The sequence below is a fragment of the Coregonus lavaretus genome, assembly GCF_964263955.1.
Source record: "Coregonus lavaretus genome assembly, chromosome: 30".
Classification (NCBI taxonomy): Eukaryota; Metazoa; Chordata; class Actinopteri; order Salmoniformes; family Salmonidae; genus Coregonus; species Coregonus lavaretus.
The window spans coordinates 27248179-27320267 of record NC_140017.1 but is presented as its reverse complement, the minus strand read 5'-3'; the positions used below and the strand labels follow the sequence as shown (position 1 = coordinate 27320267).

The window sequence follows — 72089 nt, the reverse complement described above, 5'->3', positions numbered from 1 at the left end:
GGATGCTCATGCAATCCCACATGAGTTCATCTTTATAGATGAGGCTGGGTTCAACCTAGCAAAGACCAGAAGAAGGGGGAGAAACATCATTGGCCACAGAGCCATTATAGATGTTCCTGGCCAACGTGGTGGGAACATCACAATGTGCGCTGCCATCTCCAATACGCATGGTGTCCTCCACCGTCATGCCAACCTTGGACCATACAACACAGCCCATATTCTCAAATTTCTGGACAGACTCCACAACATTCTCATACCACCAGAGCATATGAATGATGCAGACCATCAAAGAACCCAGTACGTTGTAGTATGGGACAACGTGAGCTTTCATCGTGCAGCCCCAGTCCAAAACTGGTTTGCTGACCACCCACCATTTCTCGTGCAATACCTCCCACCATACTCACCATTTCTGAACCCCATAGAAGAGTTCTTTTCGGCATGGCGGTGGAAGGTATACGACCGGCAGCCCTTTGTGCGCATGCCTCTTGTGCAGGCTATGGAAGAGGCATGTGATGAGATTGATGTGGGTGCGATTCAGGGATGGATAAGGCACTCAAGGCGCTTCTTCCCTCGATGTCTGGCAAGGGAAGATATTGCCTGTGATGTGGACGAGGCGTTGTGGCCAGACCCAGCTGTGCGGCAAGATGCTGCCTAATTATTTTTCTTGCCTCTTTTTTTTCTATATATTTTTTCTGCACATTTTTTCTGCAATTTTCTTTTTCAGTTTACTGTTTTTTGTGAGCATATTTTTGTTCAGTCCAATGTAAATATATCTGCTGTGCATATGTTGCACTGACTTGTTTGGTGAAAAATTAAAATTAAAATGTTTCAACAGCATGTGTGTGTATCTGCAAATATTTCTGTGCATGTGAACAATCTGAAGAATTTTCTACAATTTGAACTATTTTAGTATTATGGCAAAGCATACTAAAGAGGAGAGTGCTTTTCATCATGCCCAACAGTGTGTATGTAGTTGGTTTGACACAAATCTGGTAATATGAATGAAGTGATTGTAAGTCGCTCTGGATAAGAGCGTCTGCTAAATGACAAAAAAAAAGAAGAAAAAAAAAGAAAGAAGTGTGTGCCATTTCATGCAAACGTTTGATTTTGATAATGCTATATGTAGTTTTGGTTGCAGTGCTTCATTTTGCAGGATATATGAGGTCTTTTCCAGTTTGGGTGTGTGGTTTTGTGAATTGTGTTAAGTATTTTGAAAAAAACAGCCTAGTTTGCAAAATTGTGTTTTAGCAATTGGGAAAAACTGTAATGACATAATGTAGCAACAGGCAAATTGAAGTGTGTGTGTGTGCGTGTGTGCGTGTGTGTGATGGGGAGGCCATGCGTAGCTAGTGTGTGTTGGCTGTGAGTGCTCCTCAGATGACCTGAAATTGCCTGGCTGATTGAACAAGCATGTCCAATTGCACTTTTTCCTCCTCCCTGGTGTATGATGTGTGTCCTGCTGCGTGTGCATCCACAAAAACAACATCTCAACACAGTTCCCAGTACAGTGAATCATTCATGTTTCAGCTGTCTGCATCCTCAGGTATCTTACATAACTGGGATGGGGCTATAGTAGCATGCATGCAGCCCATGCAGCCATGCACATTGATGTCTATAGGCCTATACTACCCACACTATCCAAAGGTGGGAATAAAACATTCTGTATAAGGTTATCTGTATAAGCTTAATAGTGTGATTTTGTCATCCAGTTAAATGGACAAATTGAAAAATTACTACACTTAGTCATAATTCACCTTGACTTATAATTATGTATGTCTTGGGTGTGTGTGATCATGCCTGTGTTGGTCTGTTTCAGAGTGCACTCCAAGAGCTCCCCCTGGGGGCTGATGCTGGCACTGGAACAGCAGGTGGGCGAGCTGAGAGTGGACACAGATTATGTCACCTATGAGGGGACCCAAGGGGACACGGGGGACAGTCGGCCCAGCTCAGGTACTCCTCATGCTACCACCTTTCAATTCTCTGACCTCTGAACTTTAACCCCTGAACCACATCAGAGGGGCATGGGGTACTTATATTTTTCTTAATGCAGACACTGTAATTTAACTTCTTTTTTTGTGTGTTTGACCCATGTTCTGTATATTTTCTGTATACTCTTTTTACATAAATTGTGGCCCTATATTTCACTGAAGTACATATATAATGACTAACATTTCATTAATTTTGACAAATGTTGTTTTCATGCCCTTCTTGCTACTGTTAGTGGTTCTGTGGTTTGTGAAAGAGCCAAAACGTTGGAAATGAGTTTTGTCAGCATATGGTTTGAGAAAGCCTGATAGAGATCTAATGAGTGACATCATCTGTGTTTCCCAGGGTTCTATGAGTCGAGTGAGGGCCAGTCTCCAAAGGGGCATTCCTGTCGCTCTGACTTCCCAGAGCCCCCCACTGGCTGGGGCTTCAGCAGCACCGAGAGGCCCAAGTCTCTGGGTGAGTTCAGCTCCACTCTCACTATCAACAGCTCTCTTTCAACCACAATAGGGTTCATGGTATCGTAGAAACAATACCATGGACTGTCTTTACTTTATTACATCATTATTATAGCTGCATTAAGTACTGGTATCAGTAGTAAAAGAAACATGTCAATTTATCAATTGACTTCTCTCTGTGCTCTCTGTCTACAGGATATGCCCTCCAGCTGACAGGTGAGAGTCTGATGGAGCCAGCCCCTCGTGCCACTGTTCCCCTCTCCTTCTCCGCCCCCTACCCACCCCTGGAGGGCATCGCTGAGGAGGGTATGGCCGAGGAGCCCTGGCAGTGGGACCCACACTGTGCCCAGGGTTGGGAGGACCAGGATCAGGCCACTGAGGAGGACTTCCAGCAAGCCCTGAGGGTAGAAGGCTACATCCTGGGTCTCATCCATCGCTATGCGCTCTCAGCCCGGCCCTGCATGCCTTGTGCCAGCCTGGAGCCTGACCCCTCCACCTCCTCCTCCTCCAGCGTCAACAGGCAGAGCAGTCTGCGAAGGAAACCCCCTTTTCACACCCCAGAGCACTGCATCCCTGACCCACAGGACCTCTACCCTGACCCTGAGTGCCAGGCCTGGTGGTGTGACCCTCTAGACAGGGAGGAATGGGGGGGAGAGGCCCCATCCATGGAGGAGGACTGTTATCGGTCTTTACCCTACCCCCACTCCAGACCCCACTCCCTGGCCGGGGGCCATCCACCCTCCCTGGACCCCCCTTGTGGAGATCTGGATCCTTGTTTTAGTAGTGAGTCTGATTCCCTCAGGCACTACCCGCTGCCCCACTTCCCGGCTTCATATAACCACCTGGTCAGTTCCCAGTACATCCCTGGGCAGCCCTGCCACACCCCTGTACGCTCCCCCTCACACTTTCCTCCAGAACGATCCCCCCCACACTATCTTCCAGAGCCCTCCAAGCCCAGCCGAACCTTTGTGTGCCCAGACCAAAGCAGCTCAAAGCTCAGGGCCACGGGGAAGAAGAGCCATGAGGAGAGACAGAGTTCCAAGAAGCCTGGCCACAAGACCTGCCGCTCCCAGTCTGAGAACAGTCTGATGGGGCAGAGGGCTCTCCCTAATCACAGGTACAGCACAGCCGAGCGCCCCCAGCACCAGAGGGGCCAGGTCCCTCACGCAGGCCCCCAGCACAGTAACACCGCTGGGGGGCGACGCTGGTGCTCCACACTGGAGCTCAGCCAGGAGAAAGGGGAGATCCAGAGTGAGCAGGCCCGCAGACGCCCACCTCGTAGAGCCCGCCACACCCAGGCCTGCTCTCATCCCAACCCCAACCAACACTTCCAGGTCCATGCCCAGCCTCGTCTCTCAGAATACCCAGAGAGAGCACCTCTGTGTCGGGGAGAGGAGGGCTATGTGCGGACCGCCCCTGGGGAGTCAGAATCCAGCATGAGTGAGGTGTACTCCCCTGCCTCCAGCTCTCTCTCCAGTGACTCCGATGAGGGGGGGCTGGTGTGGCCCCAGCAGCTGCCCCCTCGCCTGGCCCCCTCCGCTTCCTCCTCTTCCTCCTCTCCTAAGGCCTCGTCAGAGGCCTCCGCGCAGCCCAAGGCCTTTGTCAAAATCAAAGCATCTCACGCCCTGAAGAAGAAGATTCTGCGATTCCATGCCGGCTCTCTCAAAGTCATGACCACAGTCTGAAAATATGTCTGTTACTGCTTCTACTGCCCATATCCTGCACAGTCTGATGGTTCATCCTACATCACCTACAGTTTACACTCTCTGTCTACCTCTGCTAGTCCGTGCAGCATTGTCATATAATCAGAAGCTATTTTACTTCAGAAAAACTTAGATGTCTGTTACTGGCCTAAGATCATCATCATGATATCATCTAGCTAAACCACATTACACCATCATCAGACTGTGCATTAACTCTGAATAAACCATTAATTTGTCTAATGAAAGTCATCCTCTGATGATAACACTGCCATGTCACATATGGACACCTGAAAGTGAACTGCTACCTCTCTTCTCTCAGCTGCACCACCTTGCAGCATGGACCTGAAGCCCATGTCTGTAGCACTGGCCCTTTAGGGTGCGACTGCAGTGAGGGGTCAACACACACACTTCTGTAAATACCTACCTGTGGCCTTGTTTGTATGAACGTAGTTTGTAAATAAAGATGTTGTGGTCTCTTAGGCCATGTGTTTCGTTTGACACTTTCTAGTATTCAACCTGGAATGGTGGACTCAAGAATGCCTACTGGATATATTTTCAGATCTGATTGGTCAAAAGACCAATTAGCAAAAAAAAGGATCAAAATTGAGCTGTGTAGACATAGCCTCTCCCTGGCAACCTAAACTGTTTTCAGTGTGCAACATTGTATAACAGAATGTGTACATCACTGTCGCCCACCTGGGGTGTATCAGTAAAACTGCCTTAAACTTACAGCAAGAATTGCATAACTTTGCTCCAAACATCTGCTGCCGCATATTTTCATGGACCAAGTTATGAAAAAGTTGTTCATTCTGAGATTTTATAACATTATTCCATCACTTTGTGTATGATTGAGAGTATGGTATAAAATGCTAACCCTAACACGGGCCTTACCCTTTTTATTTAGATTATTGTTTTTTATGTCCCAAGGTTGAACCCCCTCATCTTTAGGCAAGCACAGAGCACAGAGATTGTGAATGATAAACAATTTGGTCACACTTTATGCTCTACACATTGTCATACTATCAACAAACTATCTGTTGATAAGCAAATGCCTGCTAAGCTTACGGTTAGGTTTAGAATAAGGGTTATGTTAAGGTTAGGGTTAGGGTAATGGTTAATTTTAAGTCAAGTATAAGGGTTAAGGTTAGGATTAGTAGATAGTTAGTTTAAATGTTACTGATAGTCTGTAGAGCATCTACAGTGGGGAGAACAAGTATTTGATACACTGCCGATTTTGCAGGTTTTCCTACTTACAAAGCATGTAGAGGTCTGTAATTTTTATCATAGGTACACTTCAACTGTGAGAGACGGAATCTAAAAAAAAAAATCAGAAAATCACATTGTATGATTTTTAAGTAATTAATTTGCATTTTATTGCATGACATAAGTATTTGATCACCTACCAACCAGTAAGAATTCCGGCTCTCACAGACCTGTTAGTTTTTCTTTAAGAAGCCCTCCTGTTCTCCACTCATTACCTGTATTAACTGCAGCTGTTTTAACTCGTTACCTGTATAAAAGACACCTGTACAAACACTCAATCAAACAGACTCCAACCTCTCCACAATGGCCAAGACCAGAGAGCTGTGTAAGGGCATCAGGGATAAAATTGTAGACCTGCACAAGGCTGGGATGGGCCACAGGATAATAGGCAAGCAGCTTGGTGAGAAGGCAACAACTGTTGGCGCAATTATTAGAAAATGGAAGAAGTTCAAGATGACGGTCAATCACCCTCGGTCTGGGGCTCCATGCAAGATCTCACCTCATGGGGCATCAATGATCATGAGGAAGGTGAGGGATCAGCCCAGAACTACACGGCAGGACCTGGTCAATGACCTGAAGAGAGCTGGGACCACAGTCTCAAAGAAAACCATTAGTAACACACTACGCCGTCATGGATTAAAATCCTGCAGCGCACGCAAGGTCACCCTGCTCAAGCCAGCGCATGTCCAGGCCCGTCTGAAGTTTGCCAATGACCATCTGGATGATCCAGAGGAGGAATGGGAGAAGGTCATGTGGTCTGATGAGACAAAAATATAGCTTTTTGATCTAAACTCCACTCGCTGTGTTTGGAGGAAGAAGAAGGATGAGTACAACCCCAAGAACACCATCCCAACCGTGAAGCATGGAGGTGGAAACATCATTCTTTGGGGATGCTTTTCTGCAAAGGGGACAGGACGACTGCACCGTATTGAGGGGAGGATGGATGGGGCCATGTATCGCGAGATCTTGGCCAACAACCTCCTTCCCTCAGTAAGAGCATTGAAGAACGACCCGAAACACACAGCCAGGGCAACTAAGGAGTGGCTCCGTAAGAAGCATCTCAAGGTCCTGGAGTGGCCTAGCCAGTCTCCAGACCTGAACCCAATAGAAAATCTTTGGAGGGAGCTGAAAGTCCGTATTGCCCAGCGACAGCCTCGAAACCTGAAGGATCTGGAGAAGGTCTGTATGGAGGAGTGGGCCAAAATCCCTGCTGCAGTGTGTGCAAACCTGGTCAAGACCTACAGGAATCGTATGATCTCTGTAATTGCAAACAAAGGTTTCTGTACCAAATATTAAGTTCTGCTTTTCTGATGTATCAAATACTGTATGTATATGTACTGTCATGCAATAAAATGCAAATTAATTACTTAAAAATCATACAATGTCACAGTTGAAGTGTACCTATGCTAAAAATTACAGACCTCTACATGCTTTGTAAGTAGGAAAACCTGCAAAATCGGCAGTGTATCAAATACTTGTTCTCCCCACTGTACATATGGACTATCCAAATAAAGTGTTATCAACAACTTCAAAGTGACACCAGTGAACTGTATTTTTTAGGGAATGCAGGGGTGGTTTATTGAGAAAGTGGCACTGTTGATGACCACAGATGATATGTGAAAGTCAATGTCCGCTTTAGGTATAATGCCAGGAGCCGCTTGTGGATTTGACAGCTCTAACACAGCTCCACCTCCAACACCGCCAAAAATACCGCTATGGGGATGGCGGCTAAAGCGGATCTGATTGAATAGAGCCTTTAAATACAGAAAAAGCCAAATGTAATTGCACAAGTATGATTGCTGGTGGAAACATATTGCAGAGAGGGCAGAAGTTACTGTAGTGTTGCACAACACTGGATTCAAATCACATCTCTTTTCTTTTATATATCTATACAACGGCTTGCGAAAGCATTCACTCCCTTTGGCATTTTTCCTGTTTTGTTGCCTTACAACCTGGAAATAAAATGGATTTTTGGGGGAGTTTATAATTTGATTTATACAACATGCCTACCACTTTGAAGATGCAAAATATGTTTTATTGTGAAACAAACAAGAAATGAGACCAAAAAAAACATGAAACCTTGAGCGTGCATAACTATTCACCCCCCCCCCCCCCAAAGTCAATAATTTGTAGAGCCACCTTTTGCAGCAATTACAGCTGCAAGTCTCTTGGGGTATGTCTCTATAAGCTTGGCACATCTAGCCACTGGGAATTTTGCCCATTCTTCAAGGCAAAACTGCTCCAGCTCCTTCAAGTTGGATGGGTTCCACTGGGGTGTACAGCAATCTTTAAGTCATACCACAGATTCAAAATTGGATTGAGGTCTGGGCTTTGACTAGGCCATTTCAAGACATGTAAATGTTTCCCCTTAAACTACTCGAGTGTTGCTTTCGCAGTATGCTAAGGGTCATTGTCCTGCTGGAAGGTGAACCGCCGTCCCAGTCTCAAATCTCTGGAAGACTGAAACAGGTTTCCCTCAAGAATTTCCCTGTATTTAGCGCCATCCATCATTCCTTCAATTCTGACCATTTTCCCAGTCCCTGCCAATGAAACACATCCCCACAGCATGATGCTGCCACCACCATTCTTCACCGTGTGGATGGTGTTCTCGGGGTGATAAGAGGTGTTGGGTTTGCCCCAGACATAGCGTTTTCCTTGATGGCCAAAAAGTTTGCTATATGATGAATAACACAGCAGAAGAGGCCCCATATGTTTGGGGAGTCTCCCACATGGTTTTTGGTGAATACCAAACGTGTTTGTTTATTTATTTCTTTAAGCAATGGCTTTTTTCTGGCCACTCTTCGATAAAGCCCAGCTCTTTGGTCTCTTTGTTGCCTGTCTGATTAATGCCCTTCTTGCCTCATCTGTGAGTTTTGGTGTGCGGCCCTCTCTTGGCAGGTTTGTTGTAGTGCCATATTCTTTCAATTTTTTAATAATGGATTTAATGGTGCTCCGTGGGATGTTCAAAGTTTTTTTTTTTATAACCCAACCCTGATCTGTACTTCTCCACAACTTTGTCCCTGACCTTTTTGGAGAGCTCCTTGGTCTTCATGGTGCTTGGTGGTGCCCCTTGCTTAGTGGTGTTGTAGACTCTGGGGCCTTTCAGAACAGGTGTATATATACACTGAGAACATGTGACAGATCATGTGACACTTAGATTGCACACAGGTGGACTTTATTTAACTAATTATGTGACTTCTGAAGGTAATTGGTTGCACCAGATCTTATTTAGGGGCTTCATAGCAAAGGGGGTGAATACATATGCACGCACCACTTCCGTTATTGATATTTTAGAATTTTATGAAACAAGTTATTTTTTTCATTTCACTTCACCAATTTGGACTATTTTGTGTATGTCCATGACATGAAATCCAAATAAAAATCAATTTCAATTACAGGTTGTAATGCAACAAAATAGGAAAAACGCCAAGGAGGATGAATAATTTTGCAAGGCACTGTAGGCTCTCTACATGTTCAATGAAAGGGGACCACGTCAGGCCAAACTTCTCTCGGGACCCCTGCACAATGCATCTAACCATTTCAAGTGGCAGAGATGACATCACCTCCTTAACCCACTGCGTAAGAGAAGGAGGTCTTGCCGACCTTCAATTAAAGAGGATAAGACGGCGAGCTAGAAGTGAAGCAAATGCTACTGCATTCGCCTGGTGGGTGGTAACAGTACAATCCAAAGGTGGTATGGCAAAAATAGCAGTGAACGGATTGGGGTCAACAGTTATGTTACATAGATGTGAAAATGCCTCAAATATGGGGTCCCAATACCCCCTTAGAGATTGGCATTACCAAAACATATGCCAAAGTTGCTGGACTCTGATAGCATCTCAAACACTTACGGTCGACATTTTGATATATTTTTGCCAGTATGTCATTTTAGTAATGGAGACGGTGTAAGACTTTGAACTGAATGAGCCCATGCCTTATTCAAAATGATGAGGTGTGGAATCGTTCTATACTACGTTACCATTATGTCATCAGGTAGCTCGTCTCCCATGTCTTTTTCCCATGCAGACTTGGTATTTGCCCAGGATGGTGGGTTAATATTCTGTATCATGATGTATAACCTGGAGATTGTGCCCTTCAGATAGGGGTTAAGGTCTAAGCACCTCTCAACTAGACACTTTGCAGGCAGCAGCGGAAATGAAGGGGAATGTTTTTTTAGCAAAGCTGCGAGTTTGGAGATACCTAAAAAAGTGGGTATAGGGAATATTATGGTCAACCCTCAGAGTTTCGAATGAGACAAATGTGTTATCAACAAAGAGGTCACTAAAAAACACCAGGCCATTCCTATACCAGAACTGGAATGCTGTGTATCTGTGATGCTGGGAAAAGATGATTAGATGTTAATGAAGAAGCAGCTTGCTTGGTTTAGGCTAAAGTGATTTCAGAAATGGGACCAGATTTTAAGGGAGTTCTTGACAATGGGATTCAAAATATGGGTGCCGAGGTTCATAGGCAGCGGGGAGAACAGTATCTCTGAGCACTTTTAAATGTCACGAAACACTGACTCAACAGGTTCTCATCGTGCTCACACAAACACGCACACACGCACACTCACACACACGGACACACACAGAGAACTTCTCATAGTATCCATCTCCTGGGTTTTTTATGACTGTGCATTAACTCTGCATTAACCATGAAGTTGTCTAATGAAAGTCATCCTCTGATGATAACACTGCCATGTCACATATGGATACCTGAAAGTGAACTGCTACCTCTCTTCTCTCAGCTGCACCACCTTGCAGCATGGGTCTGAAGATGAATGTCTGTAGCACTGGCCCTTTAGGGGGCGACTGCAGTGAGGGGTCAACACACACACTTCTGTAAATACCCACCTGTGGCCTTGTTTGTATGAATATGGTTTGTAAATAAAGACGTTGTGGGCTCTTAAGCCATTTATTTCCTTTTACACTTTCTATTATTCAACCTGGAATGGTGGACTCAAGAATGCCTGCTAGATATTTCTCACACATACAGTCAATACACGTGGTCTCTTCTGCTGTGTTATTCAGCATATAATGCAAAATGCATCATACCGGCTGTATTTCTGTTTTTTGAAAGTTATATATATCTTGAAAACTTGATTGCTGACGTGTCGTGACGTGACTTACTTTAATGTATGACTGTTATTTATTGAATCACCTATCTATGTTTAATTGTCACTCGATTAAATTAATCATGTAACAATTAACTCATTAGGAATATGGGGCACCACGGAAGAAGTTGTTTAACAAGTTACCATCTCCCGAATTAAACTCTTAGAAGATATACAGTGAGGGAAAAAAGTATTTGATCCCCTGCTGATTTTGTACGTTTGCCCACTGACAAAGACACGATCAGTCTATAATTTTAATGGTAGGTTTATTTGAACAGTGAGAGACAGAATAACAACAACAAAATCCAGAAAAACGCATGTCAAAAATGTTATAAATTGATTTGCATTTTAATGAGGGAAATAAGTATTTGACCCCTCTGCAAAACATGACTTAGTACTTGGTGGCAAAACCCTTGTTGGCAATCACAGAGGTCAGACGTTTTTTTTGTAGTTGGCCACCAGGTTTGCACACATCTCAGGAGGGATTTTGTCCCACTCCTCTTTGCAGATCTTCTCCAAGTCATTATGGTTTCGAAGGCTAACGTTTGGCAACTCGAACCTTCAGCTCCCGCCACAGATTTTCTATGGGATTAAGGTCTGGAGACTGGCTTGGCCACTCCAGGACCTTAATGTGCTTCTTCTTGAACCACTCCTTTGTTGCCTTGGCCATGTGTTTTGGGTCATTGTCATGCTGGAATACCCATCCACGACCCATTTTCAATGCCCTGGCTGAGGGAAGGAGGTTCTCACCCAAGATTTGACGGTACATGGCCCTGTCTATCATCCATTTGATGCGGTGAAGTTGTCCTGTCCCCTTAGCAGAAAAACACCCCCAAAGCATAATGTTTCCACCTCCATGTTTGACAGTGGGGATGGTGTTCTTGGGGTCATAGGCAGCATTCCTCCTCCTCCAAACACGGCGAGTTGAGTTGATGCCAAAGAGCTCGATTTTGGTCTCATCTGACCACAACACTTTCACCCAGTTCTCCTCTGAATCATTCAGATGTTCATTGGCAAACTTTAGACGGCCCTGTATATGTGCTTTCTTGAGCAGGGGGACCTTGCAGGCGCTGCAGGATTTCAGTCCTTCACGGCGTAATGTGTTACCAATTGTTTTTTTGGTGACTATGGTCCCAGCTGCCTTACATTTACATTTTACATTTTAGTCATTTAGCAGACGCTCTTATCCAGAGCGACTTACATGAGCAATTAGGGTTAAGTGCCTTGCTTAAGGGCACATCGACAGATTTTTCACCTAGTCGGCTCAGGGATTAGAACCAGCGACCTTTCGGTTACTGGCACAACACTCTTACCCACTAAGCCACCTGCCGCCCCAGCCTTGAGATCATTGACAATATCCTCCCATGTAGTTCTGGGCTGATTCCTCACCGTTCTCATGATCATTGCAACTCCACGAGGTGAGATCTTGCATGGAGCCCCAGGCCGAGGGAGATTGACAGTTCTTTTGTGTTTCTTCCATTTGCGAATAATCGCACCAACTGTTGTCACCTTCTCACCAAGCTGCTTGGCGATGGTCTTGTAGCCCATTCCAGCCCTGTGTAGGTCTACAATCTTGTACCTGACATCCTTGGAGAGCTCTTTGGTCTTGGCCATGGTGGAGAGTTTGGAATCTGATTGATTGATTGCTTCTGTGGACAGGTTTCTTTTATACAGGTAACAAACTGAGATTAGGAGCACTCCCTTTAAGAGTGTGCTCCTAATCTCAGCTCGTTACCTGTATAAAAGACACCTGGGAGCCAGAAATCTTTCTGATTGAGAGGGGTCAAATACTTATTTCCCTCATTAAAATGCAAATCAATTTATAACATTTTTGACATGCGTTTTTCTGGATTTTTTTGTTGTTATTCTGTCTCTCACTGTTCAAATAAACCTACCATTAAAATGATAGACTAATCATTTCTTTGTCAATGGGCAAACGTACAAAATCAGCAGGGCATCAAATACTTTTTTCCCTCACTGTGTATGCCATATATCGATAACAGTCACTTATTAAATAATTACCTCTTATCATTCTCATTCTGAACGTCGCATAATCCTTGAACCTGCAAGAACCCTAACCTTATTGATGAAACAGCAATACACAAATTGGCTTAACTATTTATTTACTCACTAACTAAATAATAACACAATACAAACACACATACACATAGGTTATTGATTACTAACGTAATACAATGAAAACAGGTCCCTAGTGGACTGGACTAACACTAGCATGACTGCTTGGTTAGGGGAAGGAGGGGTCAGTATAGAAGGGAGAGACAGAGATTCAAACTATCGTAGTTACATTGGAGACTATGCTCACAGTAATCATAATACTTATGCACCTTAGTAACGCTCATTCGGATTAGAAATGTAACATGTATTTACGTGTTGCTGTCCTCGATAGTTGAGTTGATGATGTAGGACGTTGGTTTGCCCACCAGAGATCCCAATGTCCTTGGTAGAACTTCTGGTCGTAGTAGTGGTTAGAATGTTTACCTCAGATGTACCAGCGGCTGACTGAGAGGTATTGTCCTTCCCACTTCGTGTCTTTAGTGAAAGTTCTCTAGACGAATATACATGCCAGCTGCAGACTGAAATGATAAGGTCTAGTGCATTGTCTTCTTCTTCACCTCGTGTAGAGGTTAAGAGTTTGAGTTTCTCAATTTCAAACGTGTGGACTAACGTCTCACGTTTTCTGGTCTTTCTAGTCTAACCATTTTGTAACGTGTAGCTTACGCTCCACGTATGCTGGTCCTTGTAGAAATTCAACCATTTGCAACGTTTTTCTCACGCTCCACGTCTGCTGGTCTGAAGTGAATTTCGTCACAAGGCTTTTTATGCACTCGGGGTAAAAGGGGCGTTCCATCATGTTTGTGCTCATCTGGGCGTGGACACTGACTGAGAACAAATCAATATGGAAAACAATAATCTCATCTAGAATGCTAAAATCACATTGTTATCTTCACAAAAGTAGTATTATACTTAATCATTCGTTTTATACAACAAATAGATGCAAACCTCATAACTGGGAAGTATACCCCACCAGAGATCAAATCAAATCAAATGTTATTGGCCACATGCGCCGAATATAACAGGTGCAGACATTACAGTGAAATGCTTACTTACAGCCCTTAACCAACAGTGCATTTATTTTTAATAAAAAAGTAAAATAAAACAACAACAAAAAAGTGTTTAGGAAAAAAGAGCAGAAGTAAAATAAAATAACAGTAAGGAGGCTATATATACAGGGGGGTACCGGTGCAGAGTCAATGTGCGGGGGCACCGGCTAGTTGAGGTAGTTGAAGTAATATGTACATGTGGGTAGAGTTAAAGTGACTATGCATAAATAATTAACAGAGTAGCAGCAGCGTAAAAAGATGGGGTGGGGGTGGGGGTGGGGGGGGCAGTGCAAATAGTCCGGGTAGCCATGATTAGCTGTTCAGGAGTCTTATGGCTTGGGGGTAGAAGCTGTCTTTTGGACCTAGACTTGGCACTCCGGTACCGCTTGCCGTGCGGTAGCAGAGAGAACAGTCTATGACTAGGGTGGCTGGAGAATTTTGAGGGCCTTCCTCTGACACCGCCTGGTATAGAGGTCCTGGATGGCAGGAAGCTTGGCCCCAGTGATGTACTGGGCCGTACGCACTACCCTCTGTAGTGCCTTACAGTTATGTTGTTCCACTGTCTATAATGACATCACAACATAGTAACGAATTTGACATCAAATCAAATTTTATTTGTCACATACACTTGTTTAGCAGATGTTATTGCGGGTGTAGCGAAATGCTTGTGCTTCTAGCACCGACAGTGCAGCAATATCTAAAAAGTAATATCTAACAATTTCACAACATATACCCAAAACACACAAATCTAGTAAGGAATGGAATTTAAAAGAATATATACATATATGGACAAGCAATGACAGAGCGGCATGGACTAAGATACAGTAGAATATTACAGAATACAGTATATACATATGAGATGAGTAGTGCAAGATATGTAAACATTATTAAAGTGACTAGTGTTCCATTTCTTAAAGTGGCCAGTGATTTCAATAGGCAGCAGCAGCCTCTAATGTGCTAGTGATGGCTATTTAACAGTCTGATGGCCTTGAGATATAAGCTGTTTTTCATTCTCTCGGTCCCAGCTTTGATGCACCTGTACTGACCTCGACTTCTGGATGATAGCGGGGTGAACAGGCAGTGGCTTGGGTGGTTGATGTCCTTGATGATCTTTTTGGCCTTCCTGTGACTTCGGGTGCTGTAGGTGTCTTGGAGGGCGGGTAGTTTGCCCCCGGGAATGATTTTGGCAGACCGCACCACCCTCTGGAGAGCCCTGCGGTTGCGGGCGGTGCAGTTGCCGTACCAGGCAGTGAAACAGCCCGACAGGATGCTCTCAATTGTGCATCTATAAAAGTTTGTGAGGGTTTTAGGTGCCAAGACAAATTTCTTCAGCCTCCTGAGGTTGAAGAGGCTCTGTTGCGCCTTCTTCCCCACACTGTCTGCGTGGGTGGACCATTTCAGTTTGTCAGTGATGTGTACGCTAAGGAACTTGTAGCTTTCCATCTTCTCCACTGCGGTCCCGTCGATGTGGATAGGGGGGTGCACCCTCTGCTGTTTCCTGAAGTCCACGATCATCTCCTTTGTTTTGTTGACGTTGAGTGAAAGGTTATTTTCCTGGCACCACACTCCCAGAGCCCTCACCTCCTCCCTTTAGGCGGTCTCGTCATTGTTGGTAATCAAGCCTACTACTGTTGTGTCATCTGCAAACTTGATGATTGAGTTGGAGGTGTGCCTGGCCATGCAGTCATGGGTGAACAGGGAGTACAGGAGGGGGCTGAGCACACACCCTTGTGGGGCCCCAGTGTTGAGGATCAGCGAAGTGGAGATGTTGTTTCCTACCTTCACCACCTGGGGGCGGCCCGACAGGAAGTCCAGGACCCAGTTGCACAGGGCGGGGTTCAGACCTAGGGCCTCGAGCTTAATGATGACCTTGGAGGGTCCTCTGTAGCTCAATTGGTAGAGCATGGCGCTTGTAACGCCAGGGTAGTGGGTTCGATCCCCGGGACCACCCATACGTAAGAATGTATGCACACATGACTGTAAGTCGCTTTGGATAAAAGCATCTGCTAAATGGCATATTATTATTATTATTATTACTATGGTGTTGAATGCTGAGCTATAGTCAATGAACAGCATTCTTACATAGGTATTCCTCATATCCAGATGGGATAGGGCAGTGTGATGGCGATTGCATCGTCTGTGGATCTATTGGGGCGGTAAGCAAATTGAAGTGGGTCTAGGGTGACAGGTAAGGTAGAGGTGATATGATCCTTGACTAGTCTCTCAAAGCACTTCATGATGACAGAGGTGAGTGCTACTGGGCAATAGTCATTTAGTTCAGTTACCTTTGCTTTCTTGGTTACAGGAACAATGGTGGCCATCTTGAAGCATGTGAGAACAGCAGACTGGGAAAGGGAGAGATTGAATATGTCCGTAAATATGTCCAGTATGAAAAATGTATGCACTCACTAACTGTAAGTCGCTCTGGATAAGAGCATCTGCTAAATGTAAATGTAAATGTAAAAACACCAGCCAGCTAGTCTGCGCATGCTCTGAGGACGCGGCTAGGGATGCCGTCTGGGCCGGCAGCCTTGCGGGGGTTAACATGCTTAAATGTCTTACTCACGTCGGCCACTGAGAAGGAGAGGCCACAGTCCTTGGTAGTGGACCTCGTCGGTGGCACTGTGTTATCCTCAAAGCGGGCGAAGAAGGTGTTTAGCTTGTCTGGAAGCGAGACGTCGGTGTCGGCGACGTGGCTGGTTTTCCTTTTGTAGTCCGTGATTGTCTGTAGACCCTGCCACATACGTCTCATGTCTGAGCCATTGAATTGCGACTCCACTTTGTCTCTATACTGATGTTCGCAGCGACGCCGTTTTTCAAACAAAGTCAACACCGCAGCCATTGCTAGCTAGCCAAAACTACCAGCTAGCAGTACTGTACCAACTAAATACAATATCATTTTAGCCAGCTACATTCGTTCGCAGCGATACTGTTTTTTCAAACAAAGTCAACACCACAGCCATTGCTAGCTAGCCAACACTACCAACTAGCAGTACTGTAGCAACTAAATACAATATCATTTTAGTCAATGAGAATTTTGCAACGCAAAGCTTCACTTTCTGAACATTCGAGATGTGTAGTCCACTTGTGTAGCTAGCATGACTGACTTTGTGCTAGCTAGCCAACGTTTAATTATTTATACGTTATGAAAGGAACAAGACACGGACACGAATGATCTGTTTAGTGTGTTAACACACTATTGGTAGTTTGTTGTAACCAAGTATTTGTGCTAAACCGTGTGTTATTGGATGCTAGCATGCTAGTTAGCTATGGTGTCATATGATACGGTGCCCTGGGCAGTTTTCACGGAAGAATACTGTACCAAGTTAGCTAGCTGAATAAAATAAGTTAGAGTCTATTCCTAGAAACATTGAACCGCTGTAGTTTACAACAATTATAATTTCTAAAGTGGAAGTTGGGAGAGTTATATTTGAGTGTTTCAGTGAAAGGTAAGTGAGGGAGGCCCCGCTCTCTCGCTTCCCCAGATGTTTAGTTAATTTTATTCCGATCTCTGTTGCATTATTGTAGCCTTTTCTGTAGCCTGTCAACTATGTGTCTGTCTCTCCCTGTTCTCTCCTCTCTGCACAGGCCATACAAACGCTTCACACCGCGTGTCTGCTGCCACTCTAATCTGGTGGTCCCTGCGTGCACGACCCACGTGGAGTTCCAGGTCTCCGGCAGCCTCTGGAACTGCCATTCTGCGGCCAACAAGGCAGAGTTCATCTCAGCCTATGCTACCCTCCAGTCCCTCGACTTCTTGGCGCTGACGGAAACATGGATTACCACAGAAAACACTGCTACTCCTACTGCTCTTTCCTCGTCTGATCATGTGTTCTCGCATACCCCGAGAGCATCTGGTCAGCGCGGCGGTGGCACAGGAATCTTCATCTCTCCCAAGTGGACATTCTCTCTTTTCCCCCTGACCCATCTGTCTATCTCCTCATTTGAATTCCATGCTGTCACAGTCACTAGCCCATTGAAGCTTAACATCCTTATCATTAATAGCCCTCCAGGTTCCCTTGTAGAGTTCATCAATGAGCTTGACGCCTTGATAAGTTCCTTTCCTGAGGATGGCTCACCCCTCACAGTTCTGGGTGACGTTAACCTCCCTACGTATGCCTTTGACTCATTTCTCTCTGTCTCCTTCTTTCCACTCCTTTCCTCTTTTGACCTCACCCTCTCACCGTCCCCCCCTACTCACACGCTTGACCTCATCTATACTAGATGCTGTTCTTCTATTAATCTCACTGCAACTCCCCTCCATGTCTCCGACCACTACTTTGTATCCTTTTCTCTCTCGCTCTCCTCCAACACTACTCACTCTGCCCCTACTCAGATAGTAATGCGCCGTCGCAACCTTCGCTCTCTCTCTCCCGCTACTCTCTCCTCTTCCATCCTATCATCTCTTCCCTCTGCTAAATCCTTCTCCCTCCGATCTCCCGATTCTGCCTCCTCAACCCTCCTCTCCTCCCTTTCTGCATCTTTTGACTCTGTATGTCCCCTATCCTCCCGGCCGGCTCGGTCATCCCCTCCTGCTCCGTGGCTTGACGACTCATTGCGAGCTCACAGAACAGGGCTCCGGGCAGCCGAGCGGAAATGGAGGAAAACTCGACTCCCTGCGGACCTGTCATCTTTTCACTCCCTCCTGTCTACTTTTTCTTCCTCTGTTTCTGCTGCTAAAGCCACTTTCTACCACTCTAAATTTCAAGCCTCTGCCTCTAACCCTAGGAAGCTCTTTGCCACCTTCTCCTCCCTGCTGAATCCTTCTCCTCCTCCCTCTCCCTCCTCCCTCTCTGTGGATGACTTCGTCAATCATTTTGAAAAGAAGGTTAACGACATCCGATCCTCATTTATTAAGTCAAATGACACAGCTGGTCCTGCTCACACTGCCCTACCCTATGCTTTGACTTCTTTCTCCCCTCTCTCTCCAGATGAAATCTTGCGACTTGTGACGGCCGGCCAACCAACAACCTGCCCGCTTGACCCTATCCCCTCCTCTCTTCTCCAGACCATTTCCGGAGACCTTCTACGCCAGGGGTGTCAAATGTCCGGCCCGCGGGCCGGATCAGGCCCGCAAACGGGTTTAATCCGGCCCGCGAGATGATTGAAAAAAATTAATACAAATAAATAAATAAATAAATAAAAAATTTTTTTTTTTTTTTTTGTAAAGTATAAAAATGCACTGCAATTTTTCAATAAAATAAACTGCTGTTCCAATTGCGTCCACTGGATGGCGCTATAGCAATTGTGTTAAGCAAGCAAACTGTTTATACCGGGGCAGAGCAAGTAGGTCAAGCACGTGCAGCCAATGAGCTACTTTGTTTTGCCCGCGATATTTATTACGGCTTCTACTTTTAACATTATGTGCTTTGGCACCCTCATTGCCCCAATATGTCTCTGTCAAAAAAGAGAAAAGTGGACGCAGAGTGCAGAGTGTTCCAAGAAAAATGGTCATCCTATTTATTCACGGAATTGAATGAGAAAGCTGTATGTTTGGTGTGTTCAGAGCATGTTGCAGTGCTGAAAGAATATAACCTTCGTCGCCACTATGTGAGTCTTCATGCCGACAAATATGACAACTTTCAAGGACAGCGGAGATGAGAGAAGGTGAATGAACTGTTGGCGGGTCTGAAGAAACAGCAGTCTGTGTTTACTCACAGCCGAGACATCAGTGACGCTGCAGTGAAAGCTAGCTACCTCATTGCTAATGAAATCGCAGTGGCTTCAAAACCATTTAGTGAGGGTGAATTTGTAAAAACATGCATGATGAAGGCAGCGGAGATTGTGTGCCCTGAAAAGCGGCAGGCTTTTGCAAATATCAGCCTGACAAGAAATACAGTTGCAGACAGGATTTCCGATCTTTCAGTGGATTTGGACAGCCAGTTGAAGCAAAAAGTAAAGTCATTTATTGCGTTTTCGGTTGCAATTGATGAAAGCATGGACATTACAGATGTTGCACAACTGGCCATTTTCATCCGCGGAGTTGATGACACATTGACCGTCACCGAGGAGTTTGTGGAGTTGGTGCCGATGACAGATACAACGACAGCAGCTGATATTTTTACCGCACTCGTCGGCGCGCTGGACAGGGTCGGAGTGGACTGGTCCCACGCTGTCAGCCTGGCTACAGATGGTGCGCCCTCAATGATCGGGAAAAAAGCAGGCGTTGTGACAAAGTTCAGAGAGAAAGTGCAATCTGCAAATGGAGGACGTGATTTTTTGACTTTTCACTGTATTTTGCACCAGGAGGCTTTGTGTTGCAAGTCATTAAAGATGGATAACGTCATGAAGGTGGTCATCCAAACTGTTAATTTCATCCGATCCAGAAGCCTGAATCACCGTCAGTTTGACAGCCTTCTCAGAGAGTAAGACCACATCTATGGCCTGCCATACCACACTGAGGTAAGATGGTTAAGCCGAGGTGCTGTGCTGAGGCGTTTCTTTGATTTACGAGAAGAAATTGAACAGTTCATGGAAGAAAAGGGCAAACCAGTGTTAGAAATTCATTCCGCAGAATGGATGCAGGACCTTGCATTTATGGTGGATGTTACAGAGCACCTGAATAACTTGAACAAACAGCTGCAAGGGCGCAACAAAGTTGTCACGCAGTATTATGACAGCATACGTTCTTTCAAGTTGAAGCTGTCATTGTGGGAGACGCAACTTGCCGGTGGTGATGCAGCTCACTTCCCCTGTCTGAAAAATGTGTGCGCGACCCAACATGTGGCAGACATGAAGCGGTTCAAAGATAAAATAACGGGACTGTTACGGGAGTTTGAGCAACGCTTTCAGATTTATGTTTATATGTTTTTATGTTGATGTGCTATTGTTTTTAATTGATTTTATTTTATTTGTATATTTAACCTATTCTTGACTTTGTGGTTCTTGCACTTGTTTGGGGAACAGGATTTCATTATTTTTATCTACATTTCTGCCTGAGAAATGACACCCTGATATAGTTCTGTAATCTGTGATATACTTCTGTGAATCACTGAGGCATTGTGTGTTTGTGTGTTCTTTGTCCTCAGAACTTTCAAATAACTTGAGGTGTTTTATGATTAATAGTGATGTTGTGCTTTTGGACACTGTCCTCAGGCTCCAGCTTTATGTTTATATGTTTTTATGTTGATGTGCTATTGTTTTTAATTGTTTTTATTTTATTTGTATATTTAACCTATTCTTGACTCTGTGGTTCTTGCACTTGTTTGGGGAACAGGATTTCATTATTTTTATCTACATTTCTGCCTGAGAAATGACACCCTGATATAGTTCTGTGATATACTTCTGTGAATCACTGAGGCATTGTGTGTTTGTGTGTTCTTTGTCCTCAGAACTTTCAAATAACTTGAGGTGTTTTATGATTAATAGTGATGTTGTGCTTTTGGACACTGTCCTCAGGCTCCAGCTTTATGTTTATATGTTTTTATGTTGATGTGCTATTGTTTTTAATTGATTTTATTTTATTTGTATATTTAACCTATTCTTGACTCTGTGGTTCTTGCACTTGTTTGGGGAACAGGATTTCATTATTTTTATCTACATTTCTGCCTGAGAAATGACACCCTGATATAGTTCTGTGATCTGTGAAACAGTTCTGTTAATCACTGAGGCATTGTGTGTTTGTGTGTTCTTTTTCTTTAGAATTTTCAAATAAACTTGACGTGTTTTATGATTAATAGTGATGTTGTGCTTGTACTATTTTGGACACACTGTCCTCAGGCTCCAGCTTTATGTTGTATGTTGATCGTATTAAAACAAAGAAAACAATCTGAAGTTGTTGTTTTTAAGTTATACATACCATGATTTTTCCGGTCCGGCCCACTTGGGAATAGATTTTCCTCCATGTGGCCCCTGAGCTAAAATGAGTTTGACACCCCTGATCTAAACCATTGTACCAGAGTGAGGGAACTGATGATTAAGAGACTTTCAAGAGATTCCAGACCACCGAGAGATTCCAGACCACCGAGAGATTCCAGACCTCCAAGACGCACCAGATATCCTTATCATTGATTTCTCTACACTTGACTAGTTCCCGGAGAATAAGGGGAATGGAGTACTGATAATAATAAAGAGCAGAAGAACAAGACATAGAAGGGATATAGACAGGATTAGAATGTATATTCTTGCACAGGCAGGAACCATAACTAAAATGCAGGAAGGGATCACTATTAAAATACAAGGGTTAAAATATTATTGGTGTGTGAGGAACCAGCACAAAGAGAATGGGGAAGTCACATGGGGTAGTGTGACCTTAAGATAATGAAATGAAAGAAAGAGACAGGTGAATCATAGACATAAGGAGAACAGTCCAAAACTTAGATAAACAATTTGATGTAGTATTTGGTGTTAGATTTCCAGGGGGAAGTGTTATTGGAGTAGTTATTCCTTGGGAAAGTGCACTAAACCCTGTACATGTTAGAGCTATACCACATACAGAAGAAAGGGAATTGAAGGAGCCGTTAAACAATGATTGATATAGATGAGTACAATATATTATATTACAATTAAATAAAGAAAATAGTCTAATATGCACCACATCTCCATTTAAAGAATTAACAGTAGTTCAAAATCTTCACAGTTACTAGGACTGTGTTATGATTCAACTACAACTTTTGTCATATAAGGAACTCGGAAAGACCATATTGGCCAGCAGAATGTTTGTAATATTTAGGAAATCCTAAATGTAAACAATTTTATGATCAACCAGGATGAGGAGAGAAGTGTAAGCAATTATTAGAATAGGAACAAGGAAAGGGTGTCACGATCGTCTGAGGAAGCGGACCAATACGCAGCGCGTTGAGTGAACATGATGACTTTATTTAATCAAGCAACCACGAAAACAAATAAACGAATGACGATAGTGAAGTCCACAGTGACAAATGACTGTACATGGAACAAAAACCCACAACCCCAAGGTGAAAACACACAGTATAAATATGGCTCCCAATCAGAGATAACGAGCCGACAGCTGACACTCGTTACCTCCGATTGGGAGTCATTGACCAAACATAGAAAACAACAACCTAGACACCCAACATAGAACATAAACACATAGACTGCACACACCCTGGCTCAACAATAATGAGTCCCAGAACCAGGGTGTGACAGTACCCCCCCCCTAAAGGCGCGGACTGCGACCGCGCCTCAAAACCCCCAAACAGGGGAGGGCTGGGCGGGCATACCTCCTCGGTGGCGGTTCTGGCTCCGGCCTAGACCACCACCCCACCATAGTCACTACCCGCTTACGTAGCCTCCTCCAAATGACCACCCTCCACCTTAACCCCACTCGATTAAGGGCCCGCACCGGACTAAGGGGCAGCACCAGGCTAAGGGGCAGCACCGGACTAAGGGACAGCACCGGACTAAGGGGCAGCACCGGACTAAGGGGCAGCACCGGACTAAAGAGCAGCACCGGACTGAATGGCAAATCCTGGCTGGCTGAAGGCTCTGGCTGATCCTGTCTGGCGGAAGGCTCTGGCTGATCCTGTCTGGCGGAAGGCTCTAGCGGCTCCTGTCTGGCAGACGGCTCTGAAGGCTCATGGCCGACGGGCGGCTTATGCAGCGCTTGGCAGACGGACAGTTCAGACGGCGTTGGGCAGACAGGCAGTTCAGGCCCCGTTGGGCAGACGGCAGACTCTGGCCGTCTGAGGCGCACTATAGGCCTGGTGCGTGGTGCCGGAACTGGTGGTCCCGTGCTGAGGACACGCATCTCAGGGCTAGTGCGGGGAGAAGGAACAGGCCGGACCGGGCTGGCGACGCGCACCGTCAGTTTGGTGCGAGTGGCAGGAACAGGCCGGGTCGGGCTGGCGACGCGCACCGTAGACTTGGTGCGGGTGGCAGGAACAGGCCGGACCGGGCTGGCGACGCGCACCGTCAGTTTGGTGCGAGTGGCAGGAACAGGCCGGGTCGGGCTGGCGACGCGCACCGTAGACTTGGTGCGGGTGGCAGGAACAGGCCGGGTCGGGCTGGCGACGCGCACCGTAGACTTGGTGCGGGTGGCAGGAACAGGCCGGACCGGGCTGGCGACGCGCACCGTCAGTTTGGTGCGAGTGGCAGGAACAGGCCGGGTCGGGCTGGCGACGCGCACCGTAGACTTGGTGCGGGTGGCAGGAACAGGCCGGGTCGGGCTGGCGACGCGCACCGTAGACTTGGTGCGGGTGGCAGGAACAGGCCGGACCGGGCTGGCGACGCGCACCGTAGGTTTGGTGCGAGTGGCAGGAACAGGCCGGGTCGGGCTGGCGACGTACACCGTAGGTTTAGTACGTGGAGCAGGAACTGGCCGGGCTGGGCTGGCGACGCACACCGTAGGTTCTGTGCGTGGAGCAGGAACAGGCCGGGCTGGGCTGGCAACGCACACCGTAGGCCTTGTGCGAGAGGCAGGAACAGGTCGGACCGGGCTGGAGACGCGCACCGTCCCTTTGGTGCGAGGGGCCGTACCAGGCCGGACCGTACTGGGGACACACACCACTGGCTCTACCCCGGGAACTGGAACGGGCCGGACCGGACTGGATACACACCTCAGTCTCTCACGCCGTGCCTCTACATCTCCTTTCCCTCCTTTAACCAGTAGCCCCCGTAACCTGGTGGCCTCTTGAATTCGCCCCTTCTCTGCCTCCGTTAGCCCCGTCGTCCAAGCCATGTGCCCCCCCCAAAAAACTTTTTGGGGTTGCCTCTCGTCCTTCCAACGATGATGGCCCTGCTGACGCCATTGCTCCTCTCTCGCCAGGGCCTTGATCTTCCCCCAAGGTCCCTTGCCCCCGAGCATGTCCTCCCAGGACCACGATTTGCCCACCTGGGCCATCGCCAGCCTCTCGATCTCTTTACCAGGCGCTTCCTCCCATGTCCAGCCGTCTTGCTCCTGGACACGCTGCTTGGTCCTTCTATGGTGGGTTTTTCTGTCCACGGTCGTCTGAGGAAGCGGACCAATACGCAGCGCGTTGAGTGAACATGATGACTTTATTTAATCAAGCAACCACGAAAACAAATAAACGAATGACGATAGTGAAGTCCACAGTGACAAATGACTGTACATGGAACAAAAACCCACAACCCCAAGGTGAAAACACACAGTATAAATATGGCTCCCAATCAGAGATAACGAGCCGACAGCTGACACTCGTTACCTCCGATTGGGAGTCATTGACCAAACATAGAAAACAACAACCTAGACACCCAACATAGAACATAAACACATAGACTGCACACACCCTGGCTCAACAATAATGAGTCCCAGAACCAGGGTGTGACAAAGGGAAACACCAGAGTAATGTCAAATAGAGTATGAACAAAAATATAGGAATGTTACAATAAAACAATTGGGTTATATAATTTGGGAGAATTCAAGGGAGAATGTGAAACTAGGGGGTGTTTAAACAGATAGCCTTTGGAATACAGGGACCCCTCAAAGGAAAATCTATCAGGCATTAGATAGAAATGGGTATAAGAATGAGTGATGAAACATAATGATTTGTCATGTAGACAATGTTAATAGGGACGTTTTGGATTGGAAATTAACTCAACTGAACTGTTATGATCTGTCCTTTCCTGAGGTTACTACGGATGGTGTCGTAATGCATAAGCAGAAATAATTCGGTCCAGAACGGTGTAAACCTCAATAAAAACCAAAAACCCTCTACCCGGCTGAAGAGGAACAACAAAGGCATTTACATTTACATTTACGTCATTTAGCAGACGCTCTTATCCAGAGCGACTTACAAATAGGTGCATTCACCTTATAGCCAGTGGGATAACCACTTGACAATGTTTTTTTTTTTTTTGGGGGGGGGGGGGGGGGGGGGTTGGAGTAAAGGGGGGGGGGTGGGGGTAGAAGGATTACTTTATCCTATCCCAGGTATTCCTTAAAGAGGTGGGGTTTCAAATGTCTCCAGAAGGTGGTGAGTGACTCCGCTGTCCTGGCGTCGTGAGGGAGCTTGTTCCACCATTGGGGTGCCAGAGCAGCGAACAGTTTTGACTGGGCTGAGCGGGAACTATGCTTCCGCAGAGGTAGGGGAGCCAGCAGGCCAGAGGTGGATGAACGCAGTGCCCTCGTTTGGGTGTAGGGACTGATCAGAGCCTGAAGGTACGGAGGTGCCATTCCCCTCACAGCTCCATAGGCAAGCACCATGGTCTTGTAGCAGATGCGAGCTTCAACTGGAAGCCAGTGGAGTGTGCGGAGGAGTGGGGTGACGTGAGAGAACTTGGGAAGGTTGAACACCAGACGGGCTGCGGCATTCTGGATGAGTTGTAGGGGTTTAATGGCACAGGCAGGGAGCCCAGCCAACAGCGAGTTGCAGTAATCCAGACGGGAGATGACAAGTGCCTGGATTAGGACCTGTGCCGCTTCCTGTGTAAGGCAGGGTCGTACTCTCCGAATGTTGTAGAGCATGAACCTACAGGATCGGGTCACCGCCTTGATGTTAGCGGAGCACGACAGGGTGTTGTCCAGGGTCACGCCAAGGCTCTTCGCACTCTGGGAGGAGGACACAACGGAGTTGTCAACCGTGATGGCGAGATCATGGAACGGGCAGTCCTTCCCCGGGAGGAAGAGCAGCTCCGTCTTGCCGAGGTTCAGCTTGAGGTGGTGATCCGTCATCCATACTGATATGTCTGCCAGACATGCAGAGATGCGATTCGCCACCTGGTTATCAGAAGGGGGAAAGGAGAAGATTAGTTGTGTGTCGTCAGCGTAGCAATGATAGGAGAGGCCATGTGAGGATATGACAGTGCCAAGTGACTTGGTGTATAGCGAGAATAGGAGAGGGCCTAGAACTGAGCCCTGGGGGACACCAGTGGTGAGAGCACGTGGTGCGGAGACAGCTTCTCGCCACGCCACTTGGTAGGAGCGACCGGTCAGGTAGGACGCAATCCAAGAGTGAGCCGCGCCGGAGATGCCCAGCTCGGAGAGGGTGGAGAAGAGGATCTGATGGTTCACAGTATCAAAGGCAGCAGACAGGTCTAGAAGGACAAGAGCAGAGGAGAGAGAGTTAGCTTTAGCAGTGAGGAGAGCCTCCGTGACACAGAGAAGAGCAGTCTCAGTTGAATGACCAGTCTTGAAACCTGACTGGTTAGATCAAGAAGGTCATTCTGAGAGAGATAGCAAGAGAGTTGGCTAAAGACGGCACGCTCAATAGTTTTGGAGAGAAAAGAAAGAATGGATACTGGTCTGTAGTTGTTGACATCAGAGGGATCGAGTGTTGGTTTTTTGAGAAGGGGTGCAACTCTCGCTCTCTTGAAGACGGAAGGGACATAGCCAGCGGTCAAGGATGAGTTGATCAGCGAGGTGAGGTAAGGGAGAATGGCATTGAAGATGTTCCTGTCTGACACCACTTCTGCCAGGAGACCTGAATCCAGCATCAAATGAAAGCAATCAATTGCCTTCTCTTTTGTGCCTTTTCTCTCAAGAAAGTGACAGGAGTCCATGTGGAGTGAGCAGGAGGAGAGAGGTCTATGCAAATGCAACGTTCTTCGTAGTTTGGGTATACTGGTTTGCAAATGAACAAAACAGAATGATGGTGGAGGTGGGGAGGCTCAGGTGTGAAATTGGAATTGGGGCATTGCCATGGGCAATCCAAGATGAACTATGAAGCTATCTGAAGAACATAATGAAGACGCCAGAAGATTGAGTGCTGGTAGAGGAAGGGAGTGTTAGTTGAGGTAGTATGTTGATTAAGGAGGTATTATACACTGCTAAATGTATAGTAATTTAGACTAGGAATGCATTAAGATACAACTGATCTGTTGTAATTCTCGTTATGAGGAAGTAATGCTAGAATTATGATAATATAAATATACATTCCTCCAGTGTCAATATGTGCCAATGTGAGAGTTTTAACTTTGAATGATGGAACCAAGGTGACTAATTAAGAATTGTCATTCTAAAGTTGTTTTGGGTAATTCATTTAATTATGATTATAAATTATAAGTGGACTAATTGATCTGAATAAGTTATTAATATTAATGCCTAGTGATGTTGACATTGCAATTAATGGATTAGATATTGTTATTGATTATTTTGATTGTTATAATACTTGTGATATGGGTGAAAAAAGATTATGTAAGCTAAAGATGTTGACACCATTCTTAACATGTCCTAGATATTATTGTCAAGATAAAGTTGCATATGTTGATGTGTTAGGATACTAATACATATATGAGAAAATGCTACAATTAAACAGAAGTGGGGAGCAATGTTTACAAAGATGGCAATCATGATAGGCATAGCACTTGTAGTAATGGGAATGTTTTTTTGCTGTATACTACCTCTGTTAAAATCATTTGTTGATCCAAACCACAGTAAAACAAATAACTGTACAGATCATTGTTACTAGTTCAGCCAAAGAAATAGACCCAGTTCAGGGAGCTCCAGGACAGTATGTAAATTAATATGGGAAATTTTGTAAACGTTAAGGGGGGACCAATGGATTGTCCATTTGGGAATTCTGAATATTTGTATGGAGTTGTTCCTGGGGGTGGATGGGCTTGCCATGGTTACAAAGCCCAATAGAACAATTTGGAGGTTAATTTAGAGGAAAGCCTTCTAGACTTGTAATCAATACCTGACTGGGCTCTGGGTCCTCATCAGGATGGGTCAAGTAATGAGGAAGATATATTGGTGTCAAGGCGTGCTGAAGGTGGGTGTGGTGTATGAATCATGCGCAGGACGCAGAGGCTCAGTCCAAAGGCTTTAGTGCAATATATATCAAAGACGGAAGCACAATAAGCCCGAAGGCGAATACACGGCGCACACAGGCGACAAAACAAACGGCGCACAAACATGTGCAACATAACCTCTCCAAAACACTGGAGGGAAAAAGTAGCTCCAAACACGAAACAGAAGCGCAATCACACACAACGACAAGCACACACAACGAGAACTAAATAGGACACTAACGAGGACTAACAAGACACAGGTGTACAACATCCAGACAAAACCAAACGAACATGAAACATAGATCGGTGGCAGCTAGTACTCCGGGGACGACGACCGCCGAAGCCTGCCCGAACCAGGAGGAGGAGCAGCCTCGGCCGAAACCGTGACAGTACCCCCCCCTTGACGCGCGGCTCCAGCCGTGCGCCGACCCCGGCCTCGGGGACGACCAGGAGGACGCGGAGCAGGGCGCGCGGGATGGTCCCGGTGGAACTCCGACAGGAGAGATGGGTCTAGGATGTCCCTCCGCGGCACCCAGCACCACTCCTCCGGGCCGTCCCCTCCCACTCCACGAGATACTGGAGACCCCCCATCCGGCGTCTAGAGTCCAAGATGGACCGAACGGTGTACGCCGGAGCCCCCTCGATGTCCAGTGGGGGCGGAGGAGTCTCCCCTATCTCATTGTCCTGGAGTGGACCAGCTACCACCGGCCTGAGAAGAGACACATGGAACGAGGGGTTAATATTCTTATACTCAACAGGTAGATGTAACCTATAACACACCTCGTTCAATCTTCTCAGGACTTTAAAGGGCCCCACAAACCGCCGACCCAGCTTCCGGCAGGGCAGGCGGAGGGGTAGGTTCCTGGTAGAGAGCCAGACTCGATCTCCGGGTGCGTACACCGGCCCCTCACTGCGGTGGAGATCGGCGCTCGCCTTGTGACGAAGGACGGCCCGCTGCAGGTGGACGTGGGCAGCGTTCCACGTCTCTTCCGAGCGCCTCATCCAATCATCCACCGCAGGGGCCTCGATCTGGCTCTGCTGCCAAGGTGCCAGAACCGGCTGGTAACCTAACACACATTGGAAGGGGGTTAGGTTAGTAGAGGAGTGGCGGAGAGAGTTCTGGGCCATCTTGGCCCAGGGAATGTACCTTGCCCACTCCTCCGGCCGGTCCTGGCAATACGACCTCAGAAACCTACCCACATCCTGGTTGACACGTTCTACCTGCCCGTTACTCTCCGGGTGGTACCCTGAGGTAAGGCTAACCGAGACCCCCAAACGCTCCATGAACGCTCTCCAAACACAAGAGGTAAACTGGGGGCCTCGATCAGACACTATATCCTCGGGTACCCCGTAATGCCGGAAGACATGGGTAAATAGGGCCTCAGCGGTCTGTAGGGCAGTAGGAAGACCCGACATAGGGAGAAGACGACAGGCCTTAGAGAACCGATCCACAACGACCAGGATGGTGGTATTCCCCTGAGAGAGGGGAAGGTCTGTCACAAAATCCACCGAGAGGTGGGACCATGGTCGTTGTGGAACGGGCAGGGGTTGTAACTTACCCCTGGGCAGATGTCGGGGCGCCTTACACTGGGCACACACCGAGCAGGAGGAGACATAAACCCTCACATCCCTAGCCAAAGTGGGCCACCAGTATTTAGTGCTAAGGCAATGCACCGTCCGGCCGATACCCGGATGTCCAGAGGAGGGTGACGTGTGAGCCCAGTAAATGAGTCGATCCCGAATCTCGAGCGGAACGTACTTCCGACCCTCAGGACACTGTGGAGGGCTGGGGTCGGTACGCAACGCTCGCTCGATCTCGGCATCGACTTCCCACACCACCGGAGCCACAAGGCAAGACTCCGGTAGTATGGGAGTGGGCTCAACGGACCTCTCCTCCGTGTCATACCGCCGGGACAGCGCATGTGCCTTACCATTCTGGGACCCAGGGATGTACGTGATTTTAAATACGAACCTGGTGAGAAACATACTCCATCGAGCCTGGCGAGGGTTCAGTCTCCTCGCTGCCCGGATGTACTCCAGGTTCCGATGGTCAGTCAAAATGAGGAAAGGGTGTTGAGCCCCCTCAAGCCAATGCCTCCACACCTTAAGGGCTTGAACTACAGCTAACAGCTCCCTGTCCCCAACGTCATAGTTACGCTCCGCCGGGCTGAGCTTCTTTGAGTAAAAAGCACAGGGGCGGAGTTTAGGTGGCGTGCCGGACCGTTGAGAGAGAACGGCCCCTATACCAGCCTCAGACGCGTCTACCTCGACCTGAAAGGGTAATGCGGGATCCGGATGCGCCAGCACCGGAGCCGACGTAAACAGGTCCTTCAGTCTCCTAAAGGCCCTGTCCGCATCGGCTGACCACTGCAGGCGCACCGGACCCCCCTTCAGAAGGGACGTGATGGGAGCTGCCACCTGTCCAAAACCCCGGATAAACCTCCGGTAGTAATTCGCAAAGCCCAAAAACTGCTGCACCTCTTTTACAGTAGTTGGGGTTTGCCAATTACGCACAGCGGACACACGATCCACCTCCATTCTCACCCCTGACGCGGACAACCAATAACCCAAAAAGGAGACCGACTCCTGGAAAAACAGACATTTCTCTGCCTTGACATATAGGTCGTGCTCCAACAGCCTCCTCAATACACGACGCACCAGAGTTATATGCTCGGCTCGGGTAGACGAGTACACCAGAATGTCATCAATGTACACGACCACCCCTTGTCCCTGCATTTCCCGGAAAATGTCATCTACGAAGGATTGGAAGACTGATGGAGCATTCATCAACCCATATGGCATGACGAGATATTCGAAATGACCTGACGTGGTACTAAACGCTGTCTTCCATTCGTCACCCTCCCTAATGCGCACCAAGTTATACGCGCTCCTGAGATCCAGTTTTGTGAAAAACCGCGCTCCATGCAATGACTCCGTCATGGTCGCAATCAGAGGGAGTGGATAACTGTATTTCACAGTAATCTGATTGAGACCACGGTAATCAATGCACGGGCGCAACCCTCCATCTTTCTTTTTCACAAAAAAGAAGCTCGAGGAGGCGGGAGAAGTGGAGGGCCGAATGTATCCCTGTCTCAAAGATTCGGCTATGTAAGTCTCCATAGCTTTTCTCTCCTCTTGAGACAAAGGATACACATGGCTCCGTGGGAGCGCTGCTCCTGCCTGGAGATCAATCGCGCAATCCCCCTGTCTATGAGGAGGCAACTGCGTCGCCCTAGTTTTGCTAAACACGAGAGCTAAATCCCCATATTCAGGCGGAATGTGCAGTGCGGGCACTTGGTTTGGACTTTCCACCGAAGTCGCCCCCACGGAAACACCCAGACATCGCCCCTCGCACTGAGCAGACCACCCATCGAGAGCCCTCTGTTGCCACGAAATAGCAGGGTTATGGGTGCTTAACCAGGGAATCCCCAGCACCACTGGGTACGCAGGAGAGTCGATCAGATACAGCTGTATAGTCTCCTCATGACCCCCCTGCGCACACATCCGAAGTGGCGCTGTGATCTCCCTGATCAACCCCGACCCCAACGGGCGGCTATCTAAGGCATGAACGGGAAAAGGTTTGTCAACAGGTAGGAGAGGGATCCCTAACTCAAAACAAAACTTTCGATCAACAAAATTCCCAGCTGCGCCTGAATCTACTAGCGCCTTATGCTGGGAATGAGGTGCAACCTGTGGAAAACAAACAGGTATACAAAAGTGTGCAACAGAAAGCTCTGGGTAAGTGGGACGTCTACTCACCTGGGAGGCCCCCCCAGTGCGTGGCCTGTTGTCTTCTCCCCCGGAGAACCCTCCCCAGCACCTGGCCGCAGTGTGCCCTCCACGACCGCACTTGGTGCAGGAGACAGGCCCCTTCGGGCTCCTCCTCCTCCGTTCTCTAGCGCCGGCACCCCCGAGCTCCATAGGGCTCGGCTCGGAGGTGCCAGAGGGCGGAATGGACGGACTCCCCTCGGGACGTCCACGGGTGGCCAGCAGGGTGTCCAGATGGATGGACATATCGACCAACTGGTCGAAGGTAAGATGGGTATCCCTGCAGGCCAACTCACGTTGAACGTCCTCTCATAGGCTACATCGAAAATGGTCAATGAGAGCCCGTTCATTCCACCCTGCATCCGCCGCTAGAGTCCGGTACTCTAGAGCGAACACCTGAGCGCTCCTCCTCCCCTGTCTCAAATGAACTAGACGCTCCCCCCCCCCGCTTTGCCCTCAGGTGGATGGTCGAACACGGCCTTGAAGCGGCGGGAGAACTCGGCGTAGGTGATGGTGTTGGCGTCCATTTTCCTCCACTCGGCGTTAGCCCACTCCAACGCCTTGCCCGTGAGACAGGAGATGAGGGCGGAAATGCTCTCGTATCCCGAGGGCACCGGGTGTACAGTGGCCAGGTAGAGCTCCACCTGCAGGAGGAACCCCTGACACCCGGCAGCTGTTCCGTCATACGCCCTCGGGAGCGAGAGCCGAATCCCCCTGGGTTCCGAACCTGGGACTGGTGGACCGACCGATGGGGTGGGCAGGGTAGGTGGACGTGTGGGTACCCTGCTGGCCTCCCATCGGTGCAAGGTGTTGATTACCTCCTGTAGAGCGGTCTCCAGTTGTCTTATCTGGCCCTCTTGCCCACGGAGATGCTCCTCGAGCGACACAGGCGTCACTGCCGATCCTGCTGATTCCATTACGGTGTGTGATTCTGTCAAGGCGTGCTGAAGGTGGGTGTGGTGTATGAATCATGCGCAGGACGCAGAGGCTCAGTCCAAAGGCTTTAGTGCAATATATATCAAAGACGGAAGCACAATAAGCCCGAAGGCGAATACACGGCGCACACAGGCGACAAAACAAACGGCGCACAAACATGTGCAACATAACCTCTCCAAAACACTGGAGGGAAAAAGTAGCTCCAAACACGAAACAGAAGCGCAATCACACACAACGACAAGCACACACAACGAGAACTAAATAGGACACTAACGAGGACTAACAAGACACAGGTGTACAACATCCAGACAAAACCAAACGAACATGAAACATAGATCGGTGGCAGCTAGTACTCCGGGGACGACGACCGCCGAAGCCTGCCCGAACCAGGAGGAGGAGCAGCCTCGGCCGAAACCGTGACAATTGGTTTAAATATATGCACGTAAAATGTAACCACAAATGGCAAGGTTAGGAATAAGTAAATGCACATGCTTATATTCATTTTTACAATTAATCTTTGTGTTGTTGGGACATTGTTGGAATGTCCCAAAGGGGGGATTATATGGTATTATTTTATGTATCATTAAGGCAAATGTAGGGAGAGGTCAAAGGTAAAATATAATAAACATGACTATGTTTAAATGAATGTATGTGCTCTGTCACAGGGGCTCTCAAACTGTGGCCCATTGGCTTATTATGGACACATTGTATGCATTACCTTAGTTCTTTTTTAAGAAGGGGCCTAGGCCACGCAGCCAATAGAATGATAGAATGAGAGGCTTCATATAGAAAAAAGCATTCATGACCTTTTGGAGTGGACATTGTGTGACAGCTGGACATTGGAAAAGAAGGGTGGTGCAGAACTAAAATAAGTTAGGAATTTGCCATAAGTGGGTAACTGAATATGCCATGGAAGTATGTTTGTGCATTTGTGTGTGTGTATAAAAGGAGCTCTAAGCCAAGAGACAGCCGTTCCATGGAACTGCTCGGCTTTCGTTATTAGATAATAAAAGTCTAATTTGTGGATTCACAGGCTCCAGTTTCTTGAGAGATATGTTTGAGTTGACTACTTTCGAGTCATATATATTTCTACGACACCTGTTGGTGGAATTCACATTTCTCCCCCTTCACCAACAGGCTGTGTTCCCGGAGGCGGAGTAGGACTGCTCGGACGTCCCTGATGTGCTCCTCGAACGTAGCCGAGTAGATCAGGATATCGTTGATGTACACCACCACCTGTCTACTCAGCATGTCTCAGAAAACGTCATTGACGAAGGACTGGAACACGGAAGGTGCGTTGGCGAGGCCGTAGGGCATGACGCAGTATTCATAGTGGCCTGAGGTAGTGCTAAATGCAGTCTTCCACTCGTCTCCTTCCCGGATTCGAATCAGGTTGTAGGTACTCCTGAGGTCCAACTTGGTAAAGTACCGGGCCCCTCGCAGCTGCTCGATGGCCAACGGAACCAGAGGGAGGGGGTACCGGGACTTGGTAGTGACTGCGTTCAGCCCCCAGTAGTTCAGCCCCCTCAGTCCTCCGTCTTTTTTGGCCACGAAGAAGAAGCTGGCGGAAGGCTCCTGTTGTAGCCGAGGAGACGCTTACCCCATCCTTTCCCTCCATGGTATGATCGAACACCGCCCTGAACGAAGCGAGGAAGGTGGAGTAGGGAAGCGCCGCGGCCTCACCTCCTTCCCAGACTGCCGTGGCCCAACCTAGTGCCTTTCCCTTCAGTAGCAAAATCACCAGCGCTATCCTGGCTTGGTCCGATGGAGATGCCCCACGCTGACGCGCCAGATACAGTGAGACCTGTAGCAGGAAGCCTCTACATTTCGTTGTTTTCCCGTCATAGCGCGGGGTCCCTCAGACGTTGGTGATAGCATGGGAGGAGGGTGACTGGGTGCACTCGCCGCTCCCTGAGGTGGAACCGGAGCGATGGTCTGTTTATGCAGCGTTTGGAGCACTTCTTGCATGGTGGCGTTCAGCTGGGCAATCTGAATAATTATAATTAGTCATTTAGCAGACGCTCTTGTCCAGAGCGACTTACATGAGCAATTAGGGTTAAGTGCCTTGCTCAAGGGCACAGACAGATTTTTCACCTAGTCGGCTCGGGGATCAGAACCAGTGACCTTTCGGTTTCTGGCACAACACTCTTAACCACTAAGCTACCTGCCGCCCCCAAGGGTTAGACAAAAGGTTACTACTCTCTGTTTATTATCTATTATCTATGCATAGTCACTTTACCCCTACCTACATGTACATATTACCTAAATTAACTCGACTAACCTGTACCCCCGCACATTGACTCGGTACCGGTACCACCTGTATATAGCCTTGTTATTATTATTTTATTGTTGCTCTTTTATTTTTTACTTTAGATTATTTAGTAAATATTTTTCTTAACTCCTATTTTTCTTAAAACTGCATTGTTGGTTAAGGGCTTGTAAGTAAGCATTTCACGGTAAGGTCTACACCTGTTGTATTCGGCGCATGTGACAAATAAAATGTGATTTGATTTGATTGAGAGTATGGTAGAAAATTCTAAGCCTAACCCTAACACTTTCTTTATGAACCCCCTCATCTTTAGGCAAGCACAGAGCACAGAGATTGTGAATGATAAACTATTTCAAAGTGGCACTCCAGTGAACTGTATTTCTAGGGAATGCAGGGGTGTTTTATTGAGAAAGTTGCACTGTTGATTATCACAGATGATATCTGAAAGAGAGAGCTTAACACAGTAATGTTAGGGCGGAAGAAGACATGGATGTGGGATGCTGGGATAATAAGACACCATAAAAGCATTTTAAAGAGCAACTTGGTTTCATAAAGCCTTTTATTTCAACACAAATACATGTCTTTTTTTATTTTATTTTATTTTTAACACATTTCATGTTCTGGTGTGCTCATTAACAGTTGTTGTTATTACCTGAGGGCTGAAACATTACATATTTGTCAAAATGACATATCTATGAAAATGAACTAAAATCTAAACTAAGGCCTAGATTCAATCAGATCAAGCGTAAACAAACACCCACATATCTGATATTTTGGAGGTGTAAATACGTTGGAGCTATCAAATCGGTGAACAGCTGCTCTTGATCATTATCACGAAGCTACACGGTTAAGTTGAAAATCATTCAACAAAATAATTAGGATTTCTATCAGCCTAATCGAGGTGTAGATTACATCTCATATTCCAGTGTTAGAACTTGTAAACAAGGCTGCATGGGATTTCTCTTAATGCGACTACATGCAGCCAATGGCAATGTCCGCTTTAGGTATAATGCCAGGAGCCGCTTGTGGATTTGACAGCTCTAACATAGCTCCACCTCCAACACCGCCAAAAATACCGCTATGGGGATGTCGGCTAAAGCGGATCTGATTGAATAGAGCCTTTAAATACAGAAAAAGCCAAATGTAATTGCACAAGTGTGATTGCTGGCGGAAACATATTGCAGAGAGGGCAGAAGTTCCTGTTCTGTTGCACAACACTGGATTCAAATCACATCTCTGAGCACTTTTAAATGTCACAAAACACTCTGACTCAACAGGTTCTCATGGTTGACACACACACAGAGAACTTTACATAATATTCTCCTGGGTTCTTTCTGATGTGTTCTTGGACATGCTCTGTCTGGGTACCGGCTCCTCAGTGGCAAAATTGAACATACTGCGCAGGGAGCGATTGATACTCTGCTTAAAGCCTCGTCCCAGACACACATAGAGCAGAGGGTTGAGGCAGCTGTTACAGTAGGCCAGACAGAGGGCCAGGGTGTGGGCCAGCTGTACGTTGGCGCTGTGTGATGAGTGCCGGGGGGTCAATAGAACCAGGAAGTCCAGCATGTGCAGTGGAACCCAGCACAGGAAGAAGCTCAGCGACACAGCAACAATGACCCTCAAGGTGCGTCTGGTGCGCACCTCACTCACCCTCCCAGACCCCACCTCAGACCCCTGCCTGGCCCTGCTATACACAACCCAATGACACACCACGATGGTGACGAATGGCAGCACGAAACCCACCAGGAAGCGTAGTGTGATTATAGCCCAGCTGCTAACTATAGTGTAAGATCCCAGGCACTCTGACTTACTGGTGCTTAACTGGACCTCCTTCACGTTGACAAACTGGGGGATGCTGCCCAGCAGGGCCAGGAGCCACAACCCGACACATACCCAGGTGGCCTTGTGAGGCCTCCTCCAGTTCTGGCACCACACGGGACGGCTGACCAGCAGCCAGCGGTCCAGGCTGATGAGTACCAGCAGCAGCACGCTACAGTACATGACCATGTAGATGAGGCCCTTGAGCAGCTTGCAGGCCACAGGGCCAAAGGGCCAGTGCTGGTCCATGGCCAAGGGCACCATGTGGAGGGGCAGGGACAGGCAGCACAGTAGATCAGCTAGGGCCAGGTTGAGGAACCACAGAGAGGTGACGGAGCGCGGCATGCGGAAGCCAATCACCCACACCACCAGAGCGTTGCCCGGGACCCCCAGCAGGAAGACCAAGCCATAGAACACCAGGGCGGACAGGTGACGGGGCCCCAGCACAGGATCAAGGTCCTCAAGCATGACAAATTCACAGTCAGTGATGTTCAGGAGGCTCATCTCCTCATCAGTGAACATCGAGCACAAATCATCCATGCTTGGAGGTGACTGTTGAGTGGAAGGGAAAGACAGTAATATGATTTTATATTTTACATTTGAGTCATTTAGCAGACGCTCTTATCCAGAGACTTACAGTTAGTGAGTGCATACATTTTTCATACTGGCCCCCCGTGGGAAACGAACCCACAACCCTGGAGTTGCAAGCTTTTTAAAATATATATTTTCATAGGATTTACGTTAACTCCGTCAGACACCTTAAAAGGCTTTTAATGTTTAAATGTATTGTCCAACAAGTGTTTAATGGCCAAAATGTGGGGTTAAATGCATGTCAAAAAAAGATAAGGGGTTTAATACATATAGGAAAGACACTTCAGAACAAACTTCCTTTTGATATTTTTTGGGACTATCTGTTGTTCCGTGTAGTGAATATGTTATCAATACATTTGTATGGGCTGATAGCACAAAGGCCCAAAAATATGTTTCATCAAATATTTTTTAAATATATTTTTGTATACTTCAAGGGGTCTTAAAATACAAAATCAAATAGCTAAATGATCTTTAAACAATAGTCTAAGCATACAGTGCCTTCAGAAAGTATTCAGAACCCTTCCCTTTTTCCACATTTTGTTATTACAGCCTAATTCTTAAATGGATTAAATAAATAAAAATTGTCATCAATCTACACTAAATACCCCATAATGACAAGCGAAAACCGGTTTTTAGAAATCTGTGCAAATGTATACGAAATAAAAAACTGAAATACCTTATTTACATAAGTATTCAGACCCTTTGATATGAGACTCGAAATTGAGCTCAGGTGCATCCTGTTTCCAATAGGCATCCTTGAGATGTTTCTACAACAAGATTATCTGGTCTGATGAAACCAAGATTGAACTCTTTGGCCTGAATGCCAAGCGTCACGTCTGGAGGAAACCTGGCACCATCCCTACGGTGTAGCATGGTGGTGGCAGCATCATGCTGTGGGGATATTTTTGTTCAGTGTATAAGGGAGATGGAGTTGACATATTATGTTGGTGACCATGGTGATTTCAATATTGTTTGTTAAATTCTATCAAAAGTAGAGCACTTTACAGGCCATGAGTTGTCTTGTTGCACTACATGTAATGAGGACATGAAGGGTATTATGGTGTAGCTGACCCTGCTCATTCCTGATTAATTTAGGATTTCAGACTAATCTGACAGAGGTGACCAAGGGCTCTGTTCAATCTGTCTCGTTGAAGCGTAACTGATTGCGCGCTAGAAATCTTAAGGTAATTTCCTTAAAATGCAGCGTTTACTGTGAATGCAGTCTCCACTAAAGCGGGAACATTGACTTTAAATTTAAATCACATTGTAACACGGAACTTCTGCAATACGTATTGAATTGAGCCCCAAATCTCCGGACACATTTGTTAGGAATCACAGTTTTGAGAGAAATATTATTTAAAAGTCAGAGAGGGCTATTGCAAGAAATTACATAAGATCCCTTTTCAGTTCATATTAATTATTGCTCGTTTTTAGGAGAGTTTGGAATTGGGATCCGTTGCTCCAGATAAGAGCATTTCCGGGCATAGAGCCCACATGGAAATGAATAATATTGAAAATATTTTGAGATTGCCTAAAGCAAATCTTTCCCCTTTAAAAATTTCACTAAAATGTCATTTTTAAGCTCAAATAATGCAACAAAATCCTTATTTTCTTTCAACTAAAAATTTTTCGTTTCACTGCCAGACAAGGATTGTCCTGACTTTCAAGAATCCCTGAATTTAGAATGGTATAATTATATTTTTACCATTACATACTGTTGACTTGCTAGCTGCTATTGTTTTTTCACACAAAGTGTTTTAAATATTCAAGCCATATCCATATCAAGACCAAAGTAAATAACCATAGGATATTAAAATGTCATTAATGCTGGAATGGCTTAGTTGTGATAACAGGGTTAAACAGGATTTGAAATTGAGGAATAACACAAACACACTTTATAAAGTGATACAAGACCAGTCAGCATTTTACATAACAATATGAAATTTAAAAGTAATCATTCAAGTGCAAAATACCTCTAAAATGAAATAATTTCAATCACATAATCAATCACCAAACACTGTAAAGTTAAGGTTACAATTAAGATTGTACTTTACCTTAGATTTCAGACTTATGGCTCGGCCTTCCTCTTGTTGATGACACGCCACACAACCAGAAAAAATAGGAACTGTTCTTCTTTAGCACAATTTCTGTCGACAGACCCCCCGCCCAATCATGACCTCACCTCCTTATGATCAGGAATTGTAAAAATGTCAACACATTGGGGTAGATAACAGCGCATTTGGAAAGTATTCAGACCCCTTCACTTTTTCCACATTTTGTTATGTTACAGCCTTATTCTAAATTTGATTAAATAAAAAATTTTCCTTGTCAATCTACACACAATACCCCATAATGACAAAGTGAAAACAGGTTTTTACCAAACAGAAATACCTTATTTACATAAGTATTTAGACCCTTTGCTATGAGACTCGAAATTGAGCTCAGGTGCATCCTCTTTCCATTGAGCATCCTTGAGATGTTTCTACAACTTGATTAGAGTCCACCTGTGGTATATTCAATTGATTGGACATGATTTGGAAAGGCACACACCTGTCTACATAAGGTCCCACAGTTGACAGTGAATGTCAGAGCAAAAACCAAGCCATAAGGTCGAAGGAATTGTCCGTAGAGCTCAGATCTAGCGACCAATACCTTTAATCGCTGTCAAAGGAGCTTCAACAAAGTACTGAGTAAAGGGTCTGAAAATGTCGCTTTGTCATTATGGGGTATTGTGTGTAGATTGATGAGGGGGGAAAAACAATTTAATCCATTTTAGAATAAAGCTGTAACGTAACAAAATGTGGAAAAAGTGAAAAGGTCTGAACACTTTCTGAATGTGCTGTATATTGTAGGCTAGAATCCTCTGAAAGGTAAACTGAGTCATGTGGTGTACTGTATATATATATATATTTTTGTGCATAGCTTATCAGATTTGTTTCAAAAAGGAGTTTCCCCTGAGCCACGTTGCTAATGTTAGCACCTATTATTATCATTGTTATGTTCTCAGCAAGCCTTACAAAATCATAGTCCAACTACATTAATACATCAGAATTTCACAACTTTATTGTTATTGTCGTTATGCTTATTACAGTACTGTTACATACACATTTTTGACAACATTGTTTATATTTACAATTTGTTGGGAGGCCAACGCTATACACACGTATGTTGAGTATGATGACAGCACCTGTACTGCAAATATGTTTTAATATATAGATGTATCTCCATATTAAACTGTCAACAGCAGATACAACAACTGTGTTGTTCCCTTTTGATATCAACAAGTACCTTCAGGATTTGCATGTGTTTGCTCTTGTGTTTACCCTAGCAAATATGTGTACTGTCTTAATAAATAAAACAATTCCATAACCATTTTCGGAATTTCGGACAACTTTGAATGTTGCACACCGCGTTCAGCCAACACATAGTTTTCCAGTTTTTTTCCGGCGGCTCGCCATTATAGTAAGTTAAGGAGGGAAGAATGCCTTTACAGCCTGAATGGTGGATGCTTTATGTACGAGTTGGTCCACGGGGGGCAGGAGTGTATTACCAGGAATGCACATCAAACCTAGACGATAGTGCAGATCTAGCGACCAATATCTGGCGCCCATAAAACAGTGGTCTAGGCTTCGAGGTCCAGAGTTGAGTTTGAAGGGTTTAGGCCAGGGATGGGCAACTCCAGTCCTCGGGGGCTGGAGTGGTGTCACACTTTTTAAACTAATTTCATTCTAAACTGAAGATAATGATTAGTTGATTATTGTAGTCAGGTGTGTAAGCTGGGGCTGGACACCAATCAGGCCCCCGAGGACTGGAGTTGCCCATCCCTGGTTTAGGCCAATACGGATGAATCTATTTATTGTGGGAAAGCCCACAGCCAGGTTGGTATGTCTAACCCTTATGGGTGGAGTGCCCATATCCCCTAACCTGGCTGACAACTCGTGCCAGGCTACATTTCCCTTGGCAACACCATCATTTAAACAATGCAATAAATATATGTAAACATTCTACAATTACTAACTCGAGTATGCACTCTGATGTACTTCAAAACCACTATTGGGCCCTTGGAAATAGGGGAAAATAATACATGAAGTAATGACGTCATTAAAAAACAGCAAATATCAGCAAAGTGTTATTTCCTTCTCTCCACAGATGAGTAATAGTGATTTTCTTAAAATAAACACCCTTGCTATTTAATGTTAGATGTTCTCCTTCACACTACTCCTTCAGATAACACTTTTCCCTCAGAGCTGTCCTTGGTTTTATTTATGACATTTTGCATAGAACATTATACTACTGTCTAACTTAACTTATTTACATAACATAGAAGCTTATCTCCTTTCGTTGTTGGACAATATTTGAACTGTAGTTCCATTCTGTTCCTATTGACCTGTGACCCATGGTCTGTGAGTGGTTTCCTCAGGAAGATAGCAGGGGTTTAGGGGTGGGGTTGGTGACTCAGTTCAGGGCAGGTGAGCTGCAAGGTGGTAGAATGGGTGTTTCATCCCTGAACACATCTGACTGGAGGTCTGTAAGACAGACATAATAATACATTGCCATAGAGTTACAAAGAATGAGTGATTTTCCTTTTGATCTTTCGTCTACGCAAGCAAAGAAGCATGGATTAAAGTAAGAGAGTCTGAAAAGAGAAAGAGAACACGCATTTATAGAAATTGAGAGAGAGAGAGAGAGAGAGAGAGAGAGAGAGAGAGAGAGAGAGAGAGAGAGAGAGAGAGAGAGAGAGAGAGAGAGAGAGAGAGAGAGAGAGAGAGAGAGAGAGAGAGAGAGAGAGAGAGAGAGAGAGAGAGAGAGAGAGAGAGAGAGAGAGAGAGAGAGAGAGAGAGAAATACAGAAATACAGACAAAGAAACACACACACACACAATGTACCAATGAGGGATGTGTTCTGCTGGTGGTTGATGACAACAGACGTCTCTTCCTCCTCTCCCCAGTCTGCGATGTTGGCCGGGGGAATACACTGCTCCAGGAACAGATCTTCATCCTCCTCAGAACAGAAGTCCATGTCTTCCGGGGGCCACCGTAACTCGCCACTCTCCACTTCGCTCATGTCCGTGGGCTCCACCACGATGGAGGGAAACCGCTCCTTCTCAGAGGGACTAAACTGCTGCAGGTGATTGGGAGAGCCCTCTGGACTCAGAGACACCTCCACTGGGTCTGGGAAGATCTGGAGGCAGAAGGAGGGTCCACAGGTGGGTGTTTGAATGTTGGGTGACATGGATGGTGACATTAATTCACTGGTATAGACTCTTGTATTGTAAACCTTAGAAAAAAAAGACCCATCATTTTAACATTTAAGTCATTTAGCAGACGCTCTTATCCAGAGCGACTTACAAATTGCTGCATTCAACTTAGGATAGCCAGTGGGACAACCACATCTTGATCACAGTAAGTACAGTTCATCAAACAAGCAGCTGTGAGCAATGTCAGTGCAATCAGGGACAACTACATCTCGATCACAATAAGTACATTTCTTTAAACAAGTCAGTGCTAGCAGGTGAAATAAGTCAGGTGTTAGTTTAGACAAAAGACAGTGGTAGTAAAGGGGGGGGTAGAAGGATTACTATTATACTATTCCAGGTATTCCTTAAAGAGGTAGGGTTTCAAGTGTCTCCGGAAGGTGGTCAGTGACTCCTCTGTCCTGGCGTCGTGGGGGAACTTGTTCCATCATTGGGGTGCCAGAGCAGCGAATAGCTTTGACTGGGCTGAGTGGGAACTGTGCTTCCGTAGAGGTAGGGGGGCTAGCAGGCCAGAGGTGGATGAACGTAGTGCCCTCGTTTGGGTGTAGGGTCTGATCAGAGCCTGAAGGTAAGGAGGTTCCGTTCCCCTCACAGCTCCGTAGGCAAGCACCATGGTTTTATAGTAGATGCGAGCTTCAACTGGAAGCCAGTGGAGTGTGTGGAGGAGCGGGGTGACGTGAGAGAACTTGGGAAGGTTGAACACCAGACGGGCTGCAGCGTTCTGGATAAGTTGCAGGGGTTTAATGGCACAGGCAGGGAGTCCAGCCAACAGCGAGTTGCAGTAATCCAGACGGGAGATGACAAGTGCCTGGATTAGGACATGTGCCGCTTTCTGTGTAAGGTAGGGTCGTATTCTGCGAATGTTGTAGAGCATGAACCTGCAGGATCGGTTCACCGCTTTGATGTTAGCAGAGAACGACAGGGTGTTGTCCAGGGTCACGCCAAGGTTCTTTGCACTCTGGGAGGAGGACACAATGGAGTTGTCAACCGTGATGGCGAGATCATGGAGCGGGCAGTCCTTCCCCAGGAGGAAGAGCAGCTCCACCTTGCTGAGGTTCAGCTTGAGTGGTGCAGTGGTCTAAGGCACTGCATCGCAGTGCTAGCTGTGCCACTAGAGATCCTGGTTCGAATCCAGGCTCTGTCGTAGCCGGCCGCGACCGGGAGACCCATGGGGCGGCGCACAATTGGCCCAGCGTCGTCCAGGGTAGGGGAGGGAATGGCCGGCAGGGATGTAGCTCAGTTGGTAGAGCATGGCGTTTGCAACGCCAGGGTTGTGGGTTCAATTCCCACGTATGCACTAAATAAAAAATAATAATAATGTATGCACTCACTAACTGTAAGTCGCTCTGGATAAGAGCGTCTGCTAAATGACGTAAATGTAAATGTAAATGTAATCCACACTGATATGTCTGCCAGACATGCAGAGATGCGATTCGCAACCTGGTTATCAGGGAAAGGAGAAAATTAATTGTGTGTTGTCTGCGTAGCAATGATAGGAGAGACCATGTGAGGATATGACAGAGCCAAGTGACTTGGTGTATAGAGAGAATTGGAGAGGGCCTAAAACTGAGCCCTGGAGGACACCAGTGGTGAGAGCATGTGGTGCGGAGACAGATTCTCGCCAGGCCACCTGGTAGGAGCGACCTGTCAGGTAGGACGCAATCCAAGAGTGAGCAGCGCCGGAGATGCCGAACTCGGAAAGGGTGGAGAGGAGGATCTGATGGTTCACAGTATCAAAGGCAGCAGATAGGTCTAGAAGGATAAGAGCAGAGGAGAGAGAGTTAGCTTTGGCAGTGCGGAGAGCCTCCGTGAAACCGAAAATAGCAGTCTCAGTTGAATGACCAGTCTTGAAACCTGACTGGTTAGGATCAAGAAGGTCATTTTGAGAAAGATAGCAGGAGAGTTGGCTAGAGACGGCACGCTCAAGAGTTTTGGAGAGAAAAGAAAGAAGGGATACTGGTCTGTAGTTGTTGACATCGGAGGGATCGAGTGTAGGTTTTTTGAGGAGGGGTGCAACTCTCGCCCTCTTGAAGATGGAAGGGACATAGCCAGTGTTCAAGGATTAGTTGATGAGCGAGGTGAGGTAAGGGAGAGGAGGGGATAGGGTCAAGCGGGCAGGTTGTTGGGCGGCCGGCCGTCACAAGTCGCAAGATTTCATCTGGAGAGAGAGGGGAGAAAGAAGTCAAAGCATAGGGTAGGGCAGTGTGAGCAGGACCAGCGGTGTCATTTGACTTAATAAATGAGGATTGGATGTCGTCAACCTTCTTTTCAAAATGGTTGATGAAGTCATCCACAGAGAGGGAGGAGGGAGGGGGAGGAGGAGGAGGATTCAGCAGGGAGGAGAAGGTGGCAAAGAGCTTCCTAGGGTTAGAGGCAGAGGCTTGACATTTAGAGTGGTAGAAAGTGGCTTTAGCAGCAGAAACAGAGGAAGAACAAGTAGAGAGGAGGGAGTGAAAAGATGACAGGTCCGCAGGGAGTCGAGTTTTCCTCAATTTCCGCTCGGCTGCCCGGAGCCCTGTTCTGTGAACTCGCAATGAGTCGTCAAGCCACGGAGCAGGAGGGGAGGACCGAGCCGGCCGAGAGGATAGGGGACATAGAGAGTCAAAAGATGCAGAAAGGGAGGAGAGGAGGGTCGAGGAGCCAGAATCAGGAGACCGGAGGGAGAAGGATTTAGCAGAGGGAAGAGATGATAGGATGGAAGAGGAGAGAGTAGCGGGAGAGAGAGAGCGAAGGTTGCGACGGCGCATTACCATCTGAGTAGGGGCAGAGTGAGTAGTGTTGGAGGAGAGCGAGAGAGAAAAGGATACAAGGTAGTGGTCGGAGACTTGGAGAGGAGTTGCAGTGAGATTAGTAAAAGAACAGCATCTAGTAAAGATGAGGTCAAGCGTATTGCCTGCCTTGTGAGTAGGGGGGGACGGTGAGAGGGTGAGGTCAAAAGAGGAAAGGAGTGTAAAGAAGCAGGCAGAGAGAAATGAGTCGAAGGCAGACGTCGGCAGGTTAAAGTCACCCAGAACTGTGAGGGGTGAGCCATCCTCAGGAAAGGAACTTATCAAGGCGTCAAGCTCGTTGATGAACTCTCCAAGGGAACCTGGAGGGCGATAAATGACAAGGATGTTAAGCTTGAATGGGCTAGTGACTGTGACAGCATGGAATTCAAATGAGGAGATAGACAGATGGGTCAGGGGGAAAAGAGAGAATGTCCACTTGGGAGAGATGAGGATTCCTGTGCCACATCAGGATCTATTGTTCAACAGCATGCCATTTATTAAGGGTATTTGGAACGAGAAACATGTCTGTGATATTGAATATAGATGCAGAGGTGGGTGGGGGGATGGGTGGTTGGCTGGGTGGATACGTACCTGGAAAGGTAACCTGTTCTCGTTATTCCTCTGCGGTGACATCTCGCCCATCGATGACTCCTGGGCACCAAGCACCTCCATCCCTCTGTGTGTAAAAGATAGTTCAGCTAACTGATAACACACACACAGTATATACTGTAGAAAGCCACTGGGATGTACTACAGGAACACAGTACACAAAGACAGAAACACATTCACACTCAGCACTGTTGTAACACTTTACATGGCTGAGTAGACAGAAACAAAAATACACATCTTACTCATACTACACTGTACACAAACACAATGATGCATAAAAAAGCGTCTCAGAGAGGAATATATACTATTGAGCTGCACAGAACCTTGGCTCAGGTGGTACTGATGGAACCTTAGTTTCCACTGGTAATCCTGGCACCAGAGTAGACCCTAGATACTCCCTTATATGGAACCCTCCCTGTGTTTACCAGACACAACCTTCATCATGTTTTTTTCCACTTCTACCAGCAGGCTCTGGACACCAGTCAGTCACACAGTTGCTGTTGACAGATGCTTGCTTGTCCTCTATTCCTCTTTCCCTCCCTCCCTCTATCCCTCCCTCCCTCTTCCTGTTTCTCCCTTTATCCCTTTCATCGACCAACCCCTCCCGTACACACATCTGTCCCAGAGAGACCTCACTGGTGCTAGTACTACACACACGCTATCTCTCTCGCCATCCCCAACTGGCTCAAGCAGCTTCCAAATGGACATCAGGAAACTACTCACCCCAATGACCTCTCCAAGTACATATTATAGTGTGCCTCATGACAACCACATCCGGTTTTCTCAGCATAATTCGCTCTAGTCCCTCATGCCCATAAATGCATGTCGCATTGCGTGTCCCTCATCACTTTGAAATAGGCCCTTCATTGGTCAGAGGGGTCAGTGCTATAGCTGATTGGCTGGGGTTGGTCTGTGAGGTAGCAGAGTGAATCCCAGTTGTGGTGAGCCTAATCGTCACGTTCACATGGCCCCTCAACCCACCCACACACACACACACACACACACACACACACACGCGCACGCACACGCACGCACGCACACACATACACGCACGTACATACGCACGCACGCACGCACACACGCACACACACACACTCTCACACACACACACAAACACACACACACTTAGCACTGAGCTTCAGATTAGATTGCTTATGGCTGCCAGGGGGGGTTTGATCACATAAAAATCGAATATGTCCTTGTCCATCTTTTTGTTTTTCATTATGTGACAGATTGGCAGAACGTGGCCATCATATCACTGCGTCCAAAGCCAAGCCTCCATGCTAAAAGGGAGAAACATAGTTTCCCATTCACTGTATGAGCCCAAGTTATTTCCACTTTAAATCTGTTTATGTTTTCCAGAAGAGCCGCCCGAGGATTCAGAGGAACTGAAGATGTCTCCCCATTCTCATCACTCCTCCCAGTGCCAGTCTGGTATTATGGCCTTCGGTCACTGTGGCCATCACTCACTCCTTTCGTTCTAATGAAGCTGGGCTGTAAGAGACTCTTTCAAAGCAGCAGAACAACTGTTCAAACCCCTTTTACATTCATGTCCAGTTTTCTGTGAAATTGGTTTCAGCTTAAAAAATATCATGTTTTTGACCCAATTCATTTTCTGTTATGTTATAGACACAGTAACTGTGCTATGTGCATGGATAAGCTGTTTGTGTGTCATCTGTGACGGAACATTTTCAGCTGGTTTAGCCTAGATGTAATCTCCTCCCTGCCTCCTGAACATTCCTCTACCAGCCTGTCAGTAACAAACTAACACAGTCACTCACTTCATGGTAGCGCGGAAGGATTGGGGGCAGGAAACAGGGCCAAATCACAATGTGTAAACTGCTGACAGACCACAGAAAAAACAAACATGTTCAACTCCACCACTGATACACTCACCCATACACCAATTTGACTCTATGCTATCCCAAACCATCAAACCCACACTTTCTATACACTTTGCCACTGGTGCTTTCTTAGTATAATTTCTACACTCTACTATGAGGTCCTGATACAGGTCAACATCACCATAACAGTAATAATCAACTGTAACTAGAGTATCACTGCACACCTGTGTAATCCACACACACAATCAGCGAGGAGTCTTACCCTTCTGTGGTCAGGCAGAAGTCCTCCCCATCCTGGCAGACCTCCACGCCTTCCAAGGTGGTCACTCCAATGGTGGGCATATGGGGCCGAGGATGGGGTGCAGACGGAGGGGTGCAGCTCCTACAGCACTCTCCCTCCGCCTGCAACTCATGGGAGCAGCTAGTCTCCAGGGCAACGCCTGGATGGGCTGTGACGGGGTCCACGTGGGAGGGGTTCTGAGGGTGGAGACTCTGTGGTCAGTAAGGTCGCTCCCTCTGTGGGTCAACACGGTACTGACCTAAAAGACAAGAAACATGTGTCCACTAGTCCACAGCCTCCGGGCTTCTATGTCTACCAGCTACCCCCTCTCTGTCTCTCTCCCTCCCTCCCCCTCTCTGTCTCTCTTCCTCCCTCCCTCCCCCTCTATCGCTCCCTCACTCCCCCTCCATCTCTCTTTTGCTCTCTCTCCTCCTCTCCCTCCCCCCTCTCTCTCTCTCTCGCTACAGGCAGGGCTTTGCAGAAGTGGAATTGAGGGATTAGCGTCTCTTTCGATTACAGAGGCTGGGTGGGTGACATCAGCCGGGCCTGCCTGTACCTCTGCCAAGTGGGCACACAGTGCAGTGTTCACTGTGCACTGTTACATTGGCTCAGTACGTGTGCAGCTGCTTACACGCAGTCTGCTGAGGAGAAGTTTCACTCCTTCATCAAGACTAGGCAGGCTGTGCCCCCACCACCTCTCTCTCTCTCTCTCTCTATTTCTCTCTCTCTCTCCCGGTGTGTGCTGTCACTCTCGTCAGAGTGGATTTGGACAATTCAAAGGAATTAGCCTTAGGGTCAAAGGCTTAGGGGTGTGGTGGAGATATATATAGCAGCAGGCAGCAGGAAAGCCATGTCCACTCAAACGCAGCATCAGTCACAGCACTGTGATCCCCACAGTACACATCCTGTGGTTCAGGCAGAGAGAGGACCGGCCACTGCCAGTCAACCTGTTTAATGGCCTCACTGATTGATTTTCCACTCATGCACCTGTGCAGAAGCAACTGATTGATATGTTAATGCTTGATAGTATTAACCTAGTTTAATGATTGATTTATCTCTGTGATCTATAGGACATCATCATATTTACGTCAATGGTTCTGTTATTTTATTAGGATCCCCATTAGCTGTTACAAAAGCAGCAGCTACTCTTCCTGGGGTCCACACAAAACATGAAACATGACATAATACAGAACGTTAATAGACAAGAACAGCTCAAGGACAAAACATGCTTTGACCATGACAGTTTACAATCGAAGGTAACAACAAGTAATTTAGTCTCCTCAACTTGTTCAACAGCCACACCATTCATTACCAGATTCAGATGAGGTCTAGAACTTAGGGAATTATTTTTTTCCAAATACAATGATCTTAGGTTTAGAGATTTTCAGGACCAGTTTATTACTGGCCACCAAATCCAAAACTGACTGCAACTCTTCATAGTGACTTCATTAGCTGTGGTTGCATTATTTAATGCCAGTGGCATGTTATTGGTAAAAAATAGAAAATAGTAGAGGGCCTAGAGAGCTGCCCTGCGGTACATCACACTTGACACATTTGACATTAGAGAAGCTTCCATTAAAGAAAACCCTTTGAGTTCTATTAGATACAGTGGGGAGAACAAGTATTTGATACACTGCCGATTTTGCAGGTTTTCCTACTTTCAAAGCATGTAGAGGTCTGTAATTTTTATCATAGGTACACTTCAGCTGTGAGAGACGGAATCTAAAACAAAAATCCAGAAAATCACATTGTATGATTTTTAAGTAATTAATTTGCATTTTATTGCATGACATAAGTGTTTGATCACCTACCAACCAGTAAGAATTCCGGCTCTCACAGACCTGTTAGTTTTTCTTTAAGAAGCCCTCCTGTTCTCCACTCATTACCTGTATTAACTGCACCTGTTTGAACTCGTTACCTGTATAAAAGACACCTGTCCACACACTCAATCAAACAGACTCCAACCTCTCCACAATGGCCAAGACCAGAGCACTGTGTAAGGACATCAGGGTTAAAATTGTAGACCTACACAAGGCTGGGATGGGCTACAGGACAATAGGCAAGCAGCTTGGTGAGAAGGCAACAACTGTTGGTGCAATTATTAGAAAATGGAAGAAGTTCAAGATGACGGTCAATCACCGTCGGTCTGGGGCTCCATGCAAGATCTCACCTCGTGGGGCATCAATGATCATGAGGAAGGTGAGGGATCAGCCCAGAACTACACGGCAGGACCTGGTCAATGACCTGAAGAGAGCTGGGACCACAGTCTCAAAAATTACAGACCTCTACATGCTTTGTAAGTAGGAAAACCTGCAAAATCGGCAGTGTATCAAATACTTGTTCTCCCCACTGTATATGGCTCTGAATCCACGATATGGCAGAGGTTGAAAAGCCATTACACATACGTTTTCTCAACAACAGGTTATGGTCAATAATATCAAAGGCTGCACTGAAATCTAACAGTACAGCTCCCACAATCTTCTTATTATCAATTTCTTTCAACCAATCATCAGTCATTTGTGTCAGTGCAGTACAGTGGGGGAAAAAAGTATTTAGTCAGCCAACAATTGTGTGCAAGTTCTCCCACTTAAAAAGATGAGAGAGGCCTGTAATTTTCATCATAGGTACACGTCAACTATGACAGACAAAATGAGAAAAACAATCCATAAAATCACATTGTAGGATTTTTTATGAATTTATTTGCAAATTATGGTGGAAAATAAGTATTTGGTCACCTACAAACAAGCAAGATTTCTGGCTCTCACAGACCTGTAACTTCTTCTTTAAGAGGCTCCTCTGTCCTCCACTTGTTACCTGTATTAATGGCACCTGTTTGAACTTGTTATCAGTATAAACGACACCTGTCCACAACCTCAAACAGTCACACTCCAAACTCCACTATGGCCAAGACCAAAGAGCTGTCAAAGGACACCAGAAACAAAATTGTAGACCTTCACCAGGCTGGGAAGACTGAATCTGCAATAGGTAAGCAGCTTGGTTTGAAGAAATCAACTGTGGGAGCAATTATTAGGAAATGGAAGACATACAAGACCACTGATAATCTCCCTCGATCTGGGGCTCCACGCAAGATCTCACCCCGTGGGGTCAAAATGATCACAAGAACGGTGAGCAAAAATCCCAGAACCACACGGGGGGACCTAGTGAATGGCCTGCAGAGAGCTGGGTCCACAGTCTCAAAGAAAACCATTAGTAACACACTACGCCATCATGGATTAAAATCCTGCAGCGCACGCAAGGTCCCCCTGCTCAAGCCAGCGTATGTCCAGGCCCGTCTGACGTTTGCCAATGACCATCTGGATGATCCAAAGGAGGAATGGGAGAAGGTCATGTGGTCTGATGAGACAAAAATAGAGCTTTTTGGTCTAAACTCCACTCGCCGTGTTTGGAGGAAGAAGAAGGATGAGTACAACCCCAAGAACACCATCCCAACCGTGAAGCATGGAGGTGGAAAAATCATTATTTGGGGATGCTTTTCTGCAAAGAGGACAGGACGACTGCACCGTATTGAGGGGAGGATGGAAGGGGCCATGTATCGCGAGATCTTGGCCAACAACCTCCTTCCCTCAGTAAGAGCATTGAAGATGGGTCGTGGCTGGGTCTTCCAGCATGACAACGACCCGAAACACACAGCCAGGGCAACTAAGGAGTGGCTCCGTAAGAAGCATCACAAGGTCCTGGAGTGGTCTAGCCAGTCTCCAGACCTGAACCCAATAGAAAAGCTTTGGAGGGAGCTGAAAGTCCTTATTGCCCAGCGACAGCCCCGAAACCTGAAGGATCTGGAGAAGGTCTGTATGGAGGAGTGGGCCAAAATCACTGCTGCAGTGTGTGCAAACATGGTCAATACCTACAGGAAACGTATGATCTCTGTAATTGCAAACAAAGGTTTCTGTTCCAAATATTATGTTCTGCTTTTCTGATGTATCAGACAGTGTCACCAGCAAAGCACCCCCACACCATAACACCTCCTCATCCATGCTTTACGGTGGGAAATACACATGAGGAGATCATCCGTTCACCCACACTGCGTCTTACAAAGACATGGCGGTTGGAACCAAAAATCTCCAGACCAAAGGACAAATTTCCACCAGTCTAATGTCCATTGCTTGTGTTTCTTGGCCCAAGCAAGTCTCTTCTTATTATTGGTGTCCTTTAGTAGTGGTTACTTTGCAGCAATTCGACCATGAAGGCCTGATTCACACAGTCTCCTCTGAACAGTTGAGATTTGTCTTGTTACTTGAACTCTGTGAAGCATTTATTTGGGCTGCAATTTCTGAGGCTGGAAACTCTAATGAACTTATCCTCTGCAGCAGAGGTAACTCTGGGTCTTCCATTCCTGTGGCGGTCCTCATGAGAGCCAGTTTCATCATAGCGCTTGATGGTTTTTGCGACTGCTCATGAAGAAACGTTCAAAGTTCTTGAATTGTTCCGTATTGACTGACCTTCATATCTTAAAGTAATGATGGACTGTCATTTCTCTTTGCTTATTTGAGCTGTTCTTGCCATAATATGGACTTGGTATTTTACCAAATAGGGCTATCTTCTGTATACCCCCCCCCCCACCACCACCCTTGCTGATGGAAGGAGGTTTTCACTCAAAATCTCACGATACATGGCCCCATTCATTATTTCCTTTACACAGATCAGTCGTCCTGGTCCCTTTGCAGAAAAACAGCCCCAAAGCATGATGTTTCCACCCCCATGCTTCACAGTAGGTATGGTGTTCTTTGGATGCAACTCAGCATTCTTTGTCCTCCAAACACGACGAGTTGAGTTTTTACCAAAAAGTTATATTTTGGTTTCATCTGACCATATGACATTCTCCCAATCCTCTTCTGGATCATCCAAATGCACTCTAGCAAACTTCAGACGGGCCTGGACATGTACTGGCTTAAGCAGGGGGACACGTCTGTCACTGCAGGATTTTAGTCCCTGGCTGCGTAGTGTGTTACTGATGGTAGGTTTAGTTACTTTGGTCCCAGCTCTCTGCAGGTCATTCACTAGGTCCCCCCGTGTGGTTCTGGGATTTTTGCTCACCGTTCTTGTGATCATTTTGACCCCACGGGGTGAGATCTTGCGTGGAGCCCCAGATCGAGGGAGATTATCAGTGGTCTTGTATGTCTTCCATTTCCTAATTATTGCTCCCACAGTTGATTTCTTCAAACCAAGCTGCTTACCTATTGCAGATTCAGTCTTCCCAGCCTGGTGCAGGTCTACAATTTTGTTTCTGGTGTCCTTTGACAGCTCTTTGGTCTTGGCCATAGTGGAGTTTGGAGTGTGACTGTTTGAGGTTGTGGACAGGTGTCTTTTATACTGATAACAAGTTCAAACAGGTGCCATTAATACAGGTAACGAGTGGAGGACAGAGGAGCCTCTTAAAGAAGAAGTTACAGGTCTGTGAGAGCCAGAAATCTTGCTTGTTTGTAGGTGACCAAATACTTATTTTCCACCATAATTTGCAAATAAATTCATAAAAAATCCTACAATGTGATTTTCTGGAGAAAAAAAATCTCAATTTGTCTGTCATAGTTGACGTGTACCTATGATGAAAATTACAGGCCTCTCTCATCTTTTTAAGTGGGAGAACTTGCACAATTGGTGGCTGACTAAATACTTGTTTTTCCCCACTGTATAACCTGTTTTAGAGTAATGCAATCATCGAATATTGTAAGAGCTTTCATTGTCTACTTATATGCCCCCTTTATTTATCCTGCGGTTCTGACTTGGTGTACAAGGAGAACACTGTAAGAACGGCCCATGTTCTGAATTCTGTCGCTGTACATTTCAAAAGTGCTAAACAAATAGTTAAATTGACTACGTCCATCTTAGCTCGCTCATTAATGTATTAATCGAAATTACAGATTACCTCTTATCCGCTTGTCGTCCCCTTATGCCAAAGTTTGTACAGTCGTGGTCAAAAGTTTTGAGAATGACACAAGTATTGGTCTTCACAAAGTTTGCTGCGTCAGTGTTTTTAGATATTTTTGTCAGATGTTACTATGGTATACTGAAGTATAACTATAAGTGTCAAAGGCTTTTATTGACAATTACATTAAGTTTATGCAAAGTGTCAATATTTGCAGTGTTGACCCTTCTTTTTCAAGACCTCTGCAATCCACCCCGGCATGCTGTAAACTAACTTCTGGGCCACATCCTGACTGATGGCAGCCCATTCTTGCAAAATCAATGCTTGGAGTTTGTCAGAATTTGTGGGTTTTTGTTTGTCCACCCGCCTCTTGAGGATTGACCACAAGTTCTCAATGGGATTAAGGTCTGGGCAGTTAGGATCACCACTTTATTTTAAGAATGTGAAATGTCAGAATAATACTAGAGAGAATGATTTCTTCCAGCTTTTATTTATTTCATCACATTCCCAGTGGGTCAGAAGTTTACATACACTCAATTAGTATTTGGTAGCATTGCCTTTAAATTGTTTAACTTGGGTCAAACGTTTCGGGTAGCCTTCCACAAGCTTCCCACACTAAGTTGGGTGAATTTTGGCCCAATCCTCCTGACAGAGCTGGTGTAACTGAGACATTTTTGTTGGCCTCCTTGCTAGCATACGCTTTTTCAGGTCTGCCCACACATTTTCTATAGGATTGAGGTCAGGGCTTTGTGATGGCCACTCCAATACCTTCACTTTGTTGTCCTTAAGCCATTTTACCACAACTTTGGAAGTATGCTTGGGGTCATTGTTCATTTGGAAAAGCCATTTGCGACCAAGCTTTAACTTCCTGACTGATGTCTTGAGATGTTGCTTCAATATATCCACATAATTTTCCTTCCTCATGATGCCATCTATTTTGTGAAGTGCACCAGTCCCTCCTGCAGCAAAGCACCCCCACAGCACGATGCTGCCAACCCTGTGCTTCACGGTTGGGATGGTGTTCTTCGGCTTGGAAGCCACCCCCTTTTTCCTCCAAACATAACGATAGTTATTATGGCCAAACAGTTCTATTTTTGTTTCATCAGACCAGAGGACATTTCTCCAAAAAGTACGATCTTTGTCCCCATGTGCAGTTGCAAACCGTAGTCTGGCTTTTTTATGGCGGTTTTGGAGCAATGGCTTCTTCCTTGCTGAGCGGCCTTTCAGGTTATGTCAATATAGGACTCATTTTACTGTGGATATAGATACTTTTGTACCTGTTTCCTCCAGCATCTTCACAAGGTCCTTTGCTGTTGTTCTGGGACTGATTTGCACTTTTCGCACCAAAGTACGTTCATCTCTAGGAGACAGAATGCGTCTCCTTCCTGAGCGGTATGACGGCTGCATGGTCCCATGGTGTTTATACTTGCGTACTATTGTTTGTACAGATGAACGTGGTACCTTCAGGCGTTTTGAAATTGCTCCCAAGGATGAACCAGACTTGTGGAGGTCTACAATTTTTTTTCTGAGGTCTTGGCTGATTTCTTTTGATTTTCCCATGATGTCAAGCAAAGAGGCACTGAGTTTGAAGGTAGGCCTTTAAATACATCCACAGGTACTTTTATTTTTGTATTTTATTTCACCTTTATTTAACCAGGTAAGCCAGTTGAGAACAAGTTCTCATTTACAACTGCGACCTGGCCAAGAAAAAGCAAAGCAGTGCGATAAAAACAACAACAACACAGAGTTACATATGAAATAAGCAAAATGTACAGTCAATAACACAATAGAAAATCTACATACAGTGTGTGCAAATGTAGTAAGTTATGGATATAAGGCAATAAATAGGCCATAGTGCAAAGTAATTACAATTTAGTATTAACACTGGAGTGATAGATGTGCTGAAGATGATGTGCAAATAGAGATACTGGGGTGCAAATGAGCAAAATAAATAACAAAGTAAATAACAATATGGGGATGAGGTAGTTGGGTGGGCTAATTACAGATGGGCTGTGTACAGGTGCAGTGATCAGTAAGCTGCTCTGACAACTGATGCTTAAAGTAAGTGAGGGAGATAAGTGTCTTCAGCTTCAGAGATTTTTGCAGTTCGTTCCAATCATTTGCAGCAGAGAACTGGAAGGAATGGCGTCCAAAGGAGGTGTTGGCTTTGGGGATGACCAGTGAGATATACAGTGGGGAGAACAAGTATTTGATACACTGCCGATTTTGCAGGTTTTCCTACTTACAAAGCATGTAGAGGACTGTAATTTTTATCATAGGTACACTTCAACTGTGAGAGATGGAATCTAAAACAAAAATCCAGAAAATCACATTGTATGATTTTTAAGTAATTAATTTGCATTTTCTTGCATGACATAAGTATTTGATCACCTCCAACCAGTATGAATTCCGGCTCTCACAGACCTGTTAGTTTTTCTTTAAGAAGCCCTCCTGTTCTCCACTCATTACCTGTATTAACTGCACCTGTTTGAACTCGTTACCTGTATAAAAGACACCTGTCCACACACTCAATCAAACAGACTCCAACCTCTCCACAATGGCCAAGACCAGAGAGCTGTGTAAGGACATCAGGGATACAATTGTAGACCTGCACAAGGCTGGGATGGGCTACAGGACAAAAGGCAAGCAGCTTGGTGAGAAGGCAACAACTGTTGGCGCAATTATTAGAAAATGGAAGAAGTTCAAGATGACGGTCAATCACCCTCGGTCTGGGGCTCCATGCAAGATCTCACCTCGTGGGGCATCAATGATCATGAGAAAGGTGAGGGATCAGCCCAGAACTACACGGCAGGACCTGGTCAATGACCTGAAGAGAGCTGGGTCCACAGTCTCAAAGAAAACCATTAGTAACACACTACGCCGTCATGGATTAAAATCCTGCAGCGCATGCAAGGTCCTCCTGCTCAAGTCAGCGCATGTCCAGGCCCGTCTGAAGTTTTCCAATGACCATCTGGATGATCCAGAGGAGGAATGGGAGAAGGTCATGTGGTCTGATGAGACAGAAATAGACTACAATCGCCGTTTTTTGGAGGAAGAAGAAGGATGAGTACAACCCCAAGAACACCATCCCAACCATGAAGCATGGAGGTGGAAACATCATTCTTTGGGGATGCTTTTCTGCAAAGGGGACAGGACGACTGCACCGTATTGAGGGGAGGATGGATGGGGCCATGTATCGCGAGATCTTGGCCAACAACCTCCTTCCCTCAGTAAGAGCATTGAAGATGGGTCGTGGCTGGGTCTTCCAGCATGACCACGACCCGAAATACACAGCCAGGGCAACTAAGGAGTGGCTCCGTAAGTAGCATTTCAAGGTCCTGGAGTGGCCTAGCCAGTCTCCAGACCTGAACCCAATAGAAAATCTTTGGAGGGAGCTGAAAGTCCGTATTGCCCAGCGACAGCCCCGAAACCTGAAGGATCTGGAGAAGGTCTGTATGGAGGAGTGGGCCAAAATCCCTGCTGCGGTGTGTGCAAACCTGGTCAAGATCTACAGGAAATGTATGATCTCTGTAATTGCAAACAAAGGTTTCTGTACCAAATATTAAGTTCTGCTTTTCTGATGTATCAAATACTTATGTCATGCAATAAATTGCAAATTAATTACTTAAAAATCATACAATGTGATTTTCTGGATATTTGTTTTAGATTCCGTCTCTCACAGTTGAAGTGTACCTATGATAAAAATGACAGACCTCTACATGCTTTGTAAGTAGGAAAACCTGCAAAATCGGCAGTGTATCAAATACTTGTTCTCCCCACTGTATCTGCTGGAACGCATACTATGGGTGGGTGTTGCTATGGTGACCAATGATCTAAGATAAGGCGGGGATTTTCCTAGAAGTGATTTATAGATGACCTGGAGCCAGTGGGTTTGGCGACGAATATGTAGTGAGGGCCAGCCAACAAGAGCGTAAAAGTCACAATGGTGGGTAGTATATGGGGCTTTGGTGACAAAACGGATGGCACTGTGATAGACTACATCCAATTTGCTGAGTAGAGTGTTGGAAGCTATTTTGTATATGACATCGCCGAAGTCAAGGATCGGTAGGATAGTAAGTTTTACGAGGGCATGTTTAGCAGAATGAGTGAAGGAGGCTTTGTTGCGAAATAGGAAGCCGATTCTAGATTTAATTTTGGATTGGAGATGCTTAATGTGAGTCTGGAAGGAGAGATTACGGTCTAACCAGACATCTAGGTATTTGTAGTTGTCCACATATTCTAAGTCAGACCCGCCGAGAGTAGTGATTCTAGTCAGGCGGGCGAGTGCAAGCAGCGTTCGATTGAAGAGCATGTATTTTGTTTTACTAGCGTTTAAGAGCAGTTGGAGGCCACGGAAGGAGTGTTGTATGGCATTGAAGCTCGTTTGGAGGTTTGTTAACACAGTGTCCAATGAAGGGCCGGATGTATACAAAATGGTGTCGTCTGCGTAGAGGTGGATCTGAGAGTCACCAGCAGCAAGAGCGGCATCATTGATATACACAGAGAATAGAGTCGGCCCGAGAATTGAACCCTGTGGCACCCCCATAGAGACTGCCAGAGGTCCAGACAACAGGCCCTCCGATTTGACACATTGAACTCTATCTGAGAAGTAGTTGGTGAACCAGGCGAGGCAGTCATTTGAGAAACCAAGGCTATTTAGTCTGCCAATAAGGATGCGGTGATTGACAGAGTCAAAAGCCTTGGCCAGGTCGATGAAGACGGCTGTACAGTACTGTCTTTTATCAATCGCGGTTATTATATAGTTTAGGACCTTGAGCGTGGCTGAGGTGCACCCATGACCAGCTCGGAAACCAGATTGCATAGCGGAGAAGGTACGGTGGGATTCGAAATGGTCGGTGATCTGTTTGTTAACTTGGCTTTCAAATACTTTCGAAAGGCAGGGCAGGATGGATATAGGTCTGTAACAGTTTGGATCTAGAGTGTCACCCCCTTTGAAGAGGGGGATGACCGCGGCAGCTTTCCAATCTCTGGGGATCTCAGACGATACGAAAGAGAGGTTGAACAGGCTAGTAATAGGGGTTGCGACAATTTCGGCGGCTAATTTTAGAAAGAAAGGGTCCAGATTGTCTAGCCCAGCTGATTTGTAGGGGTCCAGATTTAGCAGCTCTTTCAGGACATCAGCTATCTGAATTTGGGTGAAGGAGAAGTGGGGGCGCTGGTGGCCGGGGTAGGGGTAGCCAGGTGGCAAAAATGCTTATTGAAATTCTTGATTATCGTGAATTTATCGGGGGTGACAGTGTTTCCTAGCCTCAGTGCAGCGGGTAGCTGGGATGAGGTGCTCTTATTCTCCATGGACTTTACAGTGTCCCAAAACTACAGAATGCAAATTTATTTTTGAAAAAGCTAGCCTTTGCTTTCCTAACTGATTGTGTATATTGATTCCTGACTTCCCTGAAAAGTTGCATATCGCGGGGGCTGTTCGATGCTAATGCAGTACGCCACAGGATATTTTTGTGCTGGTCATGGGCAGTCAAGTCTGGGGTGAACCAGGGGCTATATCTGTTCTTAGTTCAGAATTTTTTGAATGGGGGATGCTTATTTAAGATTGAGAGGAAAGCACTTTTGAAGAACACCTCCAATTGACTCAAATTATGTCAATTATCCTATCAGAAGCTTCTAAAGCCATGACATCATTTTCTGGAATTTTCCAAGCTGTTTAAAGGCACGGTCAACTTAGTGTATGTAAACTTCTGAGCCACTGGAATTGTGATACAGTGAATTATAAGTGAAATAATCTGTCTGTAAACAATTGTTGGAAAAATTACTTGTGCCATGCACAAAGTAAATGTCCTAACTGACTTGCCAAAACTATAGTTTGTTAACAAGAAATGTGTGGAGTGGTTGAAAAACGAGTTTTAATGACTCCAACCTAAGCGTATGTAAACTTTTGACTTCAACTGTATATACTCATCAAATGATATGGTTAATATTTGTCCCTAATATAACATTTGCCCCTTTCTTATACCTCTGTATGTTTGGAGTGGAAAGATATGTGGCGACACATTCCAGAAGGCATTCCTTGAGCGGACGTATGGGTGGTTTGAAATAGACAAGCTTTGTGGAAGCAATCTCCTCCATTGTCCTGCGTGCTCACAGGAGATGCATACTGTATCAGTGGATGGGAATCGCAAGCAATAAACCCTCAGGGTTTGTCTACCTTCTTATGTGTTGATGTTTTGTTCAGGGTATAATTATACCTTCTTAAAGTGCATGCTGGTCTTCTTTTTGTTATGAAGTATATTTTTGTGATGTTATATTGCAGTTGGTCTTCTTTTTAGAACTAAATGTAATTTTCCATGATGAAAAATTGTGGGACAGTGATTTGTCTTTTTGCTTTATCTAATCCCCTCCAAGACACACACACAGACACAGACACACACACACACAGAGGTTGGCGAAACACCGTCAGATGTCTGGGATTTGAACCAGCAACCCACCTCTCTAACCTATAGGCTACTTGCCACACCTTGGTAGTTTGGTATGATGTATAATTTTGTGATGTAATGTTGCAGTCTGACTCTCTATTTAGTGTTGAGAAGAGCTTCTACGATGGTGTCTTTCTGGTGAAAGACGATGATGTCATCCTTCATCAAACATGTCCATACAAAGACCAATCGTAATTATTCTCACAGTTTCTATAACATAGCTTTAATGTCACCCAGTTTAGAACTTGTTTATTTTCAGTTAATCTCGGCACTTCACTGTGATTTTCATGTTATAGACGCCAGGCAAAGGAGTGTGTGGCACGTCAGACTGGACAGCGGCCAAAGAGACGTCAGGAAAATCATCTGCCAAAGTAGATGAGGAGGGCCTTGAGATAGCAGTTTGCCGACACGGCGTGCTCCTCAAGGCCCTCTACATGTACAGAGGCCAGATATACAGAACCAGTCAAAAGTTTGGACACACCTACTAATTCCACATATGAAATCATGCAGTAACCAAAAAAGTGTTAAACAAACCAAAATATACTTTAGATTTGACATACTTCAAAGTAGCCACCCTTTGCGCTGATGACAGCTTTGCACACTCTTGGCATTCTCTCAACCAGCTTCATGAGGTAGTCACCGGGAATACATTTCAATTAACAGGTGTGCCTTGTTAAAAGTTAATTTGTAGAATTTCTTTCCTCCTTAATGCATTTGAGCCAATCAGTTGTATTGTGACAAGGTAGGGGTGGTTTACAGAAGATGGCCCTATTTGGTGAAAGACCAAGTCCATATTATGGCAAGAACAGCTCAAATGAGCAAAGAGAAACGACAGTCCATCATTACTTTAAGACATGAAGGTGAGTCAATCCAGAACATTTCAAGAACTTTGAAAGTTTCTTCAAGTACAGTCGCAAAAACCATCAAGCGCTATGATGAAACTGGCTCCCATGAGGACCGCCACAGGAAAACCCAGAGTTACCTCTGCTGCAGAGGATAAGTTCATTAACAAGTTCAAGTAACAGTTCAAGTAACAGACACATCTCAACATCAACTGTTCAGAGGAGACTGCGTGAATCAGGCCTTCATGGTCGAATTGCTGCAAGGAAACCACTACTAAATGACACCAATAATAAGAAGAGACTTGCTTGGGCCAAGAAACACGAGCAATGGACATTAGACCGGTGGAAACCTTTTCTTTGGTCTGATGTTGTCAAGGAACTCAACCAGAGATAAGTCAACAGTTGAAGAGAGAAGACAATGCTGGGAGGGGGGCCATAGGGGCCCACCCCAAAGACCATCTTACTACAGTCCTATCCCATACACACACACTTCCACGCCCATGAGGGTCCTCTGTGAAACAGAGGAAACACTACCTATACTGTTTGACAGGTAAGGCCCAACAACAATATGACCTCAAACACATTATTAATCAAGCAGTAAAACTGATTTGTGAAAGAAAATGCATTAGTCATACACATCAGACCATGATTATGATCGAATGTAGGCATGACCTATGTTATTAATTGATCTAATTTAAAAGATTTCATTAAACTGAGAAATTACGTGACCATAAACAGCAGAGTACCTTGTGAGCCACAACTCTGCATGCATTGTATAATGTTATAACTGCATGACAACAAATGCTTTAGAAATGAGTTGATTGCTTTGTACTCTCTTTGTTTGTGCCTCTATAGTAGCTCTGTAACTTATAGTCATGTAATATATCTGAATCTACAGTCCGTCTTATCACCCCTTTTTATTCAGGTGGCAATTAGAGGAGGCATCAGATTCTGAGAAAAATTGTTAAGGACAAGGCAGCCTTGACAACTGCCATTGTTCAACTTCACGAGCAGTAGGCAGAGTTTAGGCTCCCCACAGTGGATGAGCTGCTCAGTACTGACAACTTTGTGTGGCCTTGGGAGAGACTTGGCACCAGTAAGTATATGATTGCAGAAGGTACAGTATTTTTACCTTCAGCGTAGGCTGCAATCATTACTGTTTTTCTGTTATATACCTCTGTGAGTTTACATCTCACAGGCAACAGCCATCTTGCCATCAAAAAGGAAATCTTTGGCAGACTGATGTTGGTGAACAGACTGCATGACGAAGAGAGGATCCTGGTGCAGGAGATGAAGAGGCACTGGGGGAGCTTACAAAGATCAGCGGGAACTCTGGAGACACTGTCCCTACAGCTGCAAGATCAGAGGAAGTTGAGTTTTATACTATTTTTGGACTGAACTTTTTGTCTTGCTTTACAAATACCCTCCACAATATTTTGTGTAGTGGAATTGTTAATAATTTACTGCTTTACATATGACTTTTAGGCAATGCAGTGGAGTTGTCAGAGGGAGGGAGGAATGGCCTTCTCTGCCTCTTGAAGAGAAGATTGACTAAACCGACACAAGAGCAAGACAACACCAGGAACACCTACCACAAACTGATTCTGGGAGAAGGGGATATTTTTGATGACTCTGATGTAGATGAAAACTCAGATGAAGATAGAAGTCCTATTGCTGAGAGCTCAGAAGATGACTGCTATGCTTTCTGAAATCATACCCCACCCCTGCCTTTTTCTCTCGGTCTCGCTCTCTCCCGCAGGAGAGGGAGAAGGCAGCCACCACCTCCCACGGGAGCAGCGTGATTCCCAACGTTGACCCCTGACCCCTTACCTTCTGAACCCATAGCAGGAGGTAAGCTTGGCTTCTCATATGGTGTTGAGTAAAGCTTAAACCATGTATTTAGATCGTAGGTAGGTAGTTTATTTATGTAGTTATTTAGGTAGTTATTGTAGGTTTCCGTAGGCAATTATTGTAGGTAAGTATTGTTTACGTATTGTTTAAGTATTGTTACGGCGGAGCCCGGCGAAGCACGAGGCTAGCTAGCTAGCGGGTAGCTACTGGTAACGTTTATTGGTAATTATCTGTTTAGTGCAATGGTGGAGAGTGGTTTCCAATGTTAATGTGCTAGCTAATGTGCTAGCTAGCCAACGTTTAATTTTTTTGCTGCGTTATGAAAGGAACTAGACACGGTCATGAATTATCTGTTTAGTGTGTTAACACACTCTTGGTATGCTAGCTAGCTAGCGGGTAGCTACTGGTAACGTTTATTGGTAATTATCTGTTTAGTGCAACGGTGGAGAGTTGTTTCCAATGTTAATGTGCTAGCTAGCCAACGTTTAAACTGTGTGTTATTGGATGCTAGCATGCTAGTTAGCTATGGCGTCATAGCTAGGCATCGTGGGCTGTTGTGGGTAGTTACTGTGGGTTGGCATTGTTTTTCGGCGGTGCCGGGGGTAGCACGAAGCTAGCTAGCTAGCCGTTCTTCAAACAAGGTCAACACAGTGGCCATTGCTAGCTAGCCAACAGACACGGACACGAATCATCTGCTTAGTGTGTTAACACACTATTGGTGGTTTGTTGTGACCAAGTGTTGGTGCTAAACTGTGTGTTTTTGGATGCTAGCATGCTAGTTAGCTATGGTGTCATAGTTAGCTAGCTGAATAAAGTGGGTTGAGTCTATTCCTTTAAACATTGAACCGCTGTGGTTCACAACAATTCTGATTTCTAAAGGCGGAAGTTGGTAGAGTTTTTGTTCGGGTGGTTCAGTGAAACAATTATAGTTTCTGAGGTAGAAGTTTTTGGTGAGGGAGGCCCTGCTCTCTACCCTCCCAGATGTTTAGTTCATTTCATTCCGATCTCCTCTGCATTATTGTAGCCATTTGCTACAGCCTGTCAACTATGCCTCTGCCTATCCCTGTTCTCTCCTCTCTGCACAGGCTACACAAACGCCCCACACCGCGTGGCTGCTGCCTCTCTAACCTGGTGGTCCCTGCACGCATCCCACACCTGGAGTTCCAGGTCTCAGGCAGCCTCTGGAACTGCCGTTCTGCTGCCAACAAAGCTGACTTCATCCCAGCCTATGCTAATCTCCAGTCCCTCGACTTCCTGGCGCTGACGGAAACATGGATTACCACTGAAAACACTGCTACTCCTACTGCTCTCTCCTCGTCTGACCATGTGTTCTCGCATACCCCGAGAGCATCTGGTCAGAGGGGTGGTGGCACAGGAATCCTCCTCTCTCCCAAGTGGACATTCTCAATTTTTCCCCTAACCCATCTGTCTATCTCCTCATTTGAATTCCATGCTGTCACAGTCACTAGCCCATTTAAGCTTAATATCCTTGTCATCTATCGCCCCCCAGGTTCCCTTGGAGAGTTCATCAATGAGCTTGACGCCTTGATAAGTTCCTTTCCTGAGGATGGCTCACCCCTCACAGTTTTGGGGGATTTCAACCTCCCTATGTCCACATTTGACTCATTTCTCTCTGCCTCCTTCTTTCCACTCCTCACCTCTTTTGACCTCACCCTCTCACCGTCCCCCCCTACTCACAAGGCAGGCAATACGCTTGACCTCATCTTTACTAGATGCTGCTCCTCTACTAATCTCACTGCAACTCCCCTCCATGTCTCTGACCACTACTTTGTTTCCTTTTCTCTCTCGCTCTCCTCCCACACTACTCACTCTGCCCCTACACAGATGGTAATGCGCCGCCGCAACCTTCGCTCTCTCTCTCCCACTACTCTCTCCTCTTCCATCCTATCATCTCTTCCCTCTGCTCAATCCTTCTCCCTCCAATCTCCTGATTCTGCCTCCTCAACCCTCCTCTCCTCCCTTTCTGCATCCTTTGACTCTCTGTGTCCCCTATCCTCCCGGCCGGCTCGGTCCTCCCCTCCAGCTCCGTGGCTTGATGACTCATTGCGAGCTCACAGAACAGAGCTCCGGGCAGCGGAGCGGAAATGGAAGAAAACTCAACTCCCTGCCGACCTGGCATCTTTTCACTCCCTCCTCTCTACATTTTCTTCATCTGTTTCTGCTGCTAAGGCCACTTTCTACCACTCTAAATTCCAAGCATCTGCCTCTAACCCTAGGAAGCTCTTTGCCACATTTTCCTCCCTGCTGAATCCTCCCCCCCCCCCCCCCCCCCTCTCTCTCTGTGGATGACTTCGTCAACCACTTTGAAAAGAAGGTTGACGACATTCGATCCTCGTTTGCTAAGTCTAATGACACTGCTGGTCCTACTCACACTGCCCTACCCTATGCTTTGACTTCTTTCTCCCCTCTCTCTCCAGATAAAATCCTGCGACTTGTGACTGCAGGCCGCCCAACAACCTGCCCGCTTGACCCCATCCCCTCCTCTCTTCTCCAGACCATCTCCGGTGACCTTCTCCCCTACCTCACCTCGCTGATCAACTCATCCTTGACCGCTGGCCATGTCCCTTCCGTCTTCAAGAGAGCGAGAGTTGCTCCCCTTCTCAAAAAACCAACACTCGATCCCACTGATGTCAACAACTACAGACCAGTATCCCTTCTTTCTTTTCTTTCCAAAACTATTGAGCGTGCCATCTTTAGCCAACTCTCTTGCTATCTCTCTCAGAATGACCTTCTTGATCCAAACCAGTCAGGTTTCAGGACTGGTCATTCAACTGAGACTGCTCTTCTCTGTTTATCACGGAGGCTCTCCGCACTGCTAAAGCTAACTCTCTCTCCTCTGCTCTTGTCCTTCTAGACCTGTCTGCTGCCTTTGATACTGTGAACCATCAGATCCTCCTCTCCACCCTCTCCGAGCTGGGCATCTCCGGCGCGGCTCACTCCTGGATTGCGTCCTACCTGACCGGTCGCTCCTACCAAGTGGCGTGGCGAGAAGCTGTCTCCGCACCACGTGCTCTCACCACTGGTGTCCCCCAGGGCTCAGTTCTAGGCCCTCTCCTTTTCTCCCTATACACCAAGTCACTTGGCTCTGTCATATCCTCACATGGCCTCTCCTATCATTGCTACGCTGACGATACACAACTAATCTTCTCCTTTCCCCCTTCTGATAACCAGGTGGCGAATCGCATCTCTGCATGTCTGGCAGACATATCAGTATGGATGACGGATCACCACCTCAAGCTGAACCCTGGCAAGACGGAGCTGCTCTTCCTCCCGGGGAAGGACTGCCCGTTCCATGATCTCGCCATCACGGTTGACAACTCCGCTGTGTCCTCCTCCCAGAGTGCGAAGAGCCTAGGCGTGACCCTGGACAACACCCTGTCGTTCTCCGCCAACATCAAGGCGGTGACCCGCTCCTGCAGGTTCATGCTCTACAACATTCGGAGAGTACGACCCTGCCTTACACAGGAAGCGGCACAGGTCCTAATCCAGGCACTTGTCATCTCCCGTCTGGACTACTGCAACTCGCTGTTGGCTGGCCTCCCTGCCTGTGCCATTAAACCCCTACAACTCATCCAGAATGCTGCAGCCCGTCTGGTGTTCAACCTTCCCAAGTTCTCTCACGTCACCCCCCTCCTCCGCACACTCCACTGGCTTCCAGTTGAAGCTCGCATCCGCTACAAGACCATGGTGCTTGCCTATGGAGCAGTGAGGGGAACGGCACCTCTGTACCTTCGGGCTCTGATCAGTCCCTACACCCAAACGAGGGCATTGCGTTCATCCACCTCTGGCCTGCTGGCTCCCCTTCCTCTGTGGAAGCATAGCTCCCGCTCAGCCCAGTCAAAACTGTTCGCTGCTCTGGCACCCCAATGGTGGAACAAGCTCCCTCACGACGCCAGGACAGCGGAGTCACTCACCACCTTCCGGAGACATTTGAAACCCCACCTCTTTAAGGATTACCTGGGATAGGATAAAGTAATCCTTCTACCCCCCCCCCCCCCCCCAAAAAAAAAAAATTTGTAAAGTGGTTATCCCACTGGCTATAGGGTGAACGCACCAATTGGTGAGTCGTTCTGGATAAGAGCGTCTGCTAAATGACGTAAATGTGCCCTTGAGCAAGGCACTTAACCCTAATTGCTCCTGTAAGTCGCTCTGGATAAGAGCGTCTGCTAAATGACTAAAATGTAAATGTGATGTAAATGAACCCATCCAGGGAAATGTAATTTGCCTGATGACGCACTAGTGGAGATGTGTTGCCATGTTTCCTCTCCTCACCTCTTCTCCTCAGTTTCTTCCAGTCCTAGACTATGGCGACATCATCAGCAACTCAGAATGTTGGTAGATGACCTCTTTACTGAGGAATGTGGTTGTTGTTCATGATTATTATTTTTATTTATTTATTTTTATGCTCCTGGGTTTGTGATATCTTTTGTGTAATTTTGAGTTGCAAAAGAGTCTTTGGTCTCAATGGGACTGCTAAAATAAATAAAGTAAAGTAAATAAATAAATAAAATAAAGGTCTTAATAAATACATGTGTGTGTGTGTTTCTATTGATTACATAGTATGAATGAATTATTTTGATGTAATAAAAAGTGTTGGTGCCGCATGCTGTAAGCCTTAGCTGCCCCTTGCAACATTGTAAGTACAACATCACCTTTCTAAAATGTCACTTGCCAAATCTAACAGTAGCCTATCACTCGTTTTTTATGTTTGACTTTAAATCAGTTAACGGTGTATCAATGAAAATCTGATATTGAGTGGAATGTACTGTTGCCCAACCTATATATTTCAGCAGTGCATTGTACCCTACACCATAATATAAAATGGTGACATTGGGGCTCTTTCCATGTGGCCTAATGAAGCTTACTGGCTGATGAAGGACAATAACATGTGCCTCTTTACAGCAGCATATGATTTGATAGTTGTTTTACCAAAATTCATTGATGTAAATTAATATATTAATGGTATAAAAAAATAGAGAATTTTACAGTATACAGTTCACAAACTATAGCCTACTAAGATAGGCACCTGGCACAATGCTGATTGATATAGGTTATGAGCAGTGGATTGGTCTGAACAACTTTAGTAGGCCTAGTGATTTTTTGTGAGTAATGAGAAAGCACTCATCAAAAGTGATGGGAATATTGCATTTTGAAAATTAAATACTTAAATTTAATATGTAGGAAAATCACTGGACCTGCGTGAGGGGTATCATGAAGAATTTGGGCGTTTTGAAAAGGCTGATACAGTGTTGCACTATTTAGTGGGGCTACTGTTACCATTTGTAACAGGGAACAACTTATTAGGCTGTAGCTTATTATATTGCTGACTGACCTTCAAATAGGCTACGCAATATAGGGCTATATGTGATATCTTCATAGAGGAGTTTATTATAGGCCTATAATAGGCTAGGTGTAGCTATAGATTAAAATACATAAAGGCCTACGTGTATATCATCATAGTTTATATGCTGTATACAGTGAGGGAAAAAAGTATTTGATCCCCTGCTGATTTTGTACGTTTGCCCACTGACAAAGAAATTATCAGTCTATAATTTTAATGGTAGGTTTATTTGAACAGTGACAGACAGAATAACAACAAAAAAATCCAGAAAAACGCATGTCAAAAATGTTATAAATTAATTTGCATTTTAATGAGGGAAATAAGTATTTGACCCCCTCTCAATCAGAAAGATGTCTGGCTCCCAGGTGTCTTTTATACAGGTAACGAGCTGAGATTAGGAGCACACTCTTAAAGGGAGTGCTCCTAATCTCAGTTTGTTACCTGTATAAAAGACACCTGTCCACAGAAGCAATCAATCAGATTCCAAACTCTCCACCATGGCCAAGACCAAAGAGCTCTCCAAGGATGTCAGGGACAAGATTGTAGACCTACACAAGGCTGGAATGGGCTACAAGACCATCACCAAGCAGTTTGGTGAGAAGGTGACAACAGTTGGTGCGATTATTCGCAAATGGAAGAAACACAAAAGAACTGTCAATCTCCCTCGGCCTGGGGCTCCATGCAAGATCTCACCTCGTGGAGTTGCAATGATCATGAGAACGGTGAGGAATCAGCCCAGAACTACACGGGAGGATCTTGTCAATGATCTCAAGGCAGCTGGGACCATAGTCACCAACAAAACAATTGGTAACACACTACGGCGTGAAGGACTGAAATCCTGCAGCGCCCGCAAGGTCCCCGTGCTCAAGAAAACACATATACAGGCCCGTCTGAAGTTTGCCAATGAACATCTGAATGATTCAGAGGAGAACTGGGTGAAAGTGTTGTGATCAGATGAGACCAAAATTGAGCTCTTTGGCATCAACTCAACTCGCCGTGTTTGGAGGAGGAAGAATGCTGCCTATGACCCCAAGAACACCATCCTCACCGTCAATCATGGAAGTGGAAACATTATGCTTTGGGGGTGTTTTTCTGCTAAGGGGACAGAACAACTTCACCGCATCAAAGGGATGATGGACGGGGCCATGTACCGTCAAATCTTGGGTGAGAACCTCCTTCCCTCAGCCAGGGCATTGAAAATGGGTCGTGGATGGGTATTCCAGCATGACAATGACCCAAAACACACGGCCAAGGCAACAAAGGAGTGCACATTAAGGTCCTGGAGTGGCCTAGCCAGTCTCCAGACCTTAATCCCATAGAAAATATGTGGAGGGAGCTGAAGGTTCGAGTTGCCAAACATCAGCCTCGAAACCTTAATGACTTGGAGAAGATCTGCAAAGAGGAGTGGGACAAAATCCCTCCTGAGATGTGTGCAAACCTGGTGACCAACTACAAGAAACGTCTGACCTCTGTGATTGCCAACAAGGGTTTTGCCACCAAGTACAAAGTCATGTTTTGCATAGGGGTCAAATACTTACAGTTGAAGTCGGAAGTTTACATACACCTTAGCCAAATACATTTAAACTCAGTTTTTCAAAATTCCTGACATTTAATCCTAGTAAGAATTCCCTGTCTTAGGTCAGTTAGGATCACCACTTTATTTTAAGAATGTGAAATGTCAGAATAATAGTAGAGAGAATGATTTATTTAAGCTTTTATTTCTTTCATCACATTCCCAGTGGGTCAGAATTTTACATACACTCAATTAGTATTTGGTAGCATTGCCTTTAAATTGTTTAACTTTTGTCAAACATTTCGGGTAGCCTTCCACAAGCTTCCCACAATAACTTGGGGGAATTTTGGCCCATTCCTCCTGACAGAGCTGGTGTAACTGAGTCAGGTTTGTAGGCCTCCTTGCTCGCACACACTTTTTCAGTTCTGGCCACACATTTTCTATAGGATTGAGGTCAGGGCTTTGTGATGGCCACTCCAATACCTTGACTTTGTTGTCCTTAAGCCATTTTGCCACAACTTTGGAAGTATGCTTGGGGTCATTGTCCATTTGGAAGACCCATTTGCGACCAAGCTTTAACTTCCTGACTGATGTCTTGAGATGTTGCTTCAATATATCCACATAATTGTCCTTCCTCATGATGCCATCTATTTTGTGAAGTGCTCCAGACCCTCCTGCTGCAATTATTTGGTTGTAATTTGGGGTAGAGCAGACATTTCCATATGTTTTTGTTAGCTGCATGTGCGACCTAACTCCACCAGTCCTACCAATGATATCATTTACGAAGATTATACATTTTTTAAACATTTTGTCCCAAAAAAACATTTTTTTATCAATTAGTATATTTGAGTTTAACCACAATATTTGTTGCATTATTTGTTCTGTCGTTTCTGGAGGATTAAATTGAAATTGCAACCAACTTTCTATGGCTTGTTTTAGAAATAGTGATATTTGGGAGATGATTTCCTTTTCAAATAACTGAAAGTGAGAGGTTGTAATCTGAATAAAGGGAAAAAGGCCATTCTTGAACATTGGGTGAGACAATCTTACTAATTTGCTAGAGAACCAGTTCGGATTTAAGTATAACTTTTGTATGACTGAAGCTTTTAGTGATAGGTCTAATGCTTTAATATTTAATAATTTCTGTCCTCCGAATTCATATTCATTATGTAAATAGGCCCATTTAATTTTGTCTGGCTTGCCGTTCCAAATAAAATTGAGTATTTTTTTCTGATATAATTTTAAAAACTGTTCGCTAGGCGTAGGCAAGACCATAAGCAAATAGGTAAACTGGGATAATACTAGAGTTAATCAGGGTGAATTTTCCACAAATTGACAGGTATTTACCTTTCCATGGTAGCAAGATCTTATCTATTTTTGCTAACTTTCTATTAATATTTATTGGAGTGAGATCATTTATTTCATTTGGGATATGTATTCCGAGTATATCCACATCACCATCAGACCATTTTATTGGTAAACTACATGGTCATGTAAAAATCGTATTTTTTAGTGATCCAATACTTAATATAGTACATTTATTATAATTTGCTTGTAATCCAGAGAGGTTAGAAAATGTATCTAGATCCTCTATGAGGCTGTGGAGGCATTCAAGTTGTGGATTTAAAAGAAAACATGAATCATCAGCGTACAATGACACCTTCGTTTTTATGCCCTGGATTTCTAATCCCTTGATATTATTGTTGTATCTGATTTTAATAGCTAACATCTCGATGGCCATAATAAATAGATATGCCA

General features: G+C 45.8%; 1 protein-coding gene and 1 pseudogene across 2 annotated transcripts in view; one reads left to right on the top strand and one right to left on the bottom strand.

Annotated features, from left to right (window-relative positions):
- LOC311105448 (dapper homolog 3-like) overlaps window positions 1–4618 on the top strand; it is a 16112-nt pseudogene extending 11494 nt beyond the window's left edge. The window contains exons 2-4 of the transcript in view: window positions 1817–1950; window positions 2332–2445; window positions 2640–4618. The product of the transcript in view is annotated as a dapper homolog 3-like (transcript). The remainder of the gene's footprint in view (window positions 1–1816; window positions 1951–2331; window positions 2446–2639) is intronic.
- Window positions 4619–35808: 31190 nt separating this feature from the next.
- LOC311105552 (C5a anaphylatoxin chemotactic receptor 1) lies at window positions 35809–39781 on the bottom strand. The gene is made up of 2 exons (XM_084147728.1): window positions 39734–39781; window positions 35809–37640 (listed from the first exon to the last, which is right to left on the bottom strand). Exon 2 carries the CDS (start codon window positions 37626–37628, stop codon window positions 36576–36578), a length of 1053 nt encoding a protein of 350 aa, XP_084003854.1. The 5' UTR covers window positions 37629–37640; window positions 39734–39781; the 3' UTR covers window positions 35809–36575.
- Window positions 39782–72089: the final 32308 nt, after the last annotated feature.

Bases quoted from the DNA above. Each gene is read 5' to 3' on its own strand.
- LOC311105552 (XM_084147728.1), bottom strand. From the start codon at position 37,628: ATGGATGATTTGTGCTCGATGTTCACTGATGAGGAGATGAGCCTCCTG.